The following is a 72,089-nucleotide window of genomic DNA, read 5'->3' on the forward strand; positions in this document are numbered from 1 at the left end:
GGAAGATGGTGCCACATTTGTAACAGGAGAGGAACTGGGAGCAAACTCTCTTACAAGTGCAGATTTTCAAGCACACTTCTTAAAAAAATTGAGTGATGAGATAAAAACTTGGTAGTGACAGCAATCGACCGATTAATACCTAGGTAGCTGAAATGCCACATAAACTCAGAAACAAAAATGTAGGTTAAGAAAACCAAACACTCAGTCTCCTCAGCTCTCTATTTGGTTCTATTCAGACTAGGCAGTGGGCCTGCTGTTTACTCTGTGACATCCTCAGTGGATGCAAGGCACAGGCCAACTTTCATTTTACATCTGCACTCTCTCCGAAAAGCATTAGAGTAAACTTGTGTTGAATGAATGAAAATCCAGGAGAACCATCTCACACAGTGGGAACAACAAGTAGAATGTCCCCAGAAAGATGAAGTAAAGAACCTGTAGTAATGTGAAAGGCTTTGAGCAAGGTTGACGTGGTCTGGTGGTCCCTGGTATTTGAAGGATGGGGGAACAGGAAATAGGTAAGATGGCAAAAGGAAGAAGAGAAAGGCACAAAGGAGAGACTAGGAAAACTGATACTGACTCAGAGCCCGATTCTGGAGATAACAGTTTCAGAGTCAACACAGATTGTAGAGGAGGCACAGTCTCATAAGGCCTTCTTTTTGTTTTATCTTACTTTTTGCAGAGCCACTGTGGCAGTCACAATACAGATGGGTGTCGGTGAGGTATATACAAGTCTTCTCCTAAGACACCTGTGAACAAAGAGAGGCATAGGTGCAGATGTTGAAGTTGGGAGATTGAGTTATTGTATCACAGGCTGTGGGATGGTAAATTGAAGTCCACACTGAAATGTGATTTCTAGCTGTATGTTACAGGGATATCTGTTTAATGTTGCAGGGAATTATTGAAAAACAAAATGGAGAAATCAAAACAACAGAGTTCACAAAACTTGAAAAATTAGAAAACATTTCAAAATAGATCCAGGCTCTTATAAGTTCATGGTCAACTAATCAGTGGGCTGAATAAAAATTTAGGCAACATTTAATGGGAATCAGTGTAATAACCAAAATTTGGGCCCAAAAAGTCAATAGCACAAACCCAAGAAGGAGATCTAGTGATTTTATGATACCCTATATAGCCGACCCTAAGTTCATGCATAAGAAGGCAAAATAGTAATCTGGATGCAAAATTCCTGACTTGGACTTCAGCTCTTTTAAAGAAGTATAAAGTCCATCATAAGCAGTGAGAAAGCCGCTTAGGCCTATGGACTGTGTTGATCATCTCTGGAATTTGGAATTAATTTCTGTACCAATATCTTTTAGTCATGAAACACATTTATAGACTCTGGAGTCCAATATACAAGACCTTGAGTCCTGACTCTTTATTTATTATAATTTGTCTTTCTCTTTGTTTCCTTCTCTGTAAAATAGGAATAAGACAACATCACTCATGCTGTCTTTGTGAGTATTATAAATATGTTAAAGCACTTAACACACAGTAAACAGCCAATAATGTTAGCAAGGATATGATTCAAGAGTAATATTGTTTTTTCAAATATTTACACATTGCCATAAGATGGGAGCTTAGACTGGGGCTCCCAAAGAGGGATCTTAGTCTGCCTTGAGGTCAATGTTAACTCATCGGCTGTGATCACACTCCATGCGATTCCCTCTTCCTCATAATCACACTGTTACCTAAAGTTGTAGGAAGGAAGAGATAAAAAACAAAACAAAACAACCAGAAACCAGTCAGTTGCTCTAGTTGATCTAGAATAGAAGTCAACTATTCAATAGCATGTCACCAGATGTATGCCACTGAAACCAGAATTTCATGGCTAGAATCAATCATGTCACTGGAGCTGAAAATGACAATTTTCTATTGAGGGAAAGGGTGAAGATTAGGGACTTGGGTCCCTGGGAGGGGATCCTGATTTGGATTCGCCAGTTTTTGCCTTAGTCTTTTCTTGAGCTCTTACTTTTTCTCTTCATGCATTGTGCTTGCATCTCTATGAGCACAAGAGGTTATCTAAGCTCTAAAACTTTCATGGAACATTTCTTTGGATCACCAAAAGGAAAAGCTGCTCAAGCATAGAAATGAGCCACCTCATAAAGTAGTGAGTTCTCCGTTTCTAAATGTGTGTGAATAGAGGCTGGATAATTACTCAGGCATCAGAAAGGAATATGCGTGGGCAATAATAGTTAAAGAACTTTCCAGGATGGAATTCTATGATTCCAGTACATCAGTAAGCATTATGCTATCTACACTGATTCATGGCATTAGCATTTTAAAATCTGAATTGACAGAATATTATTTAAAAATATATTTAATATTAACATATAATCTTTCTGTATTTTCAAAATAGCCATAGAGTTGTTTTCACTAGTTAAGCTATTGTATACATTAACACATATTTTTACACTGCCTCCAAGTAGACAGATCACTGGTAATCACAACTTTTATTTAAAATCATTGTTTAATTTTTTGGTCTACCTTAATAAAATTTTAAAGCAAATCACAGACATCATGTCACTTCACCCCTATATATATCCATATGCCTCTGTTTAAAGAAAAAAGGTTGTTTTTTTATGTAACCATAATGCCATACTTATATCTTACAAAATGATCAATAATTCATAGATAAGACCCTGTACCCAGTCTATATTTAAATAACCTAGGTTTTCTTAAAGCTATAATTTGAGTTGATAATATATTAATGTACTGTAGTTTATTCAAACATTGCCCTATTGAAATAGTGGGATTGTTTTCAATTTCTTGCTTTTAAAAATAATGCCACAGAGAATATTCTTGTGCCTAAGCAATTTATTTTTGGCTAGGTAAAATTGGGATAGATTTCTAAAATTGTTACTATTTAGTCAAAAATTTGTGTGTCATTTTGCCAGATATGATCATTTTGTTTCCATGTGTCTACTGTTTTGCATTGCTGCTACCAACCATAGGTTGGCCCACTGCTCTTCCAGCTGAGTCTGGTGTCAAAACTTTCATGACATGTCCGTTTAAATTTGCATTTTTCTTATTAAAATTGATGTTGAGCAATTTACCCACAACCTTGCTAAAACTGTTATCTTTTATTTGTTTTTAAAATAATAGTCATCCTCACAGGTGTGAACTAGCTCCTTGTGGTTTGAGGTTGCAGTTCCCTGATGATTAGTGATGTTGGGCACCATTTCATAGACCCATTGGCCATTTGTCTGTCTTTTGTGGAGAAATGTCTATTCAAGTCTTTTCTCAATTTTTAATTGAGTTGTAGGAGTTCCCTATGTATTTTGGTTATTAACTTTTTATTGGATATGTGATTTGTGAATAATTTCTCACATTGCATAGGTTGTCTTTTCACTGTAGAGTGTTTTCTTTGCATGTAGATGTGTTTTAATTTAGTATAAGCCCCATTTATCCATTGTTGCTTTTGTTTCTGGTGACTTTGGTGTCACATTCATGAAATCATTGACAAGACCAATGTCATGAAGCTTTGCTCCTATGTTTTCTTTGAGGAAATTTACAACTTCAGTTCTTACATTTAAATTTTAATCCATTTTGAGATGATTTGGGGTGTGGTGTAAGATAGGGGTGCAACAGTTTGCTAGTTAGCAGATAGGAGCATAGCAACCAGTTAACATTCTTTGGCGTGTGGATGTCCAGTTATCCCAACATTATTTGTTGAAGATACTCTTCTTTCCCCATTGTGTATTCTTGACACCCTTGTTGAAGATCCGTTGACTGTATATGTGTGGGTTTCTTTCTGGTTCGTGTGGGTTTCTTTCTGGTTTCTTTCTGGTTCTTTCACTCTTGTATCCCCAAGCTTTCTTGTGTTACTTCTTTTTGTTGGAACACCACAAGCACTTTCCGACCACCTTTTGTCCATTTGGAAGATTTCCACTCATCCCGCAGCATCCATTCAGATATTAGTTCCTCCCAGAAGACTTCCTGACCCCCAATTCTGAGGAGACTGTTCTGCAATAACATCTACTTCATATACCACTGCATTATGCTTTGTTCAAACTACTCATTTAATTTCCATTAATACCATGGGGATAATGATTATGTCTGCATTGTTTGTTCTAGTGCCCAGAACATTATTCTATGCAGGATAAATGTTCCACCAACATGGGCAGAATGAAGATTTTCCATTACAATGCTATTTATGATAGTAAAAGATTGAAACTCATGTATATTTTCTAAGTTAAGAATATGGTTATACATATTATGGCACATGGATATGATGAAGTCCTACACAATAATTGAAAAAGCATGTTTTGACACACTTTAATGACAAGATATTTTATGAAAAACATAGGTTAAAAGCAATTTACAATATGTTCTCTTTTTTTTCTTTTTTTGAGATGCAGTCTCACTCTGTAGCCCAGGCTGGAGTGCAGTGGCACAAGCTCCACCTGCTGGGTTCACGCCATTCTCCTGCCTCAGCCTGCCGAGTAGCTGGGACTACAGGAGCCCGCCACCACGCCGGGCTAATTTTGTTTGTATTTTTGGTAGAGACGGAGTTTCACTGTGTTAGCCAGGATGGTCTCAATCTCCTGACCTTGTGATCCACCCACCTTGGCCTCCCAAAGTGCGGGATTACAGGCATGAGCCACCACACCCGGCCTGTTCTCATTTTTATAATGAAGATAGCTAGTATTTTAGAGATTACATTTGCAAACATTTTGCTAAATCCTTTAAGTTAATTAGTCTGTTTAATTATGCTAGGTATTCCAGGTAAGTGAAGTGCATATTATTATTATCCCCATTATAGGGTTGGGGGTAACCCAGGTAGAGAGTGATACATCAAAGTAGTTTTATACCTTTTTTTTTCTTCAACATGTATTTTAAGTTCTGGGATACATGTGCAGGATGTGAAGGTTTGCTACACAGGTAAACGTGTGCCATGGTGGTTTGCTGCAAAGATCAACCCACTAACTAAGTGTTAAGCCCAGCATTCATTAGCTTTTCTTCCTGAAGCTCTCCATCCCTTCACCGATGGGCCCCAGTGTGTGTTGTTCCCCCTCATGTGTCCACTTTTAAGTGGGAGCTGAATGTTATCATCATTCTAGTTAGCTCTTCCTCTAACTTTTTATCAAGGTTATCTAGAATGATTTGTATATCTTTCCTTACTGGTGGACTAAAAACCAGGTTTTTTTCTGACTTTGAAGTGCATACTTTAAAACTCTAGGAAGACAGATAACACTATGAGCGTAGGGGGCGGGGCCAAGATGGCTGACTAGAAGCAGCAGTGATAGGAGGTTCCTGTTGAAAAGAATTATAATAGCGTGTGAATCCTGTGCGTGTGACTGAGGTATCCAGGTTCTCTCATCAGAACTGAGTAGGTGACTGGCATGACCCACAGAGAGGAAGGAAGAGCAGTGTGGTGTGGGCGCTCATCTAACAGACACATGGGGTAGGGTGGGGCAGGGGAGCCCCCACCCTCCCAGCCAAGGGAGGTGGTGAGTGACAGCTGGGAAACCGCTTTTCCCATGGAACTGTGCAACCCATGGATCCTAAGATCCCACTGGCAAACCCACCTCACTGGGCCTAGGTTCCCAACCCTGGAGCTGCACAGATTCTCAACAGCCTTTCAGCTAGAACCTGGTTAACCCTCCGAGTTCCTGGAGGGAGGGGCAACCAGCACCACAGCTGTGGCTACCAGCTGACTAAGCCATTTGAGCTCCTGTAGGAGGGGCAGCAGCCAGCACTGGGACTGATAGCTGCCTGACATGCTAAGTGCCCTGGGCATAGGAACCATGGTGGCAGCCATCTCCATAGCTCCAGGCTGTGCTTTTTCTCTGCTGGCGCCAAGAGGTGTCTCCGATAGCCCAACACACCTGCTGTGGCAGACTGTGACTAGAGCACCTCTTTAGGCCTGATCCTGACCCATTCCTCCCCACTGTGTGGGGCCTCCCTGCAGAAACTCCAACAACTCCAGCCAGGGGCTCAGAGACAGAAGTCTAATCTCCCTGGACCTGAGCCTCTAGGGGAAAGGGTGGCCAGTCTCTGTGGACCAGCTGACTTAGCCTTTCCTCCTGCTAGTTCTCAGGAATCCAGGCAGCCCAGATGAGTGGGTTTTCCCCCAGCGAAGCACACCCTCTCCACCAAGGGACAATCAAAGTGCTTGGTTAAATGGTCCTGTTCCCCATGACATTCAACTGGTTGAGACCCCGCAACAGGGATTATCAGGCACTTTATATAGAAGCCATCCTACTGACATCAGGTTGGTGCTCCTCGAGGTCAGAGATCCCAGAGGAATGAGCAGGCACTCATCTTTGCTGTTCTGTAGCCTCCTTAAGTGACATCTCCAGGTGAAGAAGCGAACCAGATGAGTAGGGCCTGAAGTGAACCCCCAGAAAACTGCAGTAGCCCTACAGAACAGGGACCTGACCATTGAAAGAAAAACAAACAGAAAGCAACAACAACAGCATCAAAAACAATAAAAAAGTACCCACAAAAACCCCATCCACAGTTCAGCAACCTCAAAGTTTGAAATTAGACAAACTCATGAAGATGAGAAAGAATCAACAAAAAGAAGACACTGAAAATCCAACTGGCCAGAGTGCCTCTTCTCCTCCAAATGATCGTAGCAGTTCTCCAGCAAGGGCACAGGACTGGACAGAGGATGAGATGGACAAATTGGCAGAGGTAAGCTTCAGAAGATGGCTAATAACAAACACTGCTGAGCTAAAAGAGCATGTTCTAACCCAATGCAAAGAAGCTAAGAACCTTGATAAAAGGTTAGAGGAGCAGCTAACTAGAATAACCAGTTTAGAGAGGAATGTAAATGACCTGATGGAGCTGAAAAACACAGCACGAGAACTTTGTGAAGCATATAGAAGTATCAATAATCGAATCGGCCAAGCAGGAGAAAGGATATCAGAGATTGAAGAAAACCTTGCTGGAATAAGGCATGCAGACAAGATTAGAGAAAAAAGAATGAAAAGGAATGAACAAAGCCTCCAAAAAACATGGGACTAGGTAAAAAGACTGAATCTATGATTGATTAGAGTACCTGAAGGAGACAGGGAGAATGGAAAAAGCTGGAAAATACACTTCAGGATATTATCTAGGAGAACTTCCCTAACCTAGCAAGAGAGACCAACATTCAAATTCAGGAAATACAGAGAAAACCACCAAGAGACTCCATGAGAAGATCAACCTGAAGACACATAATCATCAGATTCTCCAAGGTCAAAATGAAGGAAAAAATGTTAATGGCAGACGGAGAGAAAGGTTGGGTTACCCACAAAAGGAAGCCCATCAGACAAACAGCAGACCACTCAACAGAAAACCTACAAGCCAGAAGAGAGTGGGGGGCAATATTCAACATTCTTAAAGAAAATAATTATCAACCCGTAATTTCATACCCAACCAAACTGAACTTCATAAGTGAAGGAGAAATAAAATCCCTTCCAGACGAGCAAAAGCTGAGGGATTTCGTCACCACCAGGCCTGCCTTGCAAGAGCTCCTAAAGGAAGCACTAAATATGGAAAGGAAAAACCAGTACCAGTTACTGCAAAAACACACGAAAATATAAACACCAATTACACTATGAAGAAACTGCATCCTCTAGCGTGCAAAATAACAAGATAGCATTATGATGTCAGGATCAAATTCACAGATAACAACACTAACCTTAAATATAAGTGGGCTAAATGCCCCAATTAAAAGACAGATACTGGCAAATTGGGTAGAGTCAAGATTTACCGATGTGCTGTATTCAGGAGGCCTATCTCATGTGGAAAGACACACATAAGCTCAAAATAAAAGGTGGAGGAAAATTTACCAAGCAAATGGAAAGCAGGGGTTGCAATCCTATTCTCTGACAAAACAGACTTTAAACCAACAAAGGTAAAAAAAAAGATAAGAGCATTACGTAATGGTAAAGGGATCAATTCAACAAGAAGAGCTAACTATCCTAAATATATATACACCCAATACAGGCGCATCCAGATTAAATAAAACAAGTTCTTAGAGACCTAAAAAGAGACTTAGACTTTCACACAAAAATAGTGGGAGATTTTAACACCCCACTGTCAATATTAGACAGATTAATGAGACAGAAAGTTAACAAGGATATTTAGGACTTGAACTCAGCTTAGGATTAAGTGGACCTAATAGACATCTGCGGAACTCTCTACCCCAAATCAACAGAATATTCACTCTTCTCAGTACCACACGACATTTATTCTAAAATTGGCCTTATAATTGGAAGTAAAACACTCCTCAGCAAATGCAAAAGAACGAAAATCATGACAAGCAGTCTCTCAGACCACGGTGCAATCAAATTAGAACTCAGGATTAAGAAACTCACTCAAAACCACACAACTACATGGAAACTGAACAACTTGCTCCTAAATGACTCCTGGATAAATAATGAAATTAAATCAGAAATCAAGAAATTCTTTGAAACCAATGAGAATAAAGAGGCAATGTACTATTATCTCTGGGACACAGCTAAAGCAGTGTTAAGAGGGAAATTTATAGCACTAAATGCACACATTAGAAAGCTAGAAAGATCTCAAATCAACACCCTAACATCACAATTAAAAGAGTTATAGAAGCAAGAGCAAACAAATCCAAAAGCTAGCAGAAGACAAAATTAACTAAGACCAGAGGAGAATTGAAGGCAATAGAAACACAAGAAAACCCTCCAAAAAAATTAATGAATCCAGAAGCTGATTTTTTGGAAAAAATTACTAAAATAGATAGGCCTTTAGCTAGACTAATAAAGAAGAAAAGAAAGAAGCATTAAATATACACAATAAAAAATGGTAAAGGGGATATCACCACTGACCCCACAGAAATACAAACTACCATCAGAGAATACTATAAACACCTCTATGCGACTAGAAAATCTAGAAGAAATGGATAAATTTTGGACACATACACCCGGCAAAGACTAACCCAGGAAGAAGTCTAATGCCTGAATAGACCAATAATAAGTTCCGGAATTGAGGCAGTAGTTAATAGCCTACTCACCAAAAAAAGCCCAGGACCAGATGAATTCACAGCCAAAGTCTACCAGAGGTACAAAGAGGCACTGTTAACATTCCTTCTGAAACTATTTCAAACAATTGAAAAGGAGGGACTCCTCTTTAACTCACTTTATTAGGCCAGCATCATCCTGATACCAAAACCTGGCAGAGACACAACATCAACATCAAAAACTTCAGGCCAACATCTCTGATGAACATTGATGTGAAAATTCTCAATAAAATACTGGCAAACTGAATCCAGCAACACGTCAAAAAACTTATCCACTACGATCGAGTTAACTTCATCCCTGGGATGCAAGGCTGGTTCAACATATGCAAATCAATAAATGTAATCCATCACATAAACAGAACCAATGAAAAAAAATCACATGATTATCTCAATCGATGCAGAAAAGGCCTTTGATAAAATTCAACATCCCTTCATGTTAAAAACTCTCAATAAACTAGGTATTGGTGGAACGTATCTCAAAATAATAAGAGCTATTTATTACAAACCCACAGCCAATATTATATTGAATGGGCAAAAGCTGGAAGCATTCCAAACTGGTACAAGACAAGAATCCCTTCTCTAACCACGCCTATTCAACATAGTATTGGAAGTTCTGGCTAAGTGAATCAGGCAAGAGAAATAAATAACGGGTATTCAAATAGGAAGAGAAGAAGTCAAACTGTCTCTGTTTGCAGATGACATGATTCTATATTTAGAAAACCCCACTGTCTCAGTCCAAAGCTCCTTAACCTGATAGGCCACTTCAGCAAAGTCTCTGGATACAAAATCAATGTGTAAAAATCCAGAACTCATAAATATCATGCTTTATTTTACTGAGCTAGAAAGAGCAGAGGTACAGGGAACACAAGAAATGAGGCACAAGGTTGTGATCAGCATATAAGTGTTTAGCAGTTCCTGTTTTCATAATTTTAAACATAAGGAAACATAACTAAAAAGTCTAGAACATTCTAGAAATTACAAAGCACGTTCACTTGGATGGTCTCAAAATCAGAATAGGAACCTAGATAATCAGGTTCATTGTCTAAAGACCTAACAGAATCAGCAAGGTTCTGTCTAGGATGACTTGACCATTAAGCCATCCTTTAAAAAACATCTGCAAGAATACACAGGAGAAAGTTTTTAAGACCTTGGATTAGGCAAAGGGGTTTTAGATATGACACCAAAAGCATGCGCCCAAAAATAAAAAATTGTTAAATAGGGCTTTTTAAAAAAAAAAAAAAAACACCTTTTAGTCTGCGAAAGACAGTGTTAAGAGAATGAAACAACAAGTATATTAAACAAGTATATTAAAGTAATTTATTTTCAAATCACATATCTGACAAATGACTTGTATCCAGAATATGTAAAAAAAACAAAAAACAAAAAACAAAAAAACAAAAAAAAAAAACTCCTCAAAACTCAACATTTAAAAAAATCATAGAATTTTTAAAATGGACAAAGTTTTTTTATTTTCAAATGCTTCACCAGCGAAAATATACAAATGGGGCTGGATGCCGTGGCTCACGCCTGTAATTCCAGCTCTTTGGGAAGCCAAGGCGGGTGGATTGCCCGAGCTCAGGAGTTCGAGATCAGCCTGGGCAACATGGTAAAACCCTGTCTCTATAAAAATATAAAAAATTAGCTGGGCATGGAGGCGTGCACCTGTAGTCCCAACTACTCGGGAGGCTGAGGCAGGAGAATTGCTTGAACCTGGGAGGTGGAGGTTACAGTTAGCTGAGATTGCACCACTGCAATCTCATTCATATATATATATATATATATATTTGTGTATATATATAAACATATATATATATTTATATATATATGTGTGTGTATATATATGGAAAATAACCTTAGTGTCATTAGTCATTAGGACAAAGAGAAAATTAAAACCACAATGCAATACAACATACATCTATTTAAATAGCTGAAACAGATAGAACTAACAGCCATAAGTCTGGCAAGGATGCAGAACAACTGGAACTTTCACACTTGCTAGTGGGAATGTAAAATGTCACAGCCACTTTGAAAACAGTTTGGCTGTTTCCTCTAAAGTTAAACATACATTTACCATATGATCCAACAATCCCACTCCTGTTTATAAAAGAGAAATAAGAACTTAGGTTTACCAAAACAGCTGTAAGTTAATATTTTAAAATGCTTTATTCATAACTGCTAAAAATTGAAAACAACCAAAATGTCCCTCAATTAGTGAAACAATTGCACATACATTCAGTGCAACATTGCTCAGCAATGAAAAGGAACTACTGATATGTATGACAACATGAATGATCTCAAATATATTATGGTAAGCGCAAGAAACTCCATTCAAAGACTATGCACTCTATGATTTCATTTATATGACATTCTGGAAAAGGCCATGGGAAAAGACTTCAAAACCAAAAAGAGGTATCATCTCACACCAGTCGGAATGGCAATTACTAAAAAGTCAAGAAACAATAGATGCTGGCGAGGCTGTGGAGAAATAGGAATGCTTTTATACTGTTGGTGGGAATGTAAATTAGTTCAAACATTGTGAAAGACAGTGTGGCAATTCCTCAAGGATCTAGAAGTAGAAATACAATTTGACCCAGCCATCCCATTACTGGGTATATACCCAAAGGATTATAAATCATGCTACTATAAAGACACATGCACACGTATGTTTATTGCAGCACTATTCACAATAGCAAAGACATGGAACCAACCCAAATGCCCATCAATGATAGACTGGATAAAGAAAATGTACTACATATACACCATGGAATACTATGCAGCCATAAAAAGGAACGAGATCATGTCTTTTGCAGGGACGTGGATGAAGCTGGAAGCCATCATCCTCAGCAAACTAACACAGGAACAGAAAACCAAACACTGCATGTTCTCACTCATAAGTGGGAGTTGAGCAATGAGAACACATGGACACAGGGAGGGGAGCAAGATACAGTGAGGCCTCTTGGGGTGTGGGGGGGCGAGGGGAGGGTCCCTAGAGGACAAGTCAATAGGTGCAGCAAACCACCATGACACACGTATACCTATGTAACAAACCTGCACATTCTGCACAGGTATCCTGGAACTTAAAGTAAAATAATAAAAAATAAAGAACTGTGAGTGCATACACATGTGTGTGCATGCAGACACGAACACACACACACACACATGACACACACACACAGTGTCAAATACAATGTTTTCCTATTTATACCATAGTGGGTGGGAGCGTAGCAACCAGTTAATAGTTCCTACATCTAGATAAGAGAAATATAAGAGACTACAACTTTGAGTTTCTGTCCGTCTTACCTTTCCCATAGAAAGCATGCATTATTTAAAAAGGAATTAAAATAGTACTTTTAAAGAGAAATATTTCTGTTATTAATCCTCTAATTCACATGACTTCTCTAGCTCATTTGCAGACCTACAAAGGAGGCCTTTGGAATACAAAGGTAAGACTCCCATTTCCTCATGTGTTTCATTTGTTTGTGGACACATCTATTCTCTGATCATAAGCATGTGAATTACAAGCATCTAAATCGTCTGCACAATACAGTCCTTGTCCCTGCATAGAATACTGGGCAAGCTGTTGCTCTATGGACAGCTTTTGAGTCTCATTCAAATGGCCAGAGCCAAATATTTGTTTCTAAATATGGGAAATGAGATCTTTTTCATTTGAGTTTCTCATTCATTTACAATAATTTGACCAAATATTTTTGAATACTTTCTACACACCAAAAACCATCCAAACATCTGAGGAATCTGGAGATGTAAGACAGATTTCTGCCTTGGGGAGAGGGAACTCACAATAGGGTTGGGAAGAAAGTCATAAAAGCAGAGATGAAAACAAGGTAATGATTGGTGTAGAGATATGAGTAGAAGAATGGAGTGTACGGGAGCAGGGTTCTCATCTCAGACATTGGCATAAGCTTTGGGGACTTGCTAGTGACTGAGGTCCCCATCTTGTATGTAACATCAGCACTTTCAGAGTGCCTTCAATGAGATTCATATTTCATTTCAAATGATCTTCTCAACATATTCCTCAGTTAACATTGTGCGGATGGCCGCCTTCTCCTCTCCTGAAAATATGCAAATTGACAACACATTTGTAGGTCTCACTGGTTTGTATCAGAGTTGGCGTACAGGTCAGTTTTTACCTGTTCCACTTTCTTGCTCATGGCCCTTTGGACCTTTTGCAGACTTAATTGTGTCCAGCTGGGTCTGCTTTGCCTTTTCTCCAAACAGGACAAAGGAATACTTACCCTGGCCCCTTTTCAAAGGTTTTACCTTTTCCCTTTGGATTTGTGGGTCAGCAAACCACACCTTCCTTGACTCAGCTCCCAAATTACCTTAATCGTCAATAGCATTGAAAGGGTGACCTCCACCCTGCCCTGGCTTCTTTGGTGCCTTTAAATCACACTTGGAGTCATTTAAAACAGTATCAGCAAGCTGTGGTCAATTCCTGACACCAGCTGGAATTCAAACCTTTCATTCCTTACTGGACCAAGGTGTGATTTATAATTAAAAGAGTTCTTTGTCTTCCACTCTCAAACATTTTTTTAAAATGCCCTGTCTCTCTCTCTTCTCTCTTTCTCTCTCTCTCTCTTCCATGCATCTATTGACTTCAAAATCTAGGGTTTCAGCCCCACACCAAATAGTTCTATTGTCACCTCAAAACCTCCGTTTCTTCACTTGTAATGTAAATAACCATTTATATTTGAGGGAAGAAACAGAGACAGTGATGTATAATTTTAAGAGTAACAGACACTAAAAATAAAGGTAAAAGGATGAAGAATACTGGTGGGTGGTTAGTTTCAGGTCTAAAGGTCAAGGAAGGACACTCTGAGGAGGAGACATTTGGCAAGACACCAAAGAGAGTCAGGGAGTCAGAAAGGAAAATATCTAGAGAAAGAGCGTTCCAGGCACAGAGGATAGCAAGTATATGTGACTTGACTACGGGAAGCTTGTTTGGTGTGCTCAAGGGACAGCAAGCCAAGAAGTGTGGCTCAAAGGCAGGAGTGAAGGGGAGAAGTAACCAGATCACGTGTCGCAGCGGCGTACAGCCAAGAGGATGGTTTTGGATTTGGAGATTAAAAGTCATTAAAGTATTTTTAGCAGAAGTTGGGGGAAACATAATTATATTTCTTTGTTGTTGTTGTTGTTGTTTTCTTTTCTTTTTTTTGAGATAGGGTGTCGCTCTGTCACTCAGGATGAAGTGCAGTGGCATGATCTGGGCTCACTGCAACCTCCCGCTCCCTGGGCTCAAGGAATCCTCCCACCTCAGCCCCCTGGGTAGCAGCACCACCATCCCCAGCTAATTTTTAGTAGTTTTTGGTAGAGACGGGGTTTTGCCATGTTGCTTAGGTTGGTCTCAAACTAACTCGTGGGCTCAAGTGATCTGTCCACTCGGATTGACATGGGCTTGGATGGGGTCCTTGTCGTGACAACCTGAAACAGTTTAATTCAGAACAGGGGTGCAAGCGGAAGAAATAATAAAAAACTATGAGTGTTTTGTCTTGATCAATGGAGTGAATGGGGTTGCCATTTACTGAAATAGGTAAAACTAAAGGAAGATTCATAGAGGGGTGCAAATCAAGAGGTTGGTTTCAAATACCTTAAATGTGATAGGGTTAACAGATGCCCGATTGGAGATTTTGAGAAGGGAAATACATACGCAAGTTCAGCTTAGGGGGTGATGGTGGAGATCAAAATTTGAATTTTAGTGTATATACCAAATGCTGTGAGGCCATCTGGTAAGACAGGGGCTCAGAACTTGAAACTCGCCATACAGGCTTATTGATAACTGCGGTATGTGTTTCAAATGAAGTGGTGGAAACAAGCCCAATCTACCCCAGAGGAAATCTGGGTAGAAACAGGAAGTATGGACAACTAACCTAAGAAATAGTGAGATAAAAGAGGAGTCAGAAAATGATGCCCATTCACAAGACAAAAGTTTGCTATATTAAAAAATAGGTGATATGAAAATACAATGTAATATTGTAATAATAAGTAGAAATGTCTGATAGCATTTTTCAGACATTCTGATCACAGGTAGATAAAAATATGCAAAGAAAAGACTCCAGAAGAAAATACTTCCCAAGTATCAATGGTGGTTTTTAAAAATTTTATAGTAGCATTATAGATGATCTAAAAAAATCTTTTTTTGTATATATCTTGTCATGCATATACACTGCTTTCAATTTTTACTACTTTTTACTAAAATTGATGAATCCATCTCCCTTTTTATATTTAAATTATTGCAGTTAAATTTAATTTGGTCAATAGGTGTAGTCCTCCCTGAAAATATATTCCAGGATTCTCCCCAGATATTCTCATTATGATGGATTTGGGGAGTATTCAGTTCAGAATTTATTTAATATTTATATCCTATATCTGAGCAAACTTTTCTTTTCTGTGCTCACCTCACTCCTTTCATAGGCATTTTACCCCTTAGTTTATTGTGGAATAAATTTTACAAGTGATAAAAACTCGATAGGGCTTTATATATTTATTTGTTTAAAATAATTCTTGTATATTCCCTCTTCCATTTTTATTTCTGAGTACATTCTCTTATGGTTATTTCAGAGAAGTTCTATAAATTGTAAGGTTTCTGTGTCTGAAAGAAACTTTATTATCCCCTTCAGTATCCAGTGATAGTTTGGCTGGTTTGACTGAGTATAGCATGCTAGATTTGAAATACTCTTTCTCAGAACTTTGATGTCACTTTGCTGGGTTTCTTTACTCCATACTGCTAAGGAGAAATCTCATGTCAGTCTGACCTCCCTTTCCTTCTAGATAATCTTTCTTTTTCTTCTGGCATCTAAGATTACTTCTTTCAGTATTAGTTTTATAAAACTTGATTTTATTGTTGTCTCAATGTGAGTTTTTGGTTAGCTTGTGATTAAATTTTGGCCACTCAGTACCATGTACTTAATCAACTTGACGATAGACGATATTTGTTTATGTATATATTTATTATGTAACATTTCTGGGATATTTATTACTATTTTTTAAAAATTTTTTCCTCTCTTCCACTCTCTTGTCACTCCATGTACAAATGGCTTTAAATAGACTTTAGAAAATTTGGATCTCTTTAAAATATTTAGACCTCATTTTATACATTTGTTTCCCTTTTACTCTTTGTGCTGTGTTCTACAAATGTCTCCCAATTTGACCTTCTAGCTCTTCAATTTGCCCTTCATTTTGTCTAATTTGCTATTCTGTGCATGTAATGTGCTTATTTATACATGTACAACAATTAGTACAGGACTAACTTTTCCTCTCCAAATCTCTATTTTGTTTTTTTCACTACTACTGGTACTTGTTTCCTCACATATATTCTTTTTACTTTTTTAATGACAATCATAATATCCCCTGTAGCTCCTATTTTAAGATTTTTTTAAAAATATTTGCTCTATTACCTTTATTATCCTGGGTATAAGTTATTCTTAATTTTGGATTTTCTATTTCTCTTTCATGAAGATCACCTCTCTCAAATGTTTGGTAAATCTTGAGTCTATACTCAGCTTCTGTGATTGACTTCTGCATATTTCCTTGTCTATGGCAAATACCCATTCTGGGGAAACCATAGCTTATAGCTAAGGCTGGTCAACTGTCTTCTCTAGGTGATGACTCATGGCTTTATTTTCATTGTGACTGTTTTTTTTTTTTTTTTTTTTTTTCAAATTTGTGTAATATTAGTGTGTTTTCCTATCCAGTTTATTAATAGCAAATTTCATATATCTAGTTTATATCTTCTTACTAATGTTATGAATCAACTCTTAGTAAATTAAAACCTTAAAGAGCTGGACATACTCTTGGCAGGAGGTGGTCTCATCGTTGGTTGATTGCTTCCAGCATTTGTTTAGGTACTTCTGGAATTTTGGTGGTATTTATCTCATGATGTCAAGATGGATGCCTCAATCTAGTCTTCCCTTCTGCCCACCAGTGTCCTCTACAGGAAACAGCAGAGTAAGGACATAGCAGGACTCTTCTTCCCGTAAACTTCTTCTCAGACTTCCACTCACAGCTCACTGGCCAGAATATATGGACATATGGATTTCTAACTTTAAGAGAAACAAAAAAATGAGCATCAACGGCTAAAAGAGAATGGGGTTATACTGACTGGCTGAGGACAAGCATGCTTCAGCCACTAGGTCTGGGCAAATTGGACATTTCTGAAGTGCATCATGAAAATGTTCTTAAGAAAAAGATAAGGTATGTGGATTCTGGATAAGCAAAGTATCTGCCACCCTGAAATCCTTATCTAGTTTCCTAAAATCCTGGATTAGAAAATTCAAATGACTTCACTTGTGTGATTATTGTCTCGGCTATATGCTTCAGAAGAAAATAAAAGTATGTTCATAACATTCATTTTAAATCTATCAGCATGACTGTACATTTCTTAACTTCATGTAATATTCATTTTTATTTGGCAGAGGAAAAGGGAAAAAAAAGTCTTTGATTACATGGAGAATGATTGTCATAATAAGCGTTCTATAAATGGAGAAATTCTACTCTACCCTTAAGCCTGCCTCCCTTTCCGAAAACAATGGAAAACAAAACAACAACATTTATTTCTAAACATTGGAATATACAATGTTGATAAGGGTGTGCTGGAACAGATACACTCACAAATTGATGGTGTTGGTGCTGTTATAAAAAGTTTTTAAGAAATCAGCTTGGTATTATAAAGTAAAAGCTTCAATTGATGTATTTTGATTCAATAATGTCCTTATTAGGGCTTTATGATTAGAAAATTTGAAATCCAGACAAAGTCTTATGCATAAAGATAAAAATTATAAAAATGAGGCATCTACAAATTGGAATAATATAAAGTTTTTAAATTATACATATAGAAAATTTTAAAGACATAGGTTGTTTTCATAACTAGTAAGTGAAAAATCCAGATACAAAATTATTTATAAAGTATCACCTCATTATGTAAAAGATAATTTGGAGAGACTAAATCCATAATTCTACATCATTTCTCTCTAGTAATTTCTGTTGGTTTACCTGTATTTTTCTGCTGGTTCTAACATTTCTACCTTAAAGAGAGATGGCTTTGACAAACTGTAAAAGCCAAATACTAATAGCAACCCCAATATCTGTGGCTCTCCTTTGTGAACCGTATTACATACTGTAAAATCCTCCTACATTTATTTGGTTCTCCCAACACTGTGAGTATGAAGAGGCAAGCATACTTTCTCCATATACAGTTAAAGAATGTGGGGTTCTTGAGTTAATTTTTGTATATAGTCTAAGGAAGGAACCCGGTTTCAGCTTTCTACATATGGCTGGCCAGTTTTCCCAGCACCATTTATTAAATAGGGAATCATTTCCCCATTGCTTGTTTTTGTCAGGTCTGTCAAAGATCAGATGGTTGTAGATGTGTGGTGTTATTTCTGAGGCCTCTGTTCTGTTCCATTGGTCTATATATCTGTTTTGGTACCAGTACCATGCTATTTTGGTTACTGTAGCCTTGTAGTATAGTTTGAAGTAAGGTAGTGTGATGCCTCTAGTTTTGTTCTTTTTGCTTATGATTTTCTTGGCTATGTGGGCTCTTTTTTGATTCCTTATGAACTTTAAAGTAGTTTTTTCCAATTCTGTGAAGAAAGTCAGTGGTATGGGCAAATGGGCAGTGGATGGGCAAAGACTTCATGACTAAAACACCAAAAGCAATGGCAACAAAAGCCAAAACAGACAAATGGGATCTAATTAAACTAAAGAGCTTCTGCACAGCAAAATAAACTACCATCAGAGTGAACAGGCAACCTACAGAATGGGAGAAAATTTTTGCAACCTACTCATCTGACAAAGGGCTAATACCGAGAATCTACAAAGAGCTTAAACAAATTTACAAGAAAAAAACAACCCCATCAAAAAGTGGGCAAAGGACATGAACAGACACTTCTCAAAAGATGACATTTATGCAGTCAACATACAGATGAAAAAATGCTCATCATCACTGGTCATTAGAGAAAAGCAAATCAAAACCGCAATGAGATATCGTCTCATGCCAGTTAGAAAGGAAATCATTAAAAAGTCAGAAAACAACAGATGCTGGAGGGGATGTGGAGAAATAGGAATGCTTTTACACTGTTGGTGAGAGTGTAAATTAGTTCAACCATTGTGGAAGACAGTATGGTAATTCCTCAAGGATATAGAACTAGAAATACCATTTGACTCAGCGATCCTATTACTGGGTATATACGCAAAGGATTATAAATCATGCTACTATAAAGACAAATGCACACGTATGTTTATTGTGGCACTATTCACAATAGCCGACTTGGAACCAACCCAAATGTCCATCAATGATAGACTGGATTAAGAAAATGTGGCACATATACACCCTGGAATACTATGCAGCCATAAAAAAGGATGAGTTCATGTCCTTTGCAGGGACCTGGATGAAACTGGAAACCATCATTCTAAGCAAACTATCATAAGGACAGAAAAACCAAACACTGCATGTTCTCACTGATAGATGGGAGTTGAACAATGAGAACACATCGACACAGGGTGGGGAATATCACACACTGGGGCCTGTCCAGGGGTGCTGGGGTGCTGGGGGAGGGATAGCATTAGGAGAAATACCTAATGTAAATGAAGAGTTGATGGGTGCAGCAAACCAACATGGTGCGTGTATACCTATGTAACTAACCTGCACGTTGTGCACATGTACCCTAGAACTTAAGGTATAAAAAAAGAATAAAAAAAATAATGTGAGGTTCAATTGTTCTAGTCATGGTGAGTGACTTCCCAAAGTCATCTAGCTTGTAAGTGGTGGGACCTCAATGCTTGATTCTTGGTTTGTAGTACAATGTTTATTCCACTCATCAAGATGTTTCTTTCCTTTGTATGCAGTGCCTCATATACACCATGGAATACTATGCAGCCATAAAAAAGGATGAGTTTGCGTCCTTTGTAGGGACATGGATGCAGCTGGAAACCATCATTCTTAGCAAACTATCACAAGAAGAGAAAACCAAGCACCACATGTTCTCACTCATAGGAGGGAACTGAACAATGAGATCACTTGGACTCGGGAAGGGGAACATCACACACTGGGGCCTATCATGGGGAGGGGGGAGGGGGGAGGGATTGCATTGGGGAGTTATACATGATATAAATGATGAATTGATGGGTGCTGACGAGTTGATGGGTGCAGCACACCGACATGGCACAAGTATACATATGTAACAAACCTGCATGTTATGCACATGTACCCTAGAACTTAAAGTATAATAAAAATAAATTAATAAATAAATAAATAAATAAATAAATAAATAAATAAATAAAATGTATGCAGTGCCTAATTTCTATCTTGAAGAATTCATTGTAGATTACTTGGATTTGGTAAATCATCTGAATTCCATTTCTGGGCTCCGAGTAAACACTCCTAAATAATTCCAGGAGCCCTTCCAGTAACAGCTGAGAAAGATGAGATTTTCTATGACAAAATAGCACAGATAATATGGCGTGGGTCCACAGTACCAGGTTTACAATCAATACAGAGGAACACTCCGGGTCGGTGCCCACCCTGAAACCCATTGTGAAGTCATTTGGCAGTTTGGAGAAAAGTAAACTATAGCAGGTCAGAAACACTTTCTTTCTGTCACCATGACCTAAACATCTGTGTGCTCTATTCTCTCTAAATTGGGCAAAAATTCTCTTCATCTGGCATTCTGAGATGGCATGAGAATTAATCATACTTTTTACTTAAAATTTCTTCTTCAAAACAAAAACACCTGTAGCATGCAATTAAATATAAGGTTATGAAAGCAATTGTTTCCGCTTAGTCTTTATGATTTAATGACTACCTTATTAGCACATGTCCTCTGGGACTACTAGCCCTGTGTAATACATTAATTCAAGAAAATAAAACTATAATAACTATTGTTATATGGCCATGAATTATAGAAAAATGCCCCACAGAATCATGATTAGAAAAATCTCTTGCTATATTTCATAAAACAAGGAAAAGATAGAAATACAAATAACCAGCAATCATTCTGAATTTAGTTAATTTTCACTACTTTAACTTGAAAATATTTTTAAAAATAAGTGTCTCATCCCCACTTCTTTTGAGTCACTGAGAAGGTTAGTCTGTCTTTCACAGCAGGACCGTCAGTAAAATTCTCAGTGATCTGGCACTTTCAGCATATTTTTCAATTCCAAAACTAATGTAAATTTCATATATCTACCAACTTTCTCGTGTCCTTGCCCAGATGCCCACATGGGATCCCCCTAAGCACCCTTCATGCCCCAACATAAACATTGATTTCTCCCTGGAAATTTCCCTGATCTTCCCTTGATCATACGACCTAGTACTTAACAAACAGCTCATGTAGTGTAATTATCTCATAGTATTATAGTTAATTGCACACACAACTGGTTTTCCTACTGATCTTGAATTCTTTGGTAGCATGGACACTATTTGGGTGCCCTTATTGCTACAAAAGTTAAAAGAAATTAAAAATTATTATTGAATAAAAATGAATTCAAAGACCCAGTATCTCATACTCTGGTGGGCTCCTCAAAGGGAGTTTCATGTTTTCTCTCATGAAACATGAGACTATATTAAATAAAAAGATTTCAAAATATAGACATGAATGTGATCAGAGTTTTTTCTATATTCAAAGGACACAAAATGGAAATTGATTCAGATTGTTCCAAGTTATGAACCTCTTTATATTTTAAGAGCAAGCAATGTAATTTTTGTTCTTCAAAAAGTCTCAAGACAATTTAGTCTTTATGAGCTAGTGACTACTTCAGAAAACCTCAATAATGCATAATGTACACATAGTTTCATCTGCCTATCGAGAGGATTATGACCTAATAGTGGTTCTTAGTGTTAGTTGCAGATTGGAATCACCTGGGAGCTGTATAAATCACTGATGTCTGGGTCCCACCCAATTGGTCAGAGGTGTGATAGACATAGATGGTTGTGGCTAATAGCTCCCTAGGTGAGACCAATGTGCAGTGGAAGTTGAAAAATCTTGCCTTATAGCAAAATAGCATCCAAATGTCATACGAACCACACCTGGACCCAAAATAGACCCTGCTGATAAATTAGCTTATCGCATCTTGTGAATACCTACATCTTCTCAAACATTATGGAATTGAAACCGAGAAGTATATCATCTGCCTCCCAATAAAAATCCCCAACATAAGATAAAACCTTCTCTTACTCCAAGTGTTGAATCATTGGAATAGCAACAAATCCAGAGCACAGAGATAGAGCTGCAGCATGGGAATACCCATGCACATATTACAGACTTAGGACAGGCTGTGATTGATTACCCTGTTACGTCAGTCTTGGGGGTAGTACTTTCTGCATTCATATGAGTGGACTGTAGACAATTGCTTGGAAACTCCAAAATTCATAATTTTCTATCTAGGAGTTGAAAAAGGTATTCGTTTGAGAAATAGGTTCCTCTCTGGCAGGGGCCAAAATATCCAGTAGATACTGCAATGAGGAGAAAGCAGGGATATATCCAATGACAATTTTAAGTAGCAGCGCATGATTTCTATTTTGCTGTGGTATGCATTTGTTTCACTACACATCCCCACCGCCACACCCCCACACATATACCAATAAATCACAATTAAGCAACTTTGGGAACAAAGAATTTGAGTCAGAACGCAATGAACTTTTCCCACAAAATCCAGATAAGTGTTTTGCTTCTATTTGCAACAAGCTGTGATTCCCATGTGAAAGGTATCAGTGTATTTCCTCTTCCTGTCAATCATGCCAGGAAAACTTCTGGTATGTTGGGTTATGACCTTTCATCCTGGACATGAGCCAAAAGCCACCAGTAATTTGACTGGTGTAATTATTTAGGCTGTTTCTAATAAGCCTAAAAATGTGATGTTAACATTTTTCACATGTTTGTAGGCTTCTGGCTTTCATGCTAGTCCTCAGCATGCCATTATAAGCTTTTGTTTGGTTATATTGGAAGAAAATATAATTTTTCAGTAGCTGAATTTTGATCATTGTTTACCTTGCCTAAGATACCTTGCCTACAGGGCCATAAGATATTATTTCTTTAAAATTTTGGCATTTTTCTCATGTTAGGCCAAACTTTTAACAATAATCAAAATCCATGCAGCATAAACTTACTGAGCATGTACTATGTGCTAGACATTGTACTAGGTTCTGTGAATGAAAAGATAAATAAGACCAAGCTTAGATCCTTAAGTAGATGAACTGGTAAAAATTTAATTAATATTTAATGCAATTAGCAGAGACACAGAGTTTAAGTTCCAGCTCTATGGATTGTATGTCACTTTTAAATATATTATTTTACAGACTGGGAAACTGAGGCAGCAGAACTGAGAACTAGACTTAGGGATTTTGGCTACACACACTGTATAGAAACCATTATGTCATCATGGTTCTGGAGTCTAAGTTGATTCGTTGCTTGGTTTAAACAAAGAATAATGTTAAATACCATCTTGAGGAAGGGGAAATATGTATGTTATATATAACATACATAATATTAATATTTAGACACTTTACATATTTACTTATATTTTATATATTTATTAAAACATATTTTATAATATATATTTGTGTATACACATCAATATTTATAATTTTAAAAATATAATTCAGTAGCATGGAAAGAATCATATGACCTTAACCTGAGCCAATGAGTCCCTCTTGTCTCTTTAGAGAAGCTTATCTTCAGGGTCAAATTTCACATACTGAAGATCCTGGAAGACTTTGTGCTTCTCAATGCATTTTGTAGAGCCAGGTCTCCATCATAAACATACTCTAGAATGGGTCATCCTGCCTGACTTGGAGACATGGGTAGTCTGATAGTCACACAGGTAAATATCTTTAGCCAGTAATAAGCAGCACAAAACAAGGTCAATCATTAGGAGAAACCATTCTCTGCAGTTGAAGGCATTGGACTTGATTAGTTTGAAAAATATTTATTGAGTGGAAACTGAAAAAGATGCCAACTGGGGTGTACAAATAAGCAAGGATTCCTGTTTTGTTTTGTTTATTTGCCTCCTTAGTAGAGGTACAAATGGAGGAACAGGTAATGCAAGTAAAGTTGGATGTGCTATGCAAAGGGAAGCTCAGGGGCCAAGTAAAGACTCTAGCAGGGAAATTATACTAACAGTTAATGTTCTCCTTCAGTTAAGAAAATATGGATATCCGATTGCAACACAACATTGAAAAAGGCTGCCACAATTACCATTCTTTTTATGTCTTTTTATAAAATCCTTTAAAAGAAAAGAAATGACTAATTAAGACATGTAGATAGTTTAAACACTTGTGCTATTCTCTGACTCATCCACTTTCTAGCCATGTTATTTTGAGCATGTAAGTTACTTACCTGTGACTCAATTTTCCCTTCTCTGAAATGGAATTAATGATTGTTGTCTAACTTGTAGAGATACTATGGGATAAAACAGGGAAAAAAAAAAGCTTTTATTTACAGAGCCTAGCAATCATTGAAAGCTCAGTAATTTAGATTTATTATTGTATTCTTAATATGATCACATAGAAATGTGTTTTTTTGAGGACACAAATACAAAAGCAGAACCAATGCAAGCTATTGGCTTTCTCTATGGACAGGCCAAAAGAAGCTAAAGGATATCTGTGAGATGATCTCAAAGCTACAAGCAAAAAAAGGGGGCTTATGCACAAAATTCACTGTCTTATAAGGTCTTCTAATCATCCTTGGCCCCTACCTTGTGCCCCACCACCTTTACTTATTTCCTCTATTGAAATCTCATAGGTAAAATTTTTGTGAGAATGAGTCATTAAAAACAACAACAACAAAAAAGAGTCTAAGTTCAAAAAGAGATTTTGGGCCTGAAACAAAAATATAAATTAGCAGAAGGCTCAGAATGTTGTCCCCAGCAACTAATGCAAGGACTGAAAATGCACTTGCCGTAATATTTCAAGTTATGCTTAAAGAAGGTACCAGACACAATTAAGTTTCCTTGCCTCTTGAGTTTGAATATTTCAAATTTATCTGCAAAAGTGAGTGAGATGACCTAATTGTACCCCTGCTTTTCACTTGAATTTATCTTTTTGAGTGACAGGAGGTTGCTTCTTAGGCAGATGCCTTCCGTTTAATAATTCAGTAATTAGATGCAATGCTGTCAGCTGTGAAATTTCTAACAGCTTTTCAATGACAACATATTGGAGAAGTTTGTGGTCCTCCAAGGTCTTTCTCAGTTGTCTTTAACAGGAAAGACAGAGATACAAGACAGCATTCTCACTCAGGTGTGTGCAAACCCAGGTGTGGAGGTGGCTGAGCATTTACATCCAAATACCTTCATTTCCTCACTTTCAGATCACATTAGCCGTAAAGGGTCAGGCATGGCCTGAGGAAGTGGAAAAGAGTAAAAATAAAATGTCTCATCATCTGTGCACTCTGATTTTGCAGAGAAGTTAGCCTATGGTTCATTCAATGAGCATCACCTTGCTGAAGAAAAGGGAAAGATATTTTAGAACGCCATTGTGTAAATTCTGCCTACACAAAGGTATGTGCTTTGTTCTGAATCTCAAAAATTATTTTTGCAAGTAATCTAATTTTTTTTTCAAGAAGAAACCTACCAAAGAAACAAAAAAAGGTGAAAGGTGCTAACGGCAGCATACTCATTAGCAAATACAACCCAGCCATTTTGCATTAGCAGACTTAGTCACATTATTTTTTATGCCTTTGTTCATTGGCAAGGACTTCCAGTAGCTTAATAATTCACTCTCGGACCTGCTTTATCAAGAAGACACTGTGTTTTAGAAAGTATAAAAGATCATTTAGAGCAGTAACAAATTACTGCTTTTAATAAAATGCTTTTTTCACTCAATAGGATACTGTAAAAAGATAGTCTACAGAGAAGTAGTCTATAGAAAAGGAACATTTTTAGCTTTGAGAAAATAATACTGGGAAAATGATAATGTAGTCATGAATCATAGCACAAAAGAGGATAAAGAGGCTCATTCTCTGACATCTCTCTCTGTGGCTGCCCCATCAACCTGTCGAATCATTCCTTTAGAGTCTCCTTTTACAAGCTCCTCTTTCTCCAAGCTCAATCCTTAGAGCTGCATTCTACAAAGACCAGTTTCTTTGCCATTTGCTCTTTACACACCATTCCCAGGTGTGGCCCAATTCATTGGTTTCCAAAACTGGACACACATCAGATTTCCTCAGGGGGCTTTCTAACCATGCAGGTTCTTGGCCACCTTACCTGACATGCTGAATATAAACCACGAGGGGGTGGGCCAAGGAATCTGTGATTTTACAAATTTTTCCAGGTGATAAAAGATCTGGGAATCTAAGCTGAAATTCGCTACATCACTGAAGCTGCTAGTAGCTATTAAGATCTGCGTTTTAGCTCTCCTTTCCCTTTTAGCAGCAGGCATGGCTATATAACTGCCTGATAAATGTCTGTGTCTGTAGGTCACTCCTATTCTTCACATGCAATGTGCCCGAATCGGCTTTTCCCATAGTAGTCATTTGGGTGACCCTTGTATCCACCCATGCAACTAATACCTTCAACTCTTGTCTCTCCCTCATCCTCTCTGTAGAGTTATCAAGCCCTAAGACATGCCCTTTTTACTCCATTTTACTCTCCCTGTCCTAGTTTAGGATTTTCTTACTTAAATTTTCCTGTACTAGACTGGCAATGACCAAGTCAAGAACTGCTGATGGGTGGGTTGTGAGGAGACAGTGAAGACAGGGAGGCAAGAAAGGCTCTAAGAATTTTGCCTTAAGCAACTGGGGATACTGGCACCCTTTATGGATATGACTAAACCTGGGACAGAAAAGTGTACTACAGAAGAATAAAAATTCAAATACTGGACATATTAACTTTGAGATGCCTATGACATATCCCAGTTGAGATGTCGTAGGCAATTTTATATATACATATACATATACATATACGACTTCGGATCTCTTGGGAGGTGTCTAGGAGATATAAATTTGGGCGCCCCCTCCAAACAGATGACATTTAAAGCAGTGAGAAGGGAAGAGACTATTAGAAGAAGTGAAGAGAGAGATGGCCAAACTTTTGAGAATGGCAAGCACTTTTCCAGGCTTTTACTGCCCACCCTAATCCATCACCTATGTTCCAGCCACATCAAATCATTCTTTATGCCCCAGATAAATACAGGCAGTGGGGAGCCAGATATACTATCCCAGACTGATCCTTCCTGTATCTGCCCATTGCAACTTCTACTCTACTGCAAAGAGCCCTAAGCCCCAAATAGAAGGTGAATTACCTCATCACCATATCTAGACATGGGATTATTCTTCTTTGAAAGGACTCAAAAAAAATCTTAGCCTTAGACTTGTGCATCTAGATTACTCCAAGTTCCTCCACTTCCAGCAAGCTTTCCCATTCTGTTTGTTGCGACGTTCCTTGGGTTTCAATGGCTTACAGTAAACCTCTGTAGTCAGTCCCCAGAGCTTCTCTAGGGATATGTTGAAGGATGTTCTTTGGAATTTAGAAATCGTTTATTAATTCAACAAAGCTAGGCTTTTAATATCATGAACTTAAAAAAAATGTTAATTTGAAATTCTAGCTGAGCAATGACTTCTTTGTCCTAGATGGCATTTGACATCTTCCCGAAACAATTAATGCCATTGATCCAGTGAGTGAGAAACATCAGTGCAAAATGATTGACAATGAAGGAAAAATACATTGTTTTCAATATCACCCCCCCAACTACTTTCTCCCTCTTCCAGACCTTTGCACCTTTGAAAAGCATATTTGTTTTCATGAAAGTGTTCTCCACTCCTCTTCCCAGGAAGTGCGTTGTTGGTTTTCTGTGTGGAGGTGCCCCCGTGAAGGAAGCCTTGCTCACCCTCTGAGATATTGTTGAGCCCCACCTAGGTTGAGCAGAGCAGACACCCATCTTTAATGCGGGGCAGAAATAAATTACCTGAAATGAACAATGGGTGTTTGTCACGCAGACGCAGCAAAAGTTCTTTGAATTTTTATGTTGCAGAACTTAGAGACCAAGAAAGTCAAAGAAGAAAGGGACTGAAGAATGTCCCTTTCTTTTCTACAGAGAAATCCCTCCCACTAGGATTGCAGGCGTACTTACCTTGGAATCCATTGTGTGTGAGTTTGTATTTGTCCACATAGCCTTTACCCATAAGAATTTCAGTCATCAGATCTATTCCTGTTGGCTATAACCAGAAAAGGGAAGTGAAAATTGAGAATAAAAAGTCGGGGATCAGGGTTGGGCAGAAGCAGAGAAGTAAATGGCAGAGGTGAAGCAAGATATTTTTGTTTTTGGTTTTTTCAAAGAAGCCTTAGGCAAAATGACACTGAGGGGGTGAAATTTAAATTTTAACGCCATTGTCTCTTAAGAAGGGAGCTGACACACACATGTTTATAATGGGCCAAAACAAAGTGCTTTGTCATAAGGTTATCATGAGTAAAATTGAGACCATGTAACCTTGCATGAGTTGGTTTAATACTCAAGCTAGTTTTTGATTCTGAGACCACAGTCTCTCACACACACACACGCGCGCGCACACACACACACACTCAACAGGCCCAAAGTGGGGAAAATGAAATTCAGAAAACCTGTTGTACATACTTACATACTATGGGACAAACAAAATTTATAAGTATTAAAGATACTAAATGAAAGTTTAGATCCTGAAACTATTTCAAGAAATTAATGATGATAAAATCATATTATTTGTTCTAAATGTATTTATTCAAACAGAATTATAAAATCTAATAGGCAGTATGTGTAGACTGGCCAGATATTTTGTTTTAGTTATATTTTCTCTGTATTCATAAATCTATATAGTCAGTCTCAGAGCTATGGCCTGTGCAAAAGACAAAGTTTAACAGAACAACCTAATTAAAAAGAAACTCCTTATTTTACTCACAGGGGATCAGAATATGAAGTACTTGGAAACATTAAAAAAAAATCTCATTTTCCTGGCTGTTCATGTTTCTTTGATCCCAGAGTTACTCTAGCACATCTTTTCTCAAGTCGTTCCTTACTAGATTCTCTCCTTAACTCCCCACCTTCTTCCTCTCCACGATTCCTCTTTCTCTCTATTCTTCCCCTTGAAACTGTCATTACTTTATGGCTTGTAGTGCTAGGTCATTTCTTTGACATTCTTCAGTCCCTTTCTTCTTTGACTTTCTTGGTCTCTAAGTTCTGCATCATAAAAATTCAAAGAACAGAACCTTGACAATAACGTTCTGTACTTACCAACCTGAACATATCCTTAATCAGACACAATGCTTGGAGCACAATGGGCCCTTAAAAATGGGGACAAGAGGGAAGAAGAAAGGAAGGCTGGAGCAAGCAAAAAGGAGAGCTAGGTTTCTTTGTTAAGTTTTAAAAGTATCATTGTATGGAAGTTTTACAAAGGAAATTTTAAATACCACAGATTTCTGCCTTTTGAGTTATTATATGCAGTAACATAACATTAACAGGGCAGCAATGTTTTTACGTTTATCATGTGGTTAAGTAAATTGTTAAACACAGTTGATTACCGAAAACAGGGAATATGGCAGAAGATCAAAGAAATGCCAGAAATTTTTATTTTATATGGGGACATTCGGAATTTAGTTGAGCTTGACAGAGTCCTGCTGGCTAACACCAAGGAGAGACTATTGCTGTCCCCATGCAAGTGGCTGGAATAATGGAAGTGAAGAAGGAAATCACCGCATGGTGGACACTTTGAAGTTGGTTACAGATAGGAAGTTAGAACAAACTTCAATGGGTGAGGGGTCATGAGGATACCAGGAGAAGGTAACGTAAGACTGAATGAACAAAGTGAATTTGTGGTCACATGAAAATAAGGAGCAAAACTTCAGGAACAGTCTGAGATAACAAGAAGGTTGGTCCCCCAGGGCTCAGTCTTATGTCTCCAGTGCCATTTGACATTTTTTTTTTTTGAAACCGAGTCTCACTCCGTCACCCAGACTGAAGTGCAGTGGTGTGATCTCAGCTCACTGCAGCCTCCGACCCCAGGTTCAAGCGATTCTTCTGCCTCAGCCTCCCGACACTACAGGCATGTGTCAACATGTCCGGCTACGTTTTATATTTTTAGCAGAGATGGGGTTTCACCATATTGGCCAGGCTGGTCTCAAACTCCTGACCTTGTGATCTGCCCACCTCGGCCTCCCAAAGCCATTTGACTTTTATTCCAGGAATAAACATATGTTTACACATCATAATAAATAAATAAGCTATTTATTTCACATATGTTTATACCTGAAATAAAAGTCAAATACATTTCCTGAAAAGAACAGCGGGTCCTTGTCACCCAGAAGAGGTAGAAGTGGTATGCAAGAGAAATTCCTATTGCCTGGGTTAATTAATTGTTGCATTACTTCTGATGCAGCAAATGAAGTACTTCTTCCTTCTGTAAATATTCAGATAGACTTTATATTGCCTATTTGCTCTTCATTTCCAGAATTTCTTAGATTAGAGTAAGGGTGCTGATGGGTATTACAATCTTGCAAATCAAGTTGAAGATCATGGAGTTCACATGTAAATGAGAGTTGCTTAACATGCATCAGTGACAGTGAAACATAGAGGGGTTGCCTAGATTTGAAAATATTTCTGCAATTATACACTGTTTTGTCATGAGTGCTTATTAAACATCTGCATACATTTGTGTTTGTCCTTTTATGACCACCTCAATTACTTCTTTCGTACTTGTTATTTGCTGTCATCACTCTTTGCCAAGTGTATGTATGACATGTTAGCCATCACTGAGTTGACAGATACTGCCAAATCTGTACATAAATGCAATCTCCAACATTTTCCTATATAGCTTTATTTTCAACATATGGGTCCCATCCCATTGTAACACTAATTGAGAACTTCCCGTCTGGAGGAAAGCAGAGAATGAATGACATGCAATATTGGACCCTAAACAGAACCAATGACAAAACTGTGAGCTCACAACCACACACTTCTGGAGAACCTTGCTACCAGAGAAGTGTTACTTCCAAGCTGTAAAATCACTCAGCAGTAAGTCAGGTAACCCAGACTTGATCTCCTCTATTCACTTCATTCCTTTGCTCACACTGTTCCCTGGGATTGAAACGTTCTTTCATACTCTGTTTACCGCATTTACTCCTGCTTATTCCTATAAAATTCACATAAAATTCTTGTGTGTGTTCTTCCTTATGTCAATAACCTCATACTGAATACTTGATTCTTCCAATGTGTAGTAGCTAGTCCCTCTGTCACTCCAAAGAAGTACATGTCTTCTCCAAAATTCGTGAATGTGTTACGTTACATGGCTATGAGAATTCAGGTAGCAGATGGAAGCAAGGTTGCTAATCAGCTGATGTTAAAATGAGAAGATCATCCTGGATTTTCTGGGTGAGTCTAATTTAATAAGAGCGTCCTTAAATGGTGAAAGGGGAGGCAGAGGAGTTAGAACCAGAGAAATGCATCATAAGAAAGATTTTCCCAGAACTGCTAGATTTGAAGATGGAGGAAGGGGCCACAGGGAAGGAATGTAGGCAGGCTTTAGAATCTGGAAAAGGCAAGGTAACAGATTAGGTTTAGAGTCTCCAGAAAGGAATGCAGACCTCTATCACCTTGGTTTTAACCTGTGAGACAGGTTTGACTTCTGACATCCAGAACTCTAAGATGATAAATTTGTGTTGTTTTAAGCCACTAAATCTGTGGTAATTTGTTACAGCATCAGAGGGAAACTAATACACCATCTATGGATAAAGACCATTCCAAAGGGTTTGCTTGTATGTTTCTTCCACTGGGCTGGGAGCTTCCTAAGGTCAGAAACTAGGTATCATTCAGTCCTACACCCCTAAAAACCTATTGTAATTTGTAATTAATTCCTGAGTAAGAAAAGACATAGACAAGAGAGAGGAAAGTCAAAATTCTAACTGTATATTTAAATCTGTGATCCACAAATACTCTCCTTACAGGCTAAATTACCTGAGAGTATCATCTGTGGCTTGTGTGGTTGTCAAAAGGGTGAACAGCAATCTTCTCAATAGTGGTTTGGCTCCTCTGTTCCTCATGAGCCCAAACGATTTACCTTCTAAAAATCATCAAGAAGATAAGACTCAAACCAGCTTCATAGCTAGAAGGATTTGAGAAATTATAATTATGGGATATGACCAAAGCCATACTCTACGATAAAGCATAGCAACAAATGCTTTTATTCTTCAAAAAGAAAAATAACATCAAATATTACAAAAATATTAAGGAGAAAAACAAAAAAGAGGAGGGCAGTAAAGAAAAAGAAAATATAATCAAAACCAAATATAAATATATAAGTCACTGATCAATCAATAAAAGAGTTTTTAACCTATAAAACCAATCAAAGAGACAAGGCTTAAAGCATAGACAAGCAAAATTAATTGAGAGAAAGGCTGTAATACTGAGTCTTTGGGGAATCGAAAAGCTGAGTAAAGAAGGGATTAAGAAGGTATTGAACAATCGGAAAAGATCAATAGACATAAAACAAATTTAAAAGATATTTTCAAATTTTATAAAATATAGGTCCTAGAACCATGAATTATTTTAGACTTTCATGGAATATATAATTTTCATACCATTTAAGTTGTCTATATCAAATATGGAGAAATTCAAAATCCGTTTCCTGAAGCTGGCACAATCTTGTTCTGAAAACCTGAGAGGATGACATGAAAAGACAACTATGAATTATTATCTTTTAAGAGTAAACTACAAAAATTCTAAGAAAAATACTAATTCTCCTAAAATTACCACTATCATTGTTACATTATTTATTGTGTTCTTGTTATCTGACAGACAATGGGTTAAGAATGCTTTATCTCACATAATCTTTACATCCACCTGTTAGTAGATATCATTATTATTCCTATTTTACAGAAGACAGCTAAATGTTAGCAATATTAAATAAATGATTCAAGGTTACAAACTAACAAGGAAAGAGCAAGATTTTAATGTAGATTTTTCAAACACCAAAGCTATTCAATAACAATATTTTTTTTTATTATACTTTAAGTTCTAGGGTACATGTGCATAACGTGCAGGTTTGTTACATATGTATACTTGTGCCATGTTGGTGTGCTGCACCCATCAACTCGTCAGCACCCATCAATTCATCATTTATATCAGGTATAACTCCCAATGCAATCCCTCCCCCCTCCCCCCACCCCATGATAGGCCCCGATGTGTGATGTTCCCCTTCCCGAGTCCAAGTGATGTCATTGTTCAGTTCCCACCTATGAGTGAGAACATGCGGTGTTTGGTTTTCTCTTCTTGTGATAGTTTGCTAAGAATGATGGTTTCCAGCTGCATCCATGTCCCTACAAAGGACGCAAACTCATCCTTTTTTATGGCTGCATAATATTCCATGGTGTATATGCGCCACATTTTCTTAATCCAGTCTGTCACAGATGGACATTTGGATTGATTCCAAGTCTTTGCTATTGTGAATAGTGCCGCAATAGTTTAAAATAATCATCCTCGAAAATAAACAGTGGTGATCCCAGGAATATTTAAGAGGCTTCATATGGGTAAACACATACATACCTAAAGACCAAACAAAAGCTATGAGAACCTCAACAGAAGCCAAAATTCATAGACTTTATCATCAACTTATAATAACAAATAAGTAAAACAAGAGAAAGCAAAAAGATAACACAGATAAATGAAACTCCTATTCAAAACCTCCTACTTTAAGAAAAACATAACCTTCTTAACATAAAAGCATAGAAATATCAGCCAATGTAACATGCTAAATGGATGAAATTTTTAAAAATTTCCGTCAGTTGGAAACATAACTATAATACATACTATGTGTTAATTATTGAATGTTTCATAACTTCTAGTCAATATGCTAATATATTAAGTAGAAATGTTTGTAAGTTATAGCAGAAAGAGACAAAAAACACCCTCATGATTTGAAAATAATTTGATAATGTACCTAACGATTCTTTGGAAGTCAACTGAACCACTAAGAGCTAACAGCATATTGTAAAGCAACAGGATAATTGGTAAGTACAGAAAAATCAATATCTTTTGTGTAAGTTATCAGTACAAATCCAAAGAATTAGAAAAATAATGTAAGATTCCACAGGAGTCTGAAACACATAAGATACTTAGAGCTAACCTAAGTTGAAATATATGTAAAGATGATTAAGTCATAGAACCTTACAAAAAGAGACAAAAGAAGCTTTAATAAATGATATATATGTATGTAAATACACATGCATATATATGTATATAAATACACATGCATATACATATATACTAATGTTCCTGTATTCCGTTGTTCCTGGAAAGGGAATAATAATTGGAAAAGATAGAAATTATTTCATATTGGTTTCTAAGTTTAATTAAATTTCTGATAGAGTGTTCTAAAACTTGTAAAATCATTTTAATCTAGAAGAATAAATAGATGAACATAAGTAAGACATTTGAAAAAGTACAGTAATAGAAGCATACTCACTTTACAATATATTAAAATATAAAACCACAATAATTAAAATGAGAACTTATCAGGGAATATATATTTTGAATTTTTTAAAAAAGGGTTTATGATTCTAAAGTAGAGGTATTTCTGTCTGCTTGTGTGTGTACGTGTGTGTGTGTTTCAACCTGCAATATAATAGTGAAAGCATTTCAAATACATGGAAAAGTGACCTATTATTCTAAACATCTTAGAAACATCAAATATCATTTCCAAAGTAAGTTAAATATTTGTATTGCAGTGATACATGGAGTAATTCTTCCACTAACCTGAGAGTTAAGAGTAATTGTGTTATTTAGTCTCAGGGTAGAGAAGTAATTGCTAATCTAAAACAAGTGGAAGAAGTATCGATAGATATTAATATATAAAATTTTATGATTTTACATAACCCCAAGAAAAAAATGATACAAATGACAAAATGAGAAACATATTTACAATAAACCAAAAACAGTAATCTCATTTATATTTAGAGAGTTACTAAAAACCATTGCACAAAATTGTCAACATTCCAACTGAGTAGCCAAAAGATATTACAGAAACTTTGCATATGAAGGGCTGTAAGTATCCAATAAACAATTGTTCAATGAATATATTTTCAACTGAACAGTAGACTAAAGAGGAAACAGGTTAAAAAAACAATGCAGTAACATTTTTATTTCCTAACAAAAGGGCAATGATACATAAAATTATTTGATAATACTTGTCCAGATATGGTTGTCTTATCTACAGGTGGAAGTGCAAATTATTGAAAATATCTTCAAAGCAATTTTTGAAACTATTGTCAAAAGGTCAAGAGCCAAGAATATACATGCATTTTGATTTAGTAACTCTATTTTTATAAATTTACCTTCCTGAAATAAGCAGCATGCTTACAAACTTTATATGCAGGATGTGTATTATACAGTGTTATCCTTATAAGAGCAAAAAAGTTAGCAATTTACATGTATAAATGTATAATGGGTTTTATGCAACAAATAAATGAAAGTTTTAAGGAATATTTTCTGACACAGAAATGTTACTCTATATAATTTTAAATTTAAAAAGTAGCATGATCCCAATTTGGCATTTATTATATATATGTAATGAAAAAGCTACAAGGAAGTGTGTTATATAATTAATAGTAATTATCTCTGGTGAATAAGAGAAGAACATTTTACTTTTATATTTTCTTTGTTTTTTATAAATTTAATGCAATCTTTTTCATTGAAAAAACACACACATACACTTCTAAACAAAGTACTGAAAACTCTGTTACTAATATTAATTTTTGAAATAATGAATTAAAAATGAGAAGTTTAAGTTTGGCACATATTTTAGTAAGAATCATTCATATTCTCTATTTCCCTCTCAATTCCCCAAATAGAATTAAATAGGATAATAAAGAAATACACCAACTAAAATTTGTACTATCAATTTGTGAGTTCCAGCAGACTTTTCACTCTTATTTCTAGGTCCCTGCAACTGATGCAACCTTTACTCTAAGAGTATAGGAGGACATCATGTTCATAAACAAACCTTGTATCTCAAACATACCTAAAAAGCAGTTTAAAGTCCTTGGAGCAGACGGTACAGCTGAGAAATGTTACACCAGTTCAGTGTCAATCCATAAAACCCATTCTAGAGAAAATCATGGAGGTAAAAATAAAGGAGGAAAAGTATAGGGCAGGATGGTACCTTCACAACACTTTGAGTATAACACCTGAATGGGAAAAATAAAAATAAAAAGACCTTCTTGATAGTTGGAATTATTTGTTTAAAATGTTACTGTGTAAGAAAGAACAAGTCATTTTGAGATCTGAGCATTGTGTTCTGTTCTTTTTCAGATGGTGCCCAGTTTAATTCAGTTGAGCTCTTAGATGCCGAAAATATTTGAATTTAGAAGGAATGAAGAAATCAATTCAAAATTTAAAAAACCTCACACCCATCAGAAAATATGGCACGTTTCTCTCATTTAGTCTAGTACCCTTTTGTTTTCTCATTGCATCTCACATTTCCCAACTGGGCTTGGATTCTTATAATGATAGTATGCATACAGGGAAAATGTAGAAAATCAGTAATTTAGGCAGGAAGTGGAATTTTCAGTTTGCGTTTGCTAGCTTCTCCCTCATTTAAGTAAGTTATTAATGTTTAATGATGACGTAACTATGACTCTGAAGTTCCGAGGTCACAGAGAAATTCTACTAAAGAAAAAGAACTTTGGAATCTTTTTCTTTGTCACTTCCTTGAAGAGTGTTTCAAAGATTAGGGACCTATGTACTTTGCTTCTCTCCAAGTTATAATAAAGATTATTTTGTTTTTGCAGATGTTTAAAGACATGAAGCCAAAGACAAATTTTCAACCAGAACCCTCCAGAAATGTCACTTCTGTATCTTGCCAAGAGAGATCCAGCATTTTTTTTCTACATAAACATCTGCTGGAAACATTTTAAAGGGAGGCATTTTAAATAATGACGTTTATAGCTTCTTGTCTTTAATAAGTCTGAAAAAGAAGAAAAATGAATTTGAGATACATTCCTTCCCAAAGGAACTTTTCTTCACTGATATGCATCATGTTAGATGATCTAAAAGTGAAAACATTAACATTATGTTGCGGGGAAATGGTTAAGAACATTTCTCTGAACTGTCTGTATCAATCATACCTGATAAACAGTCATAAATCACAGGTTCCTTTAACTCCAGAAACTCCATCAGTTCATTGTTTTGCCTACTTGTTTGTGGTAATTATACTACATTTATATTTACATAATAATTGGATTTTCTATTACATTAAACAAAAAAGCACTCAAAAAAGAGTGTCAGGGAACCATAAGTTAGCTATACAACCTGAACAATGCAAACTCATTTGTAGTTAGAATGGAAACTTCATCTTGTACAAACTAACACGGATGTTTGGGGATAATTCTCTGTAGGAAATGCAAGATATATTGCCAGGATCTTTAAGGTTCCATGGAAAAGACACACACAGATTGCCTTTGGTAATAGGTGTTTATTGCAAAGATACACAAAGATGTAATTTAGCAAGAAATGTTATCTCGTAGTTACTTTGTGTTTCACTGTTTTAAAGAATCAAGTGTACTGCAGGCATCATGAAGAAGTGAGAAAATGGTTTGGCACCTTTCAGATTACAAACTAAGCTCAAATGATATGTCTTTTTTTTCCTTTACCCAGCATTTTAACTTCCCCAAACAACTGATTTGATTGACAGCTTTGCCACCATCCAAAACCTATTGTCAAGAATTTCACCCAAGTCAGCTCAGGTGAAATTCTTACACACTAGTCCCTAAGTAAAAGGTGGTTTCCCTTGACACATGAAGCTCAAGCAATTAAAGACCAATTCAATGAAGTACTAGTTTTGGTCCTTTTAGAAATTAGCAATGGCCATGGCTGAGACTATTTTCCTGGAGTTTTTCTGCAGCACGTTCAACAAATTAGATGAAATTGAAAAATTGCATAAAGCAAGGATTCAGTATGTATACCTTTAAATGAGGACGGGTTATCACCTGAAAATAGCTTTGGAGACTGATGGTATACTGAAATCATTATTAGTAATTACTACTTTTAGGATGGTGGAGTAAGATCCTCCATCAAAACGTAAGTTCCCTAAACTCTGACATCAGCCTCTGAATCACATACACCCATCCAATGAAATAGGTAAAAATCTAACTGGCTACAAGGTGTTAAATGCAGCCTTTGATGAATAAGTATCTTATATTAACCAGGGACAACATCTAACTAGTGAAGTGACAAGATAAAGACATGGGTTAAAATTTGAGCAGGAATAGCAGAAATTGAATGCTATAATGGAAATAGACTATAGAATTAGTTCGCCAAACTTGCTAAACAAATAAATAAAAAACTACATAAACAGCCAAAACAACACTTAGGGTGTGTTGATGAGGGGAATTCAAATAGGGACTTGCTAGAATATATTCTTTTAAAAATTTCAGTTTTCAACAGCAACAACAAAAATGTCATCAACAAAGAAATAGGAAAATGTTATACAGAAGAAAGAAAGTGGGCAATGGAAATACTGCTTTGGAAGAGGCCCAGAGGGTGAATTAACAAACACCTCCAAGCAATTATTATAGATATGTTCGAAGACTAAAGAAAAACCATATTTCAATAATTAATGGATTATTATGATGACAATGTCTTATATATATTATATATCAATACAGATAGAAAATATTGAAAGGAATCAAATTGAAATTCTTTATTAGAAGTAAAAAAAAAACCAAAATTAAAAGTTTACTAGCAGGGTTTAACAGTAGATACAAGGAGGCAGAAGAAGGAATGCGTAGATTTGAAGACAGATTCAACAGAGATCATGAAGTCTGAAGAGTAGAGAAAAAATAATAAAAACTTGCAGGAAGCCTCAGAAAAATGTGGGATAACAATAAATACATTAGCACACATATAATGGAGTTACCAGAAGTATAGGCAAGAGAGAAAAGGACAAATAAATATTCAAAGAAATAATGGATGAAAACTTCCAAAATTTGATGAAGACATTATCTAAACATCCAAGGTCAATTAATGAACTAGAAGGAGGATAAACGCAGACATATATCAACAACCAGACACATCATAGTCAACATGTTAAAACCCAAAGATAAACATAGTATCTTGAAATTGGTAAGAGAAAAAGTACTCAAGTACCAGGAGATTCCACTAAGATTAATAGCTGACTTTGCAACAGAAACAGGGGAGGTCAGAAGGCAGTGGGGTGACACACTTAAAGGGCTAAAAGTAAAAATAACTGTCAGCCAAATATACATACAATGAAATTATTTTTAAAAAATGAAGGTTCAGGTCAGGCACAGTGGCTCATACCTGTAATCCTAGCACTTTGGGAGGCCCAGGCTGGTGGATCACCTGAAGTCAGGAGTTTGAGACCAGGTGGGACAACATTGAGAAACTCGTCTCTGCTAAAAATAGAAAAATTAGCCAGGTACGGTGGCACATACCTGTAATCCCAGTGACTCAGGAGGTTGAGGCAGGAGAATTGCTTGAACCCAGGAGGCAGATGTTACAGTGAGCCAAGATGGTATCACTGCACTCCAGCCTGGGTGACAGAGCAAGACTTCATCTCAAAAAAACAAAACAAAACAAAAAACAAAAAAATAAAAAAAAGTAACAAGGTGCAGTGAATACCTTGTAAGCTAAATAAAACCCCAGATAATTGCTTCTATAAGAATTGCTTTTCAAAAATACCAAAGGAAATTTATCAAACTTGAAAGCAAGTTAAACCAGTCAGTAATCAAATCCACAGAGAGAAAAAAAGAACACTCAAAAAGGCAATTATGTAGGCAACTACAAAAAATGAGATAATTGCCTATCTGTTGTTTTATTCTCTTAACCATTTTAAAAAGCAATTGTTAAAAATAAGTATATAATTATATTATTGAGCCTATAATATATAGAAATGTAATATATTTGAAAATAAGAGCAGAGAGGAAGTAAGTAGAAATAAAGTTATATAGGAATGAGAAAATGGTATCACAACTAAAATGCCTAAGAAGAAATAAAGAGAACCAGAAAGAGCAAATAAGGAGATTAATATAGCAAAGTCTGTAATTTATAAGTTATCTCCTTTCTTCTCTTAGCTTCCTTAAAAAACTTAAAGTATTATAAAGCAATGATTTTATCAGTATATTTTGGGGCTTGTGGCATATAAAGAAATAATTTATATAAACAATAATAGCACAACAACTCATGGTGGGAATTGAGCTATATAGGAATAAATTTTGATATTTCACCAGAGCTAAGTGACTGTAAATCTAATGTAAATTCTGAGGGAATATCATAGTCCTTCATGAAATGACTAAGGAAATACCTAAAAATATAATTAAAAGTATTAAAATATTTAAATATTTCATTAGAAAATATTCATTTAATGTGAGAGAAGACCAAAACAAGTAATCAAGAAACAAAAAGACATGAGGCATGTTGAAAACAAAAAGCAAAATGGCAGAAGTACATACAATCATGTCAATAATACTAAATGCAAATGGATTAAATACTCCAATCAAAAGGAAAAGATTGTTGGATTTGAGCTACAAGAGACATATTTTAGATTGTAAGATGTAAACAACCTGAAACAACTTGCAGACTATAACCACAAAAGAACTGAGATGGTTATGCTAATATTACAAAGGAGAAACATTAAAACATAAAATGTTACTAGAGATTAAGAGGAACATCTTATAATAATAAAAGGGCCAATTCATCAGAAATATATAACAAGTATAAACATATACTCACCTAATAAAATGATCAACTAAATATATAATATAATATTTGGAGACTTCAATACTACACATTCAACAATGAAGTGAACAACTAAATAAAAAATCAACAAAGAAATAGAAAACTTGAACAACACTATAAATCAACAAGACCTCACAGAAAACTGTACAACCCTGCACCCAACAAGAGCAATATACACATTCTTCTCAAGTGCAAATGAAGCATTCTCCAAGGTCAACTATATGTTAGGCCATAAAACAAGCCTCAACATTTTTTAAAATTTAAAATTAATACAAAAGTATGTCCTCAGTCCACAACAGAATGAAAGTAGAAATAAATACAAAAGAATATATGGAAAATTCACAAATATATGAAAATTAAAGAACAAGCTGCAAGATAAACTAGTAAGACAGAGAAGAAAGATCATAAAAATTGTATATAAATACTTCAATATGAATGGGACTGAAAGCAACACATACCAAAACATATAGCACGCAGCTAAAACTGTGCTAATAGGGAAATTTATAGCTGTAAATGTTATAATAAAAAAGTAGAAAGATCTCAAATAAGTAACTTAATTTTTCATATAAAGAAAATAGAAGATGAAGAATAAATATGTCACAAACATAAAACTGGAAATACTAAACAGAGAAAAAATATAAAACAAAGAATAGAATAAAAGAAAATCAATGTAAGCAAATATTAATTCCTTCAAAAGATCGACAAAATTGGCAAAACCTTAAGTAGTCTAACTGAAAGAAAAACAAAGAGTCAAATTATGAAAGTCATACACATGAGAATGGACATGGCTACCAATCTTGCAAAAATAAAAGTGCTTATAAGGGCTGGGTGCCGTGGCACATGCTTATATTCCAACCTACTTGGGAGGCTGAGGCAGGAGTTGCTCAGTGAATTCTGGAACTCCCAGGACTTCTCCCAGGGAATTGCTTCAGTTAAATTCCTGAACTCCCAGGAGTTGGAGTCCAGCCTGAGCAACATAGTGAGGCTTGATTTTCAAAAATAAATAAATAAAATAATAAATGAATCAGATGTATTATGTTCTGTTAGAAATTATTATAAGGCAATAGTATGAACAATTGTATGCTAACAAGATAACATAGGTGAAATAAGATATCTGGATTAATGTACCAAAATGCCCATATTCTCCTAAATTCTCTGAACCTACAGAAGTACCACAGTCTTCTCTATTACATGGTAGTGTTTCCCTTAGCACGAAGATGATGAAGAGGCCTCTTCTATGCAAAATAGCATGTATCAACCTTTGTATCAGTGCAAAAGAAGAAAAGCACTGTATTTCTGTTTTGGTAAGGAGATGCAGTCTTAGCCAAAATATATTGCAGAAATTGGGAGAGTATGTATGAAACCAGAGTTTGAGTTCCATGAGGGTGTAAGATAAGATGGAATAAGAGAAAGTTATCAATGTGCGTGTCCTCTCCCCAAATACAGTATTCAACACCATTGAAAGAAGAAGTGAAATGGTGCAAACATGCTGCTAGCATGGCTCCTAAAGGCAGAGAGAAAGTGATCACTTAACTTAAGCAAAGTTGACACGCAAGAATTACTATGGCAGGTGTTGGAAAACAGGAATTTAAAGGTCAGAGAAATGAGCATGCTAGAGGAGATATACAATGAAAAGTAGAAAAACCCATCAAATGACTTTGTTCCACAAAAGGGCTTGATTATTTTTAAAAAATCATTTAGGAATAAACTAGCATGACGGGCACTAGTATCACTCAGAAGTTAAAAGGTGTCTCCCATCTGTAGGCCAGAAACTGTTGATAGGAACGTTCATTAGATAACAAGACTCAGTGATAGCAGTGGACATTAAGAAACCACAAAAGAATAGAAAGAAGGTAGCATCGCACAATCATCCGAAGCTGATAAACTTTGGGTGTATGTCCCACCCAAATCTCATGTTGAAATGTAATCCCCAATGTTGGAGATGGAACCTGATGAGAAGTGTTTGGGTCGTGTAGGCAGATCCTTCATGCCTTGGTACAATAGTGAGTTCTTGCAAGATCTGGTTGCTTAAAAGCGTGTGGCACCTCCACCTTTTCCTTCTTACTTCCTCTCCCCATGTGATGTGCTGGCTTCCCTTCACCTTCTGTCATAATTGTAAGTTTCCTGAGACCCTCACCAGAAGCAGATGCCAGCACCATGCTTCCTGTACAGCCTGCAGCAACATGAGCCAATTAAGCCTCTTTTCATTATACATTACCCAGTCTCATGTATTTATTTATAGCAATGCAAGAATGGTCTAACAAAGAAGCCCATTTAATGTAATTATTATAATTATCAGTATGGTCAAGTGGAAACCAATGGTTTTGACCTGTAGAGAGCCATAGGTAACAAAACTTAGTTTCCACAAGGTCAAAATACTTGGGTAGCAAAGGAGGATCCTTCTCAATATGTAAAATCAAAATAAGCTAAGGAAGCATAATTTGTAGATAAAGGCAGCCACTTCAATAAATCACAATATCTTATCCAGTTTCTGCACATTTTTGGGTCCAGACTTACTGGCTTAAGTAGTGCCTAGGTCCCCCCAGGAGTTAAGACTCTGCAACAGTATGTGTATATGCAAACTTTCTCATTCCTTTCCTAAGTAAACATGTGATTATTTACTCAGGTAACAACAGACTGGGCAGAGAAGAATATGGAAACATTTTGAATACTTTTGAAGTTGGGTCCTAGTTGATATTGATTTATAGAGACTTGAAGTATCATATGAGCTTACTGTTGGAGTGGTTGCATATGGGCATATGGAGTAGCTACGGTGGCAAAGATTGATACTAAGCATGGACCCAACAGTATGAACTTGTACTTGCCAAATCTGATCTAGCTACTTCCCCTGCTAGATATTAACTCTGCCAAAGACACCAAGGCTAAATTCCTGACACAGAACCATCCCTAAAGGAGACCAACCATCAGCTTAATTACAAATGCTCTACATTGCACATACCTCACCCTGGAAGGATGTTGTTAATTTTATGTGCTAACTTGACTGGGCCATATGGTGCCCAGATATTTGGTCAAACATTAATCTGGGTGTAACTGTGAGGGTGTTTTTGGGTAAAATTAACATATGAATAAGCAGACTGAATGTATCAGATTGCCCTTTCTAAGGTTAGTTGCCCTTATCCAGTCACTTAAAGGTCTGAATAGAATAAAAAGCCTGGTCTACTTATAAATAAGAAGAAACTTCTCCTGCCTGAGTATTTTAAGGTGAGATGTTTGCCTTTTCCAGTCTTCGGACTTGGACTGAAACTTTACTTTTTGAGTCTCAAGTCTGATTATTTATTAGTCTTAAAAATTTTAGCAGCTAAATAACAACTCTCTCACAATTTCTATCTTCCTTTAGACTGGAATCTACACCATGGACTTCCCAGCTTGCTGACTAGAGATCTTGGGACTTCTCAGCTTTCATAATTTCATGAGTTAATATCTTAAAATAAATTTGTCTATCTATCTATCTATCTATCTATCTATCTATCTGAAACTAGTCCAATTTTCCCATAAAACTGATGTTTATGGGTTTTTTTAATAAGCATAGGATTTAACCCTCATAGTCTTAAGCCTTGAAACTTACACTTGTCTTATCTGAGTTCCTTTCTCAGGAAACCAATCATCAGGACTCTCAGAGAGTATCAGGAAATTGAAACTCACCAGATCACTGTCTTACCAGACAACGAGATGCCAGACCCCTTATCTGTCATGATTGCCTAACTCACCATCTGCTTCTTGTTGACCAGTGCTTCTTCCTTACACCTCACAAATTCCTGTTTTCCTGTGTGTAATTACATTCCTTCTCCTCTATATAAACCCCTAATTTTAATCAGTTAGGGGGATGGATTTGAGACTCATCTCCCACTACCTGGCTGACATCACCAACATTAAAGCCTTGCTTCTCTGGCAATACTCACCTCAGTGATTGGCTTTCTGTGCAGTGAGCAAATGGACCTTAGATAAACCCCTGGCATTTGGCAGTCTCTCTATCTATCTATCTATCTATCTATCTATCTATCTATCTATCTATCTATCTATCTATCCATCCTATTGATTCTGTTTCTCTGAAGAGCTCTGATTAATACAGATTTTAATACTAAGAAACCAGGCACTGCTGAAACCAACACCTGGAAATGGGTAATGGGTAGAAGTTGGAGAGTTTTCAGTATGTCCTGGAAATATGGATGTTAAAGGAGATTCTAGTGGGGTCTCAGATGAAAATTAGGAACATATTATTAGGAATGGGAGGAAAGATGATTCTTATTATAAAGCAGCAAAGAACTTGATGGAAATGTGTTCTAGTATTTCATGGAAGGTAGAAATTGTGAGTAAAGACAGTTGTTATTTAACTGATAAAATTTTTAAGCAAAGTGTTGGAAAGGTGGTTGCTTTCTTTTGATTCCTTATAGTAAAATGCAAAGGAAGAGATAAAGAAGGAATTGTTAAACAAAAAGGAACTGGAACTTGAAAACTGAAAATTCTCAGTCTATCCATAATGCAATAAATGAGAAAGATGTTCTGAGAAGAGGACACCAACAGTATGATTACTAGACTGTCATTCAATAAAGAACTATGGAATTATATGAGCACAGACACTGACAGTTGGAACTAAAAGGGATGAATATGGGATAATTGGAGAGAATGAGAACATAAAGCTATTTGGCTGCACACATGCACTATTTTCCAGGAAGAGGAAGAATGCCCCATTTATTGCACTATGGATGGGCTCTGAATTATCCAGGCAATTCAGAGATCATCAGGGATACCTCCTTGGTTTCAACAGGCCAAGAAACTTCTGCCTAAAGCCTTGGGGGTTAGAAGCATGCTGCAGAACCATTGAATGGGAGTTCCAGGAGCTTTGGGTACAGGAAATTGACCTGTAGTGTGGATGTGATGCTTCTATCCCAGTGGCCCTGGAGAAAAGACTATTAAACCAAAGAGGAGTGTTATTTAGCCTTACGATCAAATGGAACAATTTGACTTGCCTGGTTTTGTACTTGTTTTAGATACCTCAAAATTCATGTGTGAAAACCCTAAACTTCAATGTGAGTATATTTGGAGATAGGGTTTTGAAGATGTAATTGAGGTTAAATGAGATATTAGTGGTGGTGTCTTAATCTGAAATAATTAGTGCCCTTATAAGAAGAGAAAGGAAAAGACCAAACCTATGACTGATTGGAGTACCTGAAGGAGATGGGGAGAATGGGACCAAGTTGGAAAACATACTTCAGGGTATCATCCAGGAGAACTTCCCTAACTTAACAAGATAGGCCAATATTCATATTCAGGAATCCAGAGAACTCTAGTAAGATACTTCATGAGAAGATCAACTCCAAGACACATAATCATTAGGTTCTTCTAGGTCAAAATGAAGGAAAAATTGTTCAGGTTAGCAAGACAGAAAGGCCAGATCTTCTATAAAGTGAAGCCCATAAGACTAACAGCAGACCTCTCAGTAGAAACTCTACAAGCCAGAAGAGACTGGGGGGCAATAGTCAACATTCTTAAAAGAATTTCCAACCAAGAGTTTCATATCCAGCCAAACTAAGCTTTATAAATGAAGGAGAAATAAAATTCTTTTCAGACAACCAAATGATGAGGCAATTCATTACCACTAGGCCTGCCTTGCAAGAGCTCCTGAAGGAAGCACTAAATATGAAAAGGAATAAACATTACCAGCCACTGCAAACAAACAAATAAGCAAGCAAGCAAACAAACAAACAAAAAACACTGAAGTACAAAGACCAATGACATTAAGAAGCAACTACATCACAAGTCTGTCAAATAACCAGCTAGCATCATGATGATGATTCAGGATCAAATTAACACATAATAATATTAACCTTAAATGTAAATGGGCTAAATGCCCCTATTGAAAGGCACAGAATATCAAACTGGATAAAGAGTCAAGACCCATTGGTGTGCTGTATTCAAGAGACCCATCTGACATGCAAAGACACACATAGGCTCAAAATAAAGGGATGGAGGAAAATTTACCAAGCAAATGGAAAGCAGAAGAAAGCAGGGGTTGCAGTTCTAGTTTCTGACAAAGCAGACTTTATACCAACAAAAATTTAAAAAGTCAAAGGGCGTGACATAATGATAAAGGGTTCAATTCGATAAGAAGAATTAACAATTCTAAATAAATATGCACCCAATACAGGAGCATTCAGATTCATAAAACAATTTCTTAGAGACCTATAGAGAGATTTAGACTCCCATACAATAATAATGAGAGACTTTAACACCTCACTGTCAATATTAGATCTTTGAGACAGAAAACTAATTAGGAAATTCAGGACTTGAACTCAGGTCTGGATCAAGTGAACCTGATAGATATCTACAGAACTCTCCACCCAAAAACAACAGAATATACATTTTTCTTGGCACCACATGACTCTTGCTCTACAATTGATCTCATAATTGGAAGTAAAACCCTAGAAGAAAGTCGAGGTAATACCATTCAGGACATAGGCATAGGTAATGATTTCATGATGAAACTTCAAATACAATTGCAACAAAAGAAAAAAATTGACAAATCAGATCTAAATAAAATGAAGAGCATCTGCACAGCAAAAGAAACGATCATCAGAGTGAACAGACAACTTACAGAATAGGAGAAAAATTTTGCAATCTATCTGTCTAACAAACATTTAATATTCAGTCTACAAGGAACTTAAACAAATTTACAAGGAAAAAACAAACAATCCCATTAAAAAGTGGGCGAAGGACATGAACAGACATTTCACAGAAGAAGTCAGTTATGCAGCCAAAAACTACATGTAAGAAAGTTCAACATCACTAATTATTAGGGAAATGCAGACCAAAACCAAAATGAGATACCATTTCATGCAAGTCAGAATGGTGATTATTAAAAAGTCAAGAAACAACAGATACTGGTGAGGTTGTGAAGAAATTAGAATGTTTTTACACTATTGATGAGAATGTAAATTAGTTCAACCATTGTGGAAGACAATGTGGCAATTCCTGAAAGACCTAAAACCAGAAATACCATTTGATCCAGCAATCCCATTACTGGGTATATACCCAAAGGAATATAAATTATTCTATTATAAAAAAGCATGCACACATATGTTCACTGCAACACTATTGACAATAGGAATGACATGGAACCAATCCAAATTTCCATCAACGATATATTGGATAAAGAAAATGTGGTACATATACACCATGGGATGGTGTGCAGCCACAAAAAGGAACAAGGTCATGTCCTTTGCAGGGACATGGATTGGGCTGGAAGCCATTGTCCTCAGCAAACTAACGAAGGAACAGAAAACCAAACACTGCATGTTCTCATTTATAAGTGGCAGCTGAACATTGAAGACACTTGGACACAGGGAGGGGAACGACACACACTGGGGCCTGTTGGGGAAGTGGGAAGTGGGGCAGGGAGAGCATCAGGATTAATAGCTAATGCTTGTGGGGCTTAATACCTAGGTAATGTGTTGATAGGTGCAGCAAACCACCATGGCATACATTTACCTATGTGACAATCCTGCACATCCTGCATATGTATCCCGGGACTTAAAATTAAATTAAATTTTTTTAAAAAAAGAAAGAGAGAGGTAAAGAGAGATATATTCTTCTGTATCCATAGAAACATACTTCACAGATGAGCACACAGTAGAAGGTAGCCATCTGCATGCCAGGAAAAAATCCTCACTAGAACCTAACCTTGCTGGCACCTTGATTTGGGACTTCTAGCCTCTAGGACTATGAGAAGATAACTTTGTTTTGTTTAAGTCACCCAGTCTGTTCTATTTTGTTATGGCAGCCAGAGAAGACTAAGACAAGAGAGCAGGGATATATACATATTCTAGTTATTAGTTTCTTTTCCTAACCACAGAGCCACATCACCACTGCCTGAGGACTCATAAAATGTTTGATATGTCATTATAAAATGTAATACAACAATGTGTAAGACCAAGGGAATCATTTGCAGTAGAAGAGTTGTAGGAGTGAGACATGACCTGGGATCCACTGCTCATATCACATTTCACACCCCACAGATGCTGCTTGCCTGACAGAGTAATCGAATGACTTGCTGAAGGAGTAGCAGAAGCACTGACTTGGAGGTGATGACTTGCAAGAAAGGAGAGTCATCCTCCAAGATGTCAGGTGAAGTATAAATCAGTGATCTTCAAAAGATGCCTTACTTTAATAGGAGAAGACATTAATCTGGGAATTAAAGGGTGGAAGCAGAAATGTCCCCTAGCTATTCAGTTGGTAAACTTTTCCTTCATATCCCTGTAATTGTTGGCTCTGTGAGTTTAGATATCTTGGTTTCCAAAGGGATATGCTTTCACTAAGGAATGCAATGAGTCTCACTAAATTATAAGTCATGATTACTGCCTGTGAATTTGGGGGATCTTTGCAGCAAGGGACAACAGACAAGAAGAGGAATCACCATCCTAGAGTAGCAGCTGACCCTGAAGATCAGAAGCTAGGGCTGTTGAGACACAATGATGATTATGTCTGACAAGCAGGTGACCCACTTGAATGCTTCTTGGTGCTCCCTTGTCCAGTTTTGTTGGTAAGTGGACGGGCCAGCAGCCCCAAGCTGAGAAGAAAGAACACAATAAACAGAGCTCAAACCCTCGAGGAGTGAATCTGTGTCATGTCACCAAGTAAGCTATGAAAGCCAGCAGTCTATAAGGAATCTAGGTGTAAGAAGATCTGTGAATTGCCAAGAGACCAACTTCAGTGTTGGACACTAAAGTTTGTCCTTCAAGTCTTCCTTTTATAAGTCCCCTTAGAAACAGAGTTTCACCAGCATCCTGAAAGAACTGCTTCCAGAACTTACATGGAAAAGCGAATACAAACAATGTGAGTGCTGTACTGTAGTGAGTTATATAATATGCCACTTACTTCTCCCTTCTTTTTCCAGGTGCTGAATATTTATCTCAGGCCACTCTTAGCTGCCAGTCCTCCTTAGAAATTGCCTAAAGCAAAGACAATTTTTTCATCCAAAGTCACACTCCCTTCTTGGGGAAGACCACATCCAATTACTGGTCAGAGTTGGAGTGTAAAAGCTGGTTCTTTCCCTTCAATTTAGTACAATGTGAGGGGCCATCTTTACTTCAACTCTTCATATAAGTTGGCTGAGACTTTCATGGAGATGACATTGTAGCCCAGTTTCTTTGTGTCCAATCCTGCTGCTCTTTTTTCTATCTACAGGTGTTCATTTTAAGAACACTCCCTAAAACTTCATGCTCACTAATCCCCTTCTCAGAGTCTGCTTGCCAAAGAGCCCAACCAGCAACATTCTTAGCACAATGACTTGTACAACGTGTGGTTATTAAAAACAACTATTAAACTCCTAATAAAAATCATGGGGGAAATTATATATATACATACATTTATTTATGTGTGTGTGCACTGTGTCTCTCTGTCACACACACACACACACACACACACACACCCCTAGCTTTGCATCATGTAAAATAGCAAACTCAATTTTAGGCAGAACATGGCTACCCTAATATGTGTAAAATATTTGCATATGATTTTGGAAGTTTAGTTCCCAGGTCAATTTATATAATATTTATGTTAGGGCCTGACTCAAGTTTAAAAAATTGTAGAATAAATTACATTCCATTTCCCAGATGCTTGAAAATACAATGTTTTAAAACACAGCCCTTACCCTTTTGGCAGAATCTCAGAGTTTGGTAAAAACTTCAGATTTAATGACCATGTGGAAATAGAGTAGCAGGATTTTTATTCTTTCATCATAATGGAGAATTCCTCATCAGAGTGATTGGTACACTATGGCAGAGTGAATTTTCTTTTCCTTCCTTCCCTCCCTCCTTCCTTCCTTCCTTCCTTCCTTCCTTCCTTCCTTCCTTCCTTCCTTCCTTCCTTCCTTCCTTCCTTCCCTTCCCTTCCCTTCCCTTCCCTTCCCTTCCTTCCTTCTTTCCCTTCCTCCCTTTCTCTCTCTCTCTCTTTCTCTTTCTTTCTTGACAGAATCTCACTCTATTGTCCTGTCTGGAGTGTGATGGTGCTATCTCGACTCACTACAACCTCTGCCTCTTGGGTTTAAGCAGTTCTTCCTCCTCATTGTCGTGAGTAGCTGGGATTATAGGCCTGTGTATAGGCATATAACCATGTCTGGCTAATTTTTGTATTTTTAGTATACACGGGGTTTCACCATGTTGGACAGGCTGATCTAGAACTCCCGACCTCAAATGACCCTCCTGCCTTAGCCTCCCAAAGTGCTTTACAGGTGTGAACCACTACGCCTGGCCAAGAGTGAATATTTTTAAAAGTGAAAATTATGTCACTCTTCTGAACCCAAACTTCCCATGGCTTCCCAACACGCCGGGAATAAAATCAAAGCTCCTATTCCAAGGCCACATACAACCTGACACTTGCTTCCACTGAAGGTTCACATGTTTCTTCTTTTGTCTTGACTTAGTGTGTTCAGTCTGGCTGGCCCTCTCCAATTTGCAGGGACTCACCATGCTCATTCTTCTTTTTGATTTTGTGCTTGGTCTTCCCCCTTCTTGGAGTAGGTCCTGCAAAGATGCTCCCATTGTTCCCTGATTTCATAAAGTTCCTGGCTCAGGCAGAGCTGTGAGGACAGCTATGCGTGAAAGGACAACTCTGCCTGAAACAGCTCCCACCTCTGCTAACTCAGGAGCTCCTGGAACTGCTTTACCATGCTGCAGTGCACTTACCACCATCTGAACTTACATTGCACATGTACTTATCTATGTAGTTACTTATTTTCTCTTTCTTCTACTAGAGTGTAAGCTTTTTGAGGACAGGGATTATTTTCTGTTTTATGGGGACAGGGATTTTTTTTTTCTTGTTTTTTTGTTTTGTTTTGTTTTCTTTTCTTTTCTTTTTATCTTCCTCCTCAGATCTAGAGGAATGCCTGATACAATATAGGCACCCCTAATAAATATTCAGTGAATGGATTGCATTGATTTTCCTGTTGAGTTTGTTGCATAAGACTGGAGAGTTCAAGAGTTTAGCAGTTCTGTTTTTGATTTGGTGAGCTCCACTTTTATTAAATGACATGAAAACCTGAGATCAGTGGGATTGAAAAATTTAGAAAATATCTCTTGGGAATTGATGTAGTATCGAGTATCTCCTCTTGGGTTACGAAAGGTGGTTCCAGAGAAAAGGTTCTGGTAGAGAAACAAGAGGTTTCATAAAAGGAGTAGTGTTTTATTTACTATGAAATCAAATATATATCACTACTGTTTTTATTCTAGGAATGTAGAAAACAAATAAAAAAGACACCTAAAATAATTCTACAAAAAGACCCTCAAAGGAGGTTTTATTAGATTAAATAAGTATTCATGCATGTGTATGCATAATCTCTCTCTCTCTCTCTCTCTCTCTCTCTCTCTCTCTCTCTCTCTCTATATATATATATATATATATATATACACACACACACACATGTACCTCTCTCTATATATATATATGGCTAAATATATATATGTATATATCCTTAAATATAATTAAAGACATGTTATTAGAGTTCTTAGTTCCCACAGTGGGATAAAATACTTGGTCCAAGTCTAGTCCCTGCCATTTCCCCATTGATTGAGCAAATTATTTAATTTCAGAGAGACTGAGTTGGCTTATCTTTGAGATAGTGATCAAGCCTAATTCACTGGAGTAGAGCAAAGACTAAACGTTGTAGTCAATGTTAAGTGCCTGGCACCATGCCTTGGATTGAATGCTTACAATGTATGCATTCCATAAAAGATAATTCCTCATTTTTCCTGAATAACCTTCTGCGTTTAGGTTACTCTATATTTAAATCCTCCTCAGCTTTACAAACACACCATCATTGAATTTGAATCTTCCAGAGTCATGTTTCTAATACGTTTTTCTTATAAGCAGTACACATTTACCTGAGATGTGACAGATACATAAATTCGGTACGTTAGCCCCTTCAAACAAAATAAATAAATGAAAGGAAGTGGAATAAACTGTCAAAGTCCTCATGTGTCTATTTGTGGCTGAAATGTTTTATTAGATTTTATAACAAAGTTTAAAAACAATATCAAGTAGGAGTGTGTGTGTGCTTCTTAAGTAGGTAACTGGATGAGCCCATGTTACAATATGTTGAATTTTGTCTATATGGGAATGCCTTGAGGATGCTGTCATGATGCCAAAACTTAAGGTGGACAGAGAATGAGAGGAAGGCTCTGACACACAGAGCGTGAACTGTGATCTGCCAACCAGGGTCCAGATGCTGGCCAGGAAAGAACTTCACTTCACAGTCTGTAGTGAAAAAAGGGAAATCTGGAAATTTCTTAAATTGAATATTGTTCCTATCACACTATTTCATTCAGATTCACTTACTAAAAGCCTCAAATGTGTTTAGCATAATACTCTCATTAGTACAGGCAAGATTACTATGGGTTGTCATTTCCACCTTCCTGGATCAAGTGGGATGAAAGAATTCTTGGGTCTTTCCTAGGTATAAAACACCTCTGCAGAGGAAAGAGAAAATTCACCCAGGGTTTCAGCATGCTGGAGCATGTAGAATGCGTCTTGAAGCTTTCCTGCCATGGCATTTAAAAATAAAAATATGAATTGAGACAATACCCAAACTTTCTTATCTTAGACAACAGTGTTCTTCAGAAGACCTACCAGGCTGAGAAAATGGCTTTCTTTGAAGGAGTAGACTCTTTGTAATTCCCTGGGATCTATCTCTCATAATTTTAAGAGGTTTTGTGTAAATCATGTTTTTCTCTGATTTCTCTATAACTCTTTACATCTCTATGTCTCTATTTTCTCGTACAATCTCGGCAAAATTTTAAAAAAGAGAAAGAAAAAATGTGCTGTAAGCATTTAGCAAGTTGTTAAAATGCTCATTAGAAAATCACTAATGGAATAGATCCACCCCTGCTTTATTCACTGATCTTAGATCACTGCAGCCCTAATCCCAAAGATGCACCTTCTCCCTGGAAAAGTGCAATTTGATCTCAAGAGCAATTCTTGCTTAAGTGATCGAGAATGCTAAATCCACTGAAGGATCTGCAATATGCCTGTTCCCCTCTAGGTACTGAAAGAAGTACCCTGAAGAGAAATGTACTAGGGCCTAAAGAGCAATGTTTCAGACGGCATCACCTGCCGAGATGTCAAGACCCTGTCTTCTTTGCCCCTCCCCTGTGTGTGTGTTCATGAATATGTTTATCTATTGGATAATTCTCTGGGGTTTCAGGTTGAGCAAATACCTCTCTGGGAAGAAATTCCTATGTATTTAATACAAATTGAAATGAATCTTTCATATATAACCAAAAACACATTTAGAAAACACAGTACTTAAAATTGTGTTTCACAGGTTTTATGGTCTATACAAAGCCTAACATCCAGAGACAACATCAACATCATTATTTTGGTTTAGAAATGTGGAAAGTCATACTTTAAATACCTGCTTACCTGAAGACATGTCAATATATACAGAATGAAAATGAGTTAGAGTTTCGTAAATATTGTTTTAATATTAGTCTATGTTTTCTGAACCGCTTTTAGAAAACACCTTTCCTTAAAGAAGTAGTCACTCATTTAAAATATTTTGTACCAAATAGATTGCCATATAATCATTAAGCCACCTAATTTTTTTAGTTTACAATAAGCTATATATAATCACTGTCACATGTTAAAATAAAACAAACAATTTGACTGTAAGGAACCAAAAACTTTTCTCAGAAACTCTACAGTATAAATTTTGGATAGGTTATCGTAAACTTCAGGCTGTGGGTAGGTTACCTTTTACTTGGTGGAAGGGACGTAGAAGAAACAAATAAAAATGTTTCCTTTTTTTGTTGTGCCTTTGAAGTGAGAAGAAACCATGTTCAGAATAAAGACGGTTTCTTTCAAAAGTATTTATATATATATATATGTTTACCTTTTCAAGTAGATGGTCTTTAATGGTGGATCCTAGATTCAATAACACAGCCACTATGGCTTATACATAAATATTTTCTATAAAGAAGTCTAAAGATAAAATTGAAGGAGAAAGGTCAACACGGAAGTTACCAAAATTAAAAAAAAATTATGTCCAAATCTCTCCGAATGTATTGATATTCTTCAGACCTATAATTATAGAAAGCATTACATACTTAGTTCCAGAAATTCTCCATTTCCATTATTGCTGGATAAGCCATCTAAAAAGCACTTGAAGTTGATGATGTACATTGTTTACACTCTTGAAAAAACATCCTCTCCAAATAGGGGGAAAGGTTAGAAATGATTTGTACTGCATTGATCAATTTATCTGAGTTGTCTTTCAGCAGATTGTATTAATGGAACTTCATTTTCTTTTGTTCAGTCGACGGCCAATTTTTTGTTGTCTCTTAAAAAGATCAATGAACATGTCTCGCCATCTTTTCACAAAACAAGATGATTTTTCCCTTAAAGTTTCAAAAAGACTTTATTATTTTGTTGTAATAGATGTTTGTTCCGCCTTTCTTGCTTTCAACCCCCTGCAGTGAGTTTTCTAATGCCTGTTTATTCTTTTATATCTCTTTGTAGTTCCGACTTCAATACCTTAAATTTCCCTTTTTTTCCATAATTCTGGGTCTACAGATATCTTCAGGGGCAGCAGCTTCTCCACTCTTTGGCTTGCACTGGGTGGAGAGGCTGATGGTATTCACACCGCAATGAATAAACACAATCAAAACGAGCATCCACAACAAGAATGCACTTTGATTGGGGCATTATGCACCACATCTTTCATAGTTCATAAAAAATGAAAGCTTGTTGCTTTTTACCAAGGTTAGGTAGAAATCGTTGATTCTCTTTCTCTGCAAGGAGGGTAGGGTGACTATTGCCCCCTATTTGTCATTTCTTAACATTCAGAGTATGTTTCTTTGAATGTAATTGCACCTTTCTGGCTGGTGGAAGAATTCACTTTTATTTATTTTTTTTATTGCAACAGAAAATATGAAAAGCAAGGACACAGTAAAACTCAATTTATCTACTTGTCTCTTTCTTGTGCATAGCTGATCTCTGGTTCCTTCTATCCCCCCTCTGCCCCTCATTATCTTCACCACCCCTCTGGGCCTAACACATGCCCAGACTATTGACATCTGTTAGGGGTAGCCACTTTTGGAGAGAATTGGTACATTCAATAGGAGATTTTTTATTGAATAGCAGTGAAACCCTTGTGATATATAATAACTTCTCCCAACCAATCTCCACAAGAGAAAAGAAAAGAAGAAAAAAGACAAACACACAATGAGCAACTTCAACACATATATTAAGCATAGTAGTATAGATACCTACATCTTGAGGACAGTATTGTACTTCTTCATTAAAGACTCAGAAGCATTTTTGAAACATATTCTGGGGAGAAAATAAAAGAAAAATGAAAAGCAGTACTGGCATATTCATGCATGCATTTCTTTGCAAAGTCATGATGGCAAAACAATGTTAAATTTTGATAGGACCAGTCCTAAATTATGGCTTCCTGGGGAATGGGTTACTCACGGGTTAGGAGCAATCACAAACTACCCTTCACTCCCAGGATCCCATAGTGTGTGGAGGAAGATGAATGAAGACTGAAGCTGTAGTGTTTTAATGGGAGAAAGAAGGGCAGAGGTGTTTCCTTTATCTTGAGGATTATCATTACTATCACCTAAGTGGGACATCCAGGCATTAGTCCATATTCTTCCCTCTTACTTAATCAGTCACCAAGCCTTACAGATTATCTTTCCTAAAAGTCTCATATCCATCACCTTTTCTATTCATTCTGCCAATTTCTTAGTTCAGGTTTGCATCATTTCTCACCTGGATGACTAGGTCAGCCTCCCAACTTGTCTCATTTCCTCCAGTATGGCCCTTGAAATGACCCCCCACAGTCTGCCAAAATAAGCTTCCTAAACTGCAAATATGATCATGTCGTTATACTCCCCAGACTACCCAAAAAACCCCACCTTTGTTTCAGAACAGAGCTCATATCATTGCCATTTCTCCTTTATAGCCTCCCGCTCCCACCCCCCTCCTACATATGCATGTGACCCTGCAGAAATAGGGACTATCTACAGTTTCTTTCTTCATCCTGATATTTTACTCCTCAGAACTTTCCCTTTACCAAGAAAGAAACGGTTTTGTTTTGTTTTTATCAAGCAGTTTCCTACTTACTTTCAAAAGTGAAACAATATGAAAGCAAAAATGATGAATCCATCAAGCAGAAAATGCAATCTCAAATAAAATATTACCTTCTTAGAAGTCCCACCCCAACTCCTGAGTACAATAAAATGTTCCTTTCATAGCAACCTCTGCTACTTCCTTATAAAACTGACCACAGTTCTGTGATCATTGATTTAGTTGATATCAGAAGATTCTGGTGCTCCTTTAACTTTCATTTCCTAGTGCTGAGTGTTTTGCACATAGTAGACACTCAACAAATATTTTTGGTATGTTAAATGAGAAATTTAGACTAAACATCTGTACGTGACATGCTCTTTGGGTTGGAAATCACAAGAGCATTCCAAAGCAAATAGAGTGATAAAGGGGCATTGACTTTTGAGAAACCTCAGGTATTACAGAACCCAAGGCCAAGGATTAACTGCTCTAGTGAAGGTGACTCCTGGTGACCGAGCACTGAGGAGTAAAGTCTCCTTCCTCAATCTCTGTAAGGTTATGTGCTTTCTTGTCTCTTGTCTCTGCTTCTCTGCTTACGGGCACCACTCTTCTCTATCCCTAAAGGCCAAAATTTGAAATGGCCCTGGTTTATATGTGTTCTAACCCAGTCCTAGCCTTACATAACATTCTAATTCAGGCACTTATTAGACATTACTTGTGGTTCTGAGTCTCTAACCCAAAGTCTCAATTGAGAGAGACAAATTACCCCAATATGGGTAAGTATCCATCACTGGCCCTGAATGAGCTGGATCAGATAGTTAAAAATGGAGTCAGTGGCCATTCTTATGGGGAGGGGTAACAGAGAAAGGGCAGTACTTATAGAATGTCAATTGTGGTCCACTTTCAGGTGTCAAAACAACCATCAGCTAACCCTCATCCCAATTCTCCAATTTATTGTAGAAACTTCATGGGGTCCATGATCAGAAAGTCATGGCTATTGTTATGCTTAATGATGTGCTTTCCTTGGGTCCACTTAGCATTTTATGAAGAGTTGATCCATGAGATTCCTTCCTAGTTGTAATATCTGGTGATGCTAATTCTCTAGAATTACAGAACACAAATTCCCAGGGAGAAAACTGACTGTCAGAAAGCAGAGAAACATTCAATCTGACTTATTCTTAATAATTCAATTTAAAAAATGACCAACATAATGCAGTCCTAAGCAAATTTGGCTTATTAGTGTTGTTGTTAATTAGTAATCATGATAAGGACCTCGTTTAAGATGCGATTATATTTTGATGGTTCTTCTGTAAACATCTATTACTGTGACTTGCACCCATAAGACACAGAAAGACACCTCTTGCTTAGGTACTGTGCTTTCATTTAGAAACAAACAAACAAAACAATCTTCTAAAGCATGCATTATGGGTTGAATAAATTCACACGTTGATGTGTTAACCCCCATTATTTCAGACGGTACCTTCCTTGGGAATAAAGCCATTGCAGACATAACTAGGTAAGATGAGGTCGTTCCGGAGTAGAGTGAGCCATGAGACAAATATGACTGATGTTCTCGTAAAAGGAGGAACTTTAGACACAGCTACACACAGGGAGGATGCCACTTGAAGATAACAGCAGAGATCTGTAGATATTTCTACAAGCCAATGAATGCCAAAGATTTTCAGTAAACCACCTGAAGCTAAGTGAGAGGCATGGTATACATTTCTTTTCACAGTCCTGAGAGAATCAATCCTGCTGACACTTTGATTTTGGACTTTCAACCTCCAGAACTGTGAGACCATCAATTTCTGTTATGCAAGCAGCTCAGTTTGTGGTACTTTGCTATGGCAACCCTAGGATATGAATACACACAATAAAATGAAAGAGTCTATAAGCGTGAAAATTGTATAAATTTCAGAAAATATAGGAAATTCCAAGATGTTCACTAACTCTTCCAGAAATAGAAGTACATTTTTGAGATTAACATTCAAAGTGTTCAGTTTACATTGTTGTCTAGGGTTTGGAAACTCTCTGCTTCTGTGAATCTTTCTTGGAATTTTTTTTTATTCCAAGAAAGATCACCCTCATTACATTTTAATCAACTATAGGTCTCACATAATTACCACTCCTGGAAATTTTCTAAATTTAATACCATGCATGTTTTCCTACCTCATTTTCCTTTTTTATAAATCAAAGATGTAATGGACAAATATCTCCTAGAATTTATGTGAAGACTGGGTGAGAAAAAGCATGTGAATTGCTTCGTAGCCCAGTGCCTAGGACAGATTAGGTGCATGATAAAATTTATCCATTTTTCTTAAAGTTAGAAAATATTTACACTCGTCAATTTGCATTTTGATACCCATAGCCTGGGATGATTACCACTTTTTCCATTGGTTAAGGCCCATCTTTCCAAATGGATCACATTTAAAATAAACCTGTAATATAAAGAGATCATTTTTGGAAAAGTGGATCATAATTTATAGTCTATGTTTCTTCCCCATTCTCCTCAAAATCTAGCATAGTGCTGAGCACACAGCATATGCTAAGATAGTGAACAAATATGTGATGTATGAAGAGACAGATGAATTTTTTCAAGCACAATTGGAAATTTAAAGGAAAAATAACACCATTTGTAATGTTAAAAACCTATAAAATACTTAGATATAAATCTGACAAAAGATTTAGGTGCAAAACCTATACATATAAAAACTTTAAAAACCCAGCTGAGACAAAGTATCAAAGTCATAAAGAAATGAAGGGATACACTGTGATTATCTCTGAAGGACTCAGTATTGTTAAGATGCCAATTTATCCCAAAGTCATTTACAAATTTAACACAATCACATGCAACATCTCATGGGATTTTCATAGGCCTTGAAAAGATTATTCTACAATTTACATAGAACTTCAAAGGACTAAGAAGAGCCAAAACAATTTGAAGAAGAACAGAGTTGGAGAATTAACACTACCTGACTTTAAAATCTATAAAGCTACGGACATCAAGACAATGTGGTACTGATAAAAAGATATAAAAATAAGTCAGTGGAACAGAATAGAGTCCAGAAATTTTCCACTAAATATATAGGCAAACAAATGATTTTCAGCAAAGGTGCAAAAATAATTGAGTGTAGTAATAATAGTCTTTTTAAAATAAGAGGTACTAGAACGTTTGGAAATCTATAAGCAAAAATAAAATCCTAGGCATACATTATAGTATATATAAAAACTCAGACTGTTTAAAAGAGCTAAAGAACAATCTAACGCCATGAAATTTCTAAAATAAAATATAGTATGAATCTTTGTGACCAGGAGTAAGGCAAATATTTCTTAGATATGACAGCAAAAGCATAATTTAGGAAAACATAAATTGATAAATTGGGTTTCAACAAAATTCAAAGTTTCTGTTCTTCTAAATATATCATTAAGAGATTGAAAAGATAAGCTACAGACTGTAAGAAAGTGATCTCAAATTATATAACTCATAAAGGACTTGTATGCAGGACATATCAAGAAGTCTCAAAACTCAATAAGAAAAAAATGCAATAAAACTATGGACACAAAGTTTGAACATACGTCTCACCAAATTAGATGTAGCCAATCAGCACATAAAAAGATACCCACCACCATTAGTCATTAGGGAAATGCAAATTAAACCCATGAGGAGATACTTCTACATATCTATTAAAATGACTGAAATTAAACAAAAAGCTGACTATACTAAATCTTAGAAAGGTGTGCAGAAACTGGAATTCTTATTCATTGCTGGTGAGAATGTAAAATGCTGTCAGCACTTTGAAAAGTACATCAGCACTTTTTGAAAAACTAAAACACATACCTACCATATGATTCAGCCCTTTCCACCTTAGGTATTACCCGAGAGTAATGAAAGCATATGCCCATTCAAAGACGCATACATAGATGTTCAGAGCAGCATCATTTGTAACAGTCAATAGCTGGAAATAACTCAAATATGCATTAACTTGTGAATGGGTAAACAAATTATGATACATCTGTACAATAGAATATTAGTAAATAATAGAATCAATGAACTATTAATAAATGCAATGACATGGATGAATTACAACATTTTTTCCTGAGTGAAAGAAACTAGACAAAAGTGCATATTGTATCATTTAATATATATAAAATTCTAGAAAATGCAAACCAATCTATAGTGGCAGAATACAGAGCAGTGGTTGCTCAGCCATGGTCAGGGAAGGCAGGTAGGAGGGAGGGACTTACCAAGGGTTGGGGAGGGAACTCTTGGCCAAGATATATGTTCATTGTCTTGATTGTGAATAATCACTTCATAGGTGTAAACATATGTCAAAACTTCTAAAATGATAACTTTAAATAAGTGTGGTTTGTTGTATGTCAATTTTGTTCCTCAATAAACTGGTTTAAATGTCCCAAACAGTAATAATAAAACAAATAAAAAGAAACACAAAAATAAGGGAGCCAGGCCCACTGAAAAAATATTCTCCATATGCTTGCATTTCCTTTACATAAAATTCTTGAATAGGCAAAACTTATCCAAAGTGATAGTAGTCAGAATATTGGCTCCTTTTGGGGAAGATGATGGGGAACATTCTCAGGAGAGGATGTTCCGTATTGTGATCTTTGTAGTGGTTATGTATGAAAAATTGAAAAGATGTTTAAACGATTAAAAAAAAACTTCACCTTTTAGAAACTAAGATACAGTACAGTGTAATGGAACACATAAAACTTGAGTTCCCAAATTATTTTGTTTAAAACATTGATGCTTCCTGTTCATTCCCAAGTCCCTTGGAGATTTTTATACAATTAGCATTTTCAAGGCTCTGAAGATTTTGCAGTATAGGGACTTGCTTAACTTTGTTTTAAACCAACGTTTCCAAGACTTATTGGACTGCTGAAACATTTTTTTTTTATTTAACACTTTTAAACATCTGATGGAACAAGTGTTCCAAAGGGATATATTTTAGGAAACGCTAAACAAGCCAATTAAAAATATACCGTTTAGAATCTATGGAGGTTTAGAGAGGTTAATTGTTTTTGTCAGAGCTCACACTGCCTGCAAAGGGTAGAGGCAGGATTGGAAACACAGGGCCATTGGACTGGAAGGCCATTCTGTATTCCTCCCATCCTTTCCTGCTCTGGGCCTCAGTTTTCTCATCTATAGACTGAGGAGATGAGAACATACAAAGCATGAGATAGCAATTGTTGCTGCCACTTTCTTCAACTGAGTTTTGGGGTAGTTTAATGAAACATTCTGAGCTTCAGTTTCCCCCTCATAAAACGAGAAGAATGATACCCCAACTGCTTTTTTTCTTTTCATTTTGCAATTTAAAAAATAGCCATGTAAAATAAGATGCTTTTAAAGGTTGTCTAGATCCACCCCTTACCACACCTTGATGCTTGACTTCTGTGTGTCAGAATCATTTGTGTGTCAACAGTTATTCTTCTGCTTTGGGTTTCTGTCAATAAATACCTTCAGGCTTGGTAAACACAGAGAATCATTAAATGTCCCATCTCTCCCAACCAGGTTTACAAAAAGCATATTTTAATTTGAGTATTTGATGTATTTATCAACAAAAAGAATAGGCATCACTTATGCATAATGTGCCTATGATCATGCTACTAATGAGTTTCTATAAAAACATCATTTCATTTCATCTTAATAAAACACTAAGAAGAAAGTATTATTATGTTGACTTGCACATTGGAAAAATAAATTTCAGAGTATTCAATCCACTACTGAAACTTCGGTTTTATCAAGAGGTGAAACCACAGGATAAATCGGGTCTGCCTTCCTCCCAGATTCTCTCTGTTTCTCCCTAGATCACTGCTGGTTTGAGCACATTGGTGTGGTTTAAAAGGGGCTCATGAACAAGGCATCTCTCTGGGGCTTATTGCTGCATTTATTTTTTATCTTACAGAGATGAGCAGAACTCATCTATGGTGCATCTCTGAAGCCTGGTCACTCGGGATTTGGAAAATTCAGTGTTTTTCATTCTACCTACTTGCCATTTATAAAGTTCTTGAGCTCTTTCCAAATATCTCTTTGAGAAAAACAAAAACAATGTCAAGTTTGATATGGAAGTGGAATAACAAAAAGTGCAGAAATCTGCCCCCCAAATAAACAAGCCATATAGTTTTTTCCTTTAGCATTATGGAAGAGGACTGTGTTAGTCCCTTTTCATGCTGTGAATAAAGATGTACCTGAGACTGGGCAATTCACAAAATAAAGAGGTTTAATAGACTTTCAGTTCCACGTAGCTTGGGAGGCCTGACAATCATGGCAGAAGGCAAGAAAGAGCAAGTCACATCTTACATGGATGGTGGTAGGCAAAGAGAGAGCTTGTGTAGGGAAACTCCTTCTTATAAAACCATCAGGTCTCATGAGACTTATTCACTACCATGAGAACAGTATGGGAAAGACCTGTCCCCAAGATTCAATTACCTCCCACCAAGTCCCTCCCGTAACACATGGGAATTAAAGATGAGATTTGGGTGGGGACACAGCCAAACCATATGAAGGACATTATCAAAACATGGCCTTCCAAATTATCAGGAAATAAATGTGTGTCCATAACAAACTAATTCATAATGCAAAACACACATGTAATGAAGCAAAACATAACACGTACATCAGCTTAACTATGCGAATAACCAGATGTCATCTATTGGAATATTTTCTAAGCAATGCTCTGCAAATGCCAATTTTTTTATACAAATTAGCCAGGAATATTTACTAGTCATTTATTTATGAACAAACTCCTATTTTTGAGTGTCTACCATATATCATATCCTGTGGTAGGTGGATGCAGAAGATAAAGTAATTCTTGATTCCTTTCCTATATAACTTAATATTTTAAATGAAAATTTAAAAACTACAGGGTTATTCAATAAATCAACTAAGTTGAAGAATAATAAGTATTAATTAAAATAATAAAATAGGAATAAATACAAGCAGTCATGACTCAAAGCTCTATTCTATCTGATCCTTTGGAACCTATCTCATCCAATGCTGTTCTCCCCTATGTATGCTCCAGTGATATTGGCATCACATCACTCCTTATCCACTTTTAAATTCCTTTGAATTGTTAATATATTAGTTTTAAATGTTTTTACTTTTTATTTCTATAGTTTTTTCTTTTATTTTTATTATTAGTGTCATATACTGCTAACAACCATGGGCAGAAAGGATAGGCTTACTAAAGGCAGCTGTGATAATTCCTTAACCTAAGCTTTTATTCTCCTAATACTTACTGAGAACTGGCTAGCTGCAGGCACCAGGTTAGGAACTGGATTAAGGAGATGAGCTCTCTAGTTGGGTAACTCTGAGGCTGCTTACCAAAGATCAGTCATGCCCATCAGCTCTCTTCAAGAGAACACCAGGTATACTGATGAAATACTCCTATTTTTAAATATTATGAACCATCCAGTCCTATGAGTCATGCCTTTTTTGGAAGCATTGCACTTGGCATAGACTGCATAGTATTAATAGTTTGCATGTTGGTAAAGTGATTGGTACATTCAAATATATAATTATCTCATTTGATTTTATTCAAGTTGTAATTTTCCACAGCATGCTGCTGCTATAAAGGTGTTTCCTTCTTCCATTCTTTTCCCCTTCCTCTTTTCTTCCTGTTTCCATTCCTTCTCCTTTCCTTTTTTCCAACCTTATTTCATTTCCTTCATCATTGTCTAGGCTACACATGATAGTCAAGTAGCTTACAATCTACAGTGGGATACAGACAAACATTAACAACACTGATGTAGTGAATTCCATCATTCCAGAATTACAAGGAGTTATGAAAATATGAGATAAAGGTAAGGGGTGGGAGAAGGTCACTCTAATTAAAGTTCCATTCTTGAGATCTGATGGGCTTGTTTTTACAAAAGCATTACAGGCACTGATGGGATGGCTACCATATTTTTACGTTCACTAGTCCATGGATTTCAACAAGAAGTAAATTTTTCAAGAAGTAAATTTTTCAAGGGGACAGTGGTAGTTAGTAATAGAACATATCTGAAGCATGTTGTATAGTTTCCCAGGCAGAAGCACCTGGCCCCTAGGCTGGATTATGCTAAGCCACCTATTAATTTGAAGTCTGAGTCCTTTTATGAAGAGTATGATCAGGATGCAATAAAATGCTAAAGCTGAAGGGCATCTTGTTGATGAGAAACAAGTGATTCTGCTGTTAGCATTGATTGTTAATTGACTAAGAGACTAAGTGCAAACCTACACAATCCCTTCAATGGAGAAAACGACAGACTAGTGGCTGCAAAACGTTTGCTTTCATCTTGTTTTATGAGATATTTCTTAGAAAGGAGTACTCTGTCCGGGAGAAATGAACCCTTTATCATAAAGTGATGCTTATGCAAATAATCTAGATGTGAGAAATACAAAATAGCAATTCTTATAAACCTGGAAAGAGCTAAGAATTCTTCACTGTGGAACTATACGATCATCAAGTCCACATCAAGCAATGACTCTTATTAACTGTTTCAAAGTACATAAATTTTATTATGTCCATGAAGCAAATTTCTAATGTATTTTTGAAACTCAGAAATCTGTTTTGACAATGCCATATAGAGCTGAAGAAAAATAATCATTGACTCCCTCAGGTGCAGTGGGCTCAGCAGTGGGCCAAGTCTATGAAGGCCAGCCCTTATCTTCATCACATAACCTTGATCTGAGTGAGAAGAAAGAAGCAAATAGCCTAAACATTTATGGAATGAGAGAAGTGTACAAGTTAATGTTCTCTTCACTAGTCAGGTGAGTAAAAGGACGTAGGTTCTCTCTCATGTCCTGGAATCCAATGCATGAGTTATAAAAATCCAAACAAAAAAGAAGAGATGCCACCAGGAATCATTCTGGAGGGAATGTTATTTTTTACAAGGCGGGTAGGGGAGTAACCTAAGTGCCCATCATAAAGGAATGGTTAAATACATTATGGTAAAGAGACAAAGTGAAATGCATCTAAAGAATGAGATGTTTTCATTATTATTGATATGGGAAGGTATTCAATATAATTACAAGGGAACGAATACAGCAAAATTCTGTTATAAAGAAAAAATATATACACACAAATATCTATGTGTATATATGTTTCTATACATATATGTATATATTTGTGTTTATATATAGAGAGAGATGTCTATAAGTAAGGACAATTCGGGAGCAACAAGCCTATTGGGCTGGAAGGAGAGGGTGAGGCTGGCTCTGGTGAACAGGAATTTCACTTATAGTTTCTCTGTGTATATATATTTATGTATACTAGTGTGTGTATTTGTGTAGTTTGTGTGGTGTGTGTGTGTATGTAAGTATGTGTGTGTGTGTCTGTGTGCGTTTCCAGAAGGTCATTAGGACCGATCACCCTCTGGTTAATTTTCTGATTAAATAATTTTAAATTTGGGTGTTTTGATCCAAAACATAAGTGAAAATTAACTGCTATGAACTCTAAACCTATTTTAGATTTAAGGGAAATTATAATCGTTCTCCTGATAATGAGTAGCAACATAAGACCCACAAATGTTTTGAATTACCTCTGAAGACAGCGTAGGATTTCTTCTGGCTATTGCTCTCTTGTTAAATCATGTCTGAGGTATCCCTTATACCAAGGTATTCTCAAACATTTGTAATTTTAAACCAGCTTAGACGTACCAGTGTGAAACCAACTTAGAAATGAAGTCTGTATTCATTTCTCTTTAGATAGAAGACACATAAAGTCCCAGATAATATATGTTAGCCAGGTGTAATCAAGATCATAATATTTTATCTTTCTCATTCTTTGTACCTGTGCTAAACCTGGCCCTGGTTAGCTTTCCCCATCTTGTAGGACTTCTAACAGTATTTCAATAAAATCAATATGTGATACTAATTTGCTCCTTGATCCCTGAACAGTGGTACATTTTTAACCATATTTCACTCCATGGAGTCCTGTAATTTCACCACTTGACTCCATGCCTAGCCCTCCCTGTCTTCTTTGTCCATTTTCCAGGTAATATGCTTGGTACTACCACTGATGTATGGAACCCATAGTAGACAATGTCATGTTGGATGGTTTTTACAGCTGTGGTGGTTTCTTAGGGTCAACCTAGAGCTGGAAATATGATTTCCAGAATTGCCTTCCTGTTACGGTTTGAGTGAAGGTTGCCTGCAGAGGAATTTGTGAATGACTGGGCAGGTGAAGTAAAACAGTCGTCCTAAAGTTCAGAGAGTTGGAGTAGGGCTCCCAGCCTCACCGGAGCTGGGGCATGTTGTCACTGACCCACTGGCTCTTCTTGCTGGTAGGGGCAGCCATTTGGGCTCCCTCTATTCCAGTTCCTGCTGTCTTTTCAAGTCTTAGGTCAAGTCCTGTTCAGAAATGTGGCCTAGGGTGTCACTCCTTCTTCAGGTCACCCATGCCATTAAAATTGCAGGCAGTGAGAGAAACAGTACCAATTGTGCTCAGGGGTTCCCATTTGTCTCTACGGGTTCCAGTATGTTCTCTTGGATTTCAACTTGTCCTTGTGGTCACCACTTTATGTCCAGCTTTTCTTCCCAGCCACAGGTCCTGCTGGCCTACAGTGACTGGAGCCTCACCACATCCCACAATTACATAAGATCCAGCCCATAATAATCCCTACAGTCTGTGTCACTCTTAGTGGAACTACTTCCCTGACTGAATACTAAATCACAGAAGAGCAAAAACGTTTCTCCATTCTTTAGTATATCGGCTAGGTCCGAGGGACAGGACAGGAGGCCCTGGGGCTGGCGCTCACTGACTCTGTTCTTCATTTAACGTATTCACACCATGTGTATGAGCATTCAGCTTGGCGGGTGGAGCAGTTCGGCATTACTTGCTGGAAATAATTCGGAACACTTATAACCAGGCTTTGGAACCCAAGCCAAGTGTTCCCGAGCACATCCGCATGGGAAACAAAAGTTTCGTTTTGTCCCCATCATTCCCTCACCCACTTCGGATGGGGAATATTTGAAAAACGGAAGTGTATATAATATTCTGCTTGTGCTACCAAAGTTCTAATAGTATTTACCTGAAATGTTTCTATCATTCCCAAACTTTCAGGGTTTCTGTTGGTGATTGGCGAGGAACAGATTGCACTTTCCTGAACTGAAATCTAATGAATGCCACAAAGTGAAAATAAACTGGAGACACTTGAAAAAAGAAAAGGAAAAGAAAACTCACTTCAAGAAACCCAAGCTTTCCCGCCCCCCTTCTTCTCCCCTCACTTACAGCCAACTAAGCTCCCCACACATTCTGATCGTCTCCCTGCACGGTGTCTGTGGTGGTGACAACTGATTCATGTGTTCATTTGCATATCCCCTGGTGCCAGCAGCAGAATACAGAACGGGCCTCCTGTGCCGGCAGCCAACACAGCACTGGCAAATCAGGGAGCTGTCAGAAACAGCTGTCCATTAACGGAGTTTGTGGAAACAACCAGGAGCTGTTTGAAAATGCTAGGTGGTAGAATTTAATTGGAGTAGCAACTGTTCAAAATTAAGATTAAAAGGACCAGTCAGTCAATGTGGATTTCATGACACCTTAAAAATAACGTTTCAGGTTTGATTAATGCTGCATGAAGTTTGCGCATTTCTCTCCTTTGCTGATAGGGCCTGTGTGCTGATAGTTGATTCAGTGAATATATCTAGCAGTGAGAGCTCATGGGCTCCAAAGGTCAGATATCTTATTCTCTATGCTGAAACCCTTGTTGCTTTAAGGAAACAGGATTTTAATAGGAATCACATGCAGATTGACTACAGGGAGCCAAGCGGTAGTGGAAGAAGCAAAGGTGGCAGTTTTGGAGAAGGATATCTATTTATCCATAGTGTGAGTGTGTCTCAGCTCTGAGCAGCCCACCCTGTCCCCTAAGCCCTCATGGCCAGATACGGGAATTTACAGAATACATTTGCTTCCCAGCAGTGAGTTGAGAAGGAAAAGAGTCTTCATGGCCGGTTTAATCCTTGGCTTCCCTCCTGAACGTGGCAAAAAGGGTGTCAGATATTGCCAACATTGAAGCCAAACGGGGAGTGGGTGTATGGGGTCACTGAAATATGAGGGTCAGTAATGGTTTCCTAAAAAGACTTTGCATCCTTCTGAAAAATCTCAACTTTAGCATTTCATTAAGATTAGAAAACAATTCCAACATGCCAGATACAGCTACTTGTAATTTGAAACAGAGTTCATAACCCCAAACACCACATTTTAACGCTTTTTAATTTATGATTGAACTCTAGGTACTCAAGTCAACATTCTCAGTTCCACATTCATGATTCCTACTGTGGTCATTTAGTTTAACTCTTTGACTTTTAATCTTAAATAGATTGTCATGCTACTTCTTATAAACATCCATTTTAAAATTGAAAAGGAAGAACATTGAATGCAATTGAGAATGATAGCATATTTGGAGTACATTTAGATGTAATTTGTTGCAGGGGGTAGGGGGTAAACTTGTTTTTCTAAGAAAACATCAGAGCAGATATACAGTAGGGTCAGGGCAGTGAGTGCAAGGCAACAGTTCCAGATAGGTAGTGCACGACAGCCAGGAGAGGAAGTGACAGCTGGTGGCTTAGTAAACAGATTTCAGTTTAGGATTTTCTGAACATTTTAATATGCTTCTCCACTGTATCTTTTGTTCCCAATTCAAAAACAAAGCCATTTCTTATTTGTTGCCTTGAAGTATCAGGTTGGTTAGAAAACAGATATAGAAAAAAGTAATTTGGTATTAAAACAAAACATTTCTAAATATCTGATGCAATGTTATAGGAAAATGGGGGAGGTGAAAGAAAGGGAAGTTCTCCAAAAGGAGAGAGCCTGGTGGGAATGCTTGCAAATGGAAATACATGGCATTTCATTCCTCAGAGGCTTTTTGCTTAAATTATGATCTCCTCCTAAACAATGTGTATCTCCCAACTTCTACCCAACTGATCAAGTGGCCCAACTGACTGGTAGAGTCTTTAAAGAGAAAATAAAAGCTGTAAAGAATGAAACTGACTGAATAACACTGAAGGCATTAGTCTTATTAGCAGCCAAGCTCATTTCAAAGATGCTGGACATTGAAAGAGACGGTTATCCTTGAGTCCTGCTGTCTGTGTGGCATATACTGCCTGTCTCAATGAACAACACCAATTTGTGTTTGTTGTGAATATCTGTGAATACTGTCTTATGGCAGCTAGTTTTTAATTGTTGTCAGCCTTAAGGGAAAATGTGATTGAGTCCTCTATGCTGCAATAAGGCAAGAGGAGCTGTTCTTTGAGTGAAAATGTTCCCATTCAGCTACAGGGAACTAGAGAAATGCTTCAAAATTCAGCGTTTCCCTTGCTATTTTTAGTTAAATTAGGCTCACAATCATGAGACAGCACTGCTGCACTGGGCCATGATATGACCAAAGTAAGCTGCTAACATTTCTGTAGCTTACAGAGATTCTAAGGGAAGTAGCTGTTGGAAAATATTAGTTTTGAGTAAAAAGATATATGAAATCGAGGAAGAATTAAACATAATGTGATGGAAGCTATCCTTTCATTTCACTAAATTCTACTGGGGAGGATCATGGAAAGAATTCATGTTTCAATAGCATCCTGGTCTCAATTTTCAATTCTCAATTCTAGTTTGAACATTCAGGAAGAATGCAGACTATGCCAATAGATTTATAAAATGTAAGACTTACTCATGCTAGCTCAATTAAAGAGTGGCATATAGTAAGAAATACTGTGAGGATTTTAAGAAAACAACAATGAAGAAAGTGGAATCAAGACAGGTTCATGGTCTCTCTTAGGACCTTTCCTTTCTTTTCTTCTCTGAGCAACTCAGTCATCTCTTTATGTCCCTCATAAAGCTGGGTCTTGAACATGACTTGGCTTTTGTCTGTAGCAGATCACCAAAAATCTGTTTGTCTTTCCACACAGGCAGCCCTACTAATTTCCAGGCTTGCATTGCTATGAAGGGTGGTCCCATGATGTGTTTTGGTCATTGGTGTCTGAAAAGAAGTAGCAGCTTCAGAGCACAGGTTTGTAAGAAGTAGAACCCTCATGCTAATGGATGGCCAAGCCACAAAGGCCCTCAGGGAGAGTACAGCCACAAACGGGAAGGATCCTGGGTCCCTGAGCCACCGATGGAGGAAAGCTACCCATGAACTAGAGGCATCTAATTAGACTGCTACACAAGTGACCATAAACTTGTCTTTGAGGCATTAAAAGTTTTCATCAGTTAGTTATTGCATCCTGTCCAAAGTGAGCTATTGCACATGATCCTGAACTTTATAACCCAGTTTCTTTCTGCCACCTGCCATTATTCCTCCAACCCATCTATTCCCCACTCCCACTGATGTAATTGACCAGCTCATAGTTTTATTTTAGGCCTGGCAGGCAATAGGTTTCCGACCAGCCGATGCGTCAGCTGCAGTTGCTTGTTCACACTTGACCTAACCAGCTCTGGTCATTGTCTCTAGTCACAGCTGTGGGCCTCACCTGTCAGAGGATAATATAAGCACCACAGGGTGGGAGAGTGGATCCTGGGTGGAGTTGCAGTAGAAACAGTGGGGAGCACTGCATGTCCCTGCTGTTATGAGCTTCCAGCTGAAACCAGACTTTCATAGCTCTATTGTGTAAGACTTTGTGAAGTCAAAGATATCACTGCAAGCTTATAGGAATGTGTCTAACTTCTTAAGGTGGATTCTGAGTTAAACCTGCATGTGCCAAAATTGTAAATGGACCATTAGTCCTGTCATCCTCAAATTCCTTCTCATTCCCAATAATAAGTCTCCTCCTTCCAAATGAAGGTGTTATTTTGTCATATATTCACACAAAGAATGTGATCTTTGTCCTTCAGAAATTTCCAATGTAGGAGGGGCTGTCGGGAGCCCATATCACAATACTAGGCTTTGTTGGTACAAAGTCGGATGACATAAAGTATGATTTCTGTTTATAATTCATGCATATGATAGGCATCCACAGGGCATGTGCACCTTGCAATCTGCACAAAATGTCATGGAATCCCATGGGTAATGTGCACATATTCAGACCTGTAACTGGTCTATATATCTACAGAGTTTTAGCTCTGGTTGAGATATATATGTATATATGAATGCTCATGTGATGACATCTAACAATTTTTATCTAGTTTGCCTACAGTACATGTTACACTTTCTGGAGAAAGGGAGAAATGTTGGAATAGCTTGGATAGCCCTAATCAATAGAATTTTAAAGGTGAGAAAGCTGAGAAAGTTTTCTTCTTAGTAGTAGAGACAAATGAAAGCAAGAGCACTTTCCTCTGTGCTGACTCTGCATTGCCTAACAACTCAGCAGCGCATTATGGA

The 72,089-nt window shown here is 37.0% G+C and overlaps 1 long non-coding RNA gene across 1 annotated transcript; it reads left to right on the forward strand.

Annotated features, from left to right (window-relative positions):
* The first annotated feature begins 29,186 nt into the window (after positions 1 to 29,186).
* On the forward strand, positions 29,187 to 37,111 carry LOC104658522. Its single transcript, XR_747435.1, has 4 exons — positions 29,187 to 29,826; positions 30,769 to 30,968; positions 35,886 to 36,069; positions 36,737 to 37,111. It is a non-coding gene; the product is annotated as an uncharacterized LOC104658522 (long non-coding RNA).
* The last annotated feature ends 34,978 nt before the right edge of the window (positions 37,112 to 72,089 follow it).

Source organism: Rhinopithecus roxellana, chromosome 5 (assembly GCF_007565055.1).
Source record: "Rhinopithecus roxellana isolate Shanxi Qingling chromosome 5, ASM756505v1, whole genome shotgun sequence".
In the NCBI taxonomy this organism is placed as follows: Eukaryota; Metazoa; Chordata; class Mammalia; order Primates; family Cercopithecidae; genus Rhinopithecus; species Rhinopithecus roxellana.